Source organism: Onychostoma macrolepis, chromosome 24, assembly GCF_012432095.1.
Source record: "Onychostoma macrolepis isolate SWU-2019 chromosome 24, ASM1243209v1, whole genome shotgun sequence".
NCBI lineage: Eukaryota > Metazoa > Chordata > Actinopteri > Cypriniformes > Cyprinidae > Onychostoma > Onychostoma macrolepis.
This window is the reverse complement of record NC_081178.1, coordinates 11,211,435-11,283,523: the sequence shown is the minus strand read 5'-3', so window position 1 is coordinate 11,283,523 and position 72,089 is coordinate 11,211,435. Positions and strand designations below refer to the sequence as shown.

Here is a 72,089-nt window from a genome sequence, read left to right as displayed (position 1 = left end):
CAGCTCTACACCTTGGGCAGTCACTCATGAGAGACACGCCCCCCCCTCTGGCGTATCTCATGCCCCTCAAGCTCTGGTGGAGCCCCTCAAGCTCAAAGTTACCCAAGTCATTATTCACGGATGACCTTCTCCTCTGTTGAAACTCTGAGATGGAGCACAAAAGTCATACGTACCACTAAAATGGCACACTGATGACAAATGCCATTGCTTGTTTTGAGACCAAACATCATTCATTTCGAACTTGACGTAATGACAATATTGGATTTGAGAGCTACAGCAGATTTTCAATGAATAATCACTCAAATTTCATCACATAAACCAATTGTATGGTACAGAATAAAGCGAAAAGGCCATATGGACCACTTTTATAATACTTTAATGGTGCCCTTTTGTTATTTTGGAGATTGACAGTCCAGTCACCATTCACTTGAACTGCACCTCCTTATCTCAATTCACTCCTGCAAGTGTATGCTCCCTCCTGAATGAGTGGTGCCTTGTTGTTTGTTCACAAAATCACTCTCCAAAACCTTCACCCTCTCTGCTCCTCTCTGGTTGAATGAGCTGTCAACCTCCACCCGAACTGCTGGAGCCATCCAAACTTTCATGAAGCAACTGAAGGCACACCTTTTCCACCTGCACTTAACCAATCCACAATGCTAAACCAATGTAAAAGGGGGGAAAAATGTCTTCTGTCTCTTCTCTGTATTTCTCACCTGTTCTTTCTTGTTTCCTAATCTAGCTTTTTAATAAATATGGCATTGAAAACTGTGGATATATAGGCTCTGTGATTAATTGCTTATGCTCCTGTAAATCATTTTGGATTAAAGAATCTCTAGATGGCGCAGACCGATAGGTTCTAACTCAATCTGATATAATTACATCATCATTAAAATGGCTCAGATGATTGTTTTCTTTTCGCATCAGCAGCCAATGAGCTGTGAGCTGCTGTAGCAGTTGCAGTGAGCTTCAGAAACCCTCCACCTCCCCAGCTCCACCTGTATAGATCTGCTACGGGGTAGTTTCACGTATTTTATAGATGGGGTTATACAGTATGTGTTATATGTAGCAGCAGTATTTTCTACATGCTCACAGCAGAATGTCTGTGGATGTATTGGCAGTAGCAAGTCTTGGTACTTGCTCTGCCACAGCAGCAGCAGCAGCAGCATAACAGATCTATACCACCAAGACCAAACACATTAACATTTCCATGTATAAAACTTGCTGAGAGTTGTCAAGACAAAAATGTATCAATTAATTAAATAACCAAACTTTTGTGTTAATACAGGTTTGGAATAATATGAGTATGATTAAACAATGACATTTTTAATTTTCGGTTGAACTGTCTTTTTAAGAACTTTGATGTACAGATGCTAGCTATGTCAGTCAATAAGATAAGTCAGATAAATCAGTACTTATTTTGAGATAGCATCCTTTTTTAGGGCATGAATCATAGAAATGTGTTTTAAAATAGCAACATCTGCTATGTTTAGAAGATTAAAAGTCAAATGCTGAATTTCTGTGCCACTAGTGCCATCAAACAGAACTGTTTGTATGAGCAGTCGACTGGGCTGGGCATGATAATGGCTTAACCATGAGCTAAGTGTTTGGAGCAGTCATTATCTTTGTAATAAATTACATATTTTGCTTTTAATATAGCTGGAGTGTAGTTAAAATCAATATTTTGATTTCACAACACTGACACATGCATAATCTCACTGTTATTAGATCAATACTATACAATATTTTGAATGTTCTTGGACCCTAGACGTTATTGAAGTGACACTAACTGAAAAAAGAACTGCTCAGCTGCTTATAGCAATACTGAAGAAAAAAAAATTATCTGCATAGTTATTCCAAACAAAAGGCTAATTTTTAATTGGGAATTTTTGGTTTTTAGTCCAGTGTATGTTCCATTTCAAACAAGTACAAACTTGTAACAATTTTGTAACTATTAACTATAAGTAGAGTCTCATTTGTTTCCACTGACTGCTGGCCACATAATTGGTGGCCCTTCTATCAAGTAGCATTTTAGTATTTGGATGGGGACAACACAAGGGAATCAGAAGGGGAGGAAAGGCAAAAGGCAAACACTTAGAAAATGGTTTCATCCTTGATAATTACATGCAATGAAGCGTGACTCTGTAGGCAGCACCCCAGAGAAGGTTGAGGTAATCAGTCAGTCACTGCACCCTCTACTAGGGAAAAGGGGTCTGAGGTCATCGTTTCTGCTGCTAAACCTGCAGGTGCCCAATGCTGTGTGTGCGTCAGCTGCTCATGGCACTGCCTTTGTAATGACTCAGAAACTCAGAAATGAGAGATATCATTAGATATGCATTCATTTATGCACATAAATTTTATAAATGTTGCAATTATTATAGTGTACTGAAATATATGTTACTCTGATCTCATGTCTCATTCCCTAAAGGGCAAGATCAAAAGTGGCACATCTTACCCCACTCTCCCCTATTATGTCATACTTTACCATTTTGGTGACAAAGCATAATAGTATACCATGTGAAACTACCTCAAACCCATATTTTTGAAATGAAAGTGTGCAAAATTAGAGTGATGGAGACCTTTCATTATTGCTTTGTCATATTCACCTCTTATCCTTTCTAGACATCTTTTTCGTTGAGCAGAACCCAGCTGTCAATCAAAGACGTCGCTGGGTGGACTCCAACCATGCATTTGATTTCATTTTCTACACAGCTAAAAATACAGGTCTAAAAATAGCAGGCTTGGTGATGAACGCTTTCCGCTCAAGGTGTGCAAAGCAGCTGAGGTGCAACGCGCTGACAGGACGCAGGCATATTCAGGAACGTGATATGACAGGGCATTTGGCGGGATTTAGCTGTGAGGGAAGAGAATCCGCGCCGTTTGATTAACCCCCTCTTCTCTCTAGCGAGTATTTACAGTTTGATACTTAGACCCTTTCTTCCGCCTTTCCAAAAAGAAAAAAGGAAAATCAATATGGTGAGAGACACACTCACACATGCACACACAGACATACTCCACTGACTCAGCAAATGAGGATCAGTTGGTCAGAGAATTATTTCCCTCCACAGCATGAAAACAAGACTATATAAAGCAACCATTCTATCATGTGTGGAAGGGAAAACGCCAAGCATGTGGAGCTAAACAAGCAGAAAAGCTATATTTTAACATCAGCAAAGCATCCTGATACTTTTTAAAATGCCAAATACAAAAATGCAATATACTTTGTTTTTCACACATCTCCAACACCTTTTTTCATACAGCTCCGGTTTTATAAAAGAAATGGGGAATGCTAATGATCACGCAGTCCAACTTACATGACCTTGATTTGAGAAACATAATGAATAGTCCTTTTTATCTATTTACAACTCTCTGACAATTTCACACTTAGAAATATCCACCTTGTACAAAATAACACCTTTAGGAACAAGATGATCAGATTTTTCTTATGATAATGACAGTGTAACTGTGTCTCTGGTTATTTTGTATCTTAGTGATATTTGTGGCAGAACTGTGGGAGATCTGAAATATGAGATTTCAAATAAGAAGGCAGATGTGAGGAAAAATGTCTCATATGTAGGATTCTGTCAGGAAGATAATGGAACGTCTAACAACCGCTAAAAGCACCAATTGCGACTGTGAATGAGTGTGATATTGCTTTTGCACAGCAGTTCAATAAGCAACGAGTTAAAAATTGAGTAACTTACATTTTAGACACAATATTGCTAGGTCCACTTTTGCTAACGTTAATAATTCAAAAGAAAACCACGGCAGCATCAACCACATCTCCGAGGAACACTCAGCAGTTGTGTTTCGTCACTGAATGAAACACTAGCACTAGTGTTTTGAACTAATTGGTTGGGTGAATTATTTAATGACTCACTTATATGGTGTGTCCGAAATCACATACCGCTACATTTGTACATTTGAATTCGAAATTTGTGACTCCTAAAAAAGTATGTTCTACATAGTATGAATGAAATTCGGATGTACTACATCTGCCATATGATCATGTGACCTGCAGCGTCAGTTGCTTGACTTCATTGCCATTTACAAACCCTCTCTCCTGGCCTCAAAGCAGATACAGAAAAAGGAATGTGTCCATCAAATGCGCACTTCAGAATCTCGCCAGAAATAGTATTGTTTTTCATCTACTGTTTTTCAAGTACTGTGTATACTATTTCAGCGTACTCTTTTTCACATAACATATACTAGATAAGTAATCCATATTGAATGCAACTTTAAAGTTACTTGTTTCATTGCTGACTGAATCAGTATTTTGAGCAAATCTTTTTAGTCTATGATTTTTGAGTCATCCATTTTTGACTCATACATTGTTGCACCAGTTTGTGGTGATAGTAACCTGCAGAAAGAGTCAGTAAAAATCCCCACCACTTTTTTGCCATGTCGAAAACTTTTGCTAGGGCACATTTTCTTCATATTTTTTGTAATAATACCATGTAATAATACAATTTAGGCAGCCATTGTTAAATATATACATAAAATCTAACATGCAAAATCATTTTGTCCAAAAAACTTAATTTTAGTGAATTCAAGCTACACATTTTCTGTATCTGCTAATGCATTACCTGGGAATCAAACCTGTTACCTTACACAGATGAATAATGAACAGCTGATAATGTAAGAATCTCATAAAATGAGACCTGACATCACCATCTTCTTATTAAGATCCTTGGTAGCCCACAGAATTATGTGTTATGTTGAACCTGTCCCTTCTGGCGGCAATGACCTCACTGATCCAAGCTTAATGAGTCAACAAAAGTGACAGTATTTTTTTTAAGCTTGTCATTGCCCACCGGTAGATGATGTTTGTTAGCTCTATATAAATATCATGCAAGTGCTGACCCTTTTTAACCTGAACCTGTCACGTGTACGGAGCCCTTTGAGGGACATGGTTCCCTTGAGAAACTTTGCGTTCCCTCGCAAAACTTTTGCGTTCCCTCGCAAAGATATTTGCGTTCTCTCGGAAAACCATTTGAGTTCGGACAAACTCGTCCTGTTTACTTTACAGCTTGCAGTAGTTACAGCTTATATGTTCACAATGGAGCGGTTCATAGTGTTTCATTTTGAACTTGGACTCAAATAAATTAATACGTCAGTGCTTAGTTCAAGACACGGTTTTGGGACATAATAAAATGCTTAATGTAGCTTAATGTTTTAAAACAGTGACATTGGAGGACCAAATTCGATAATAATAAAAACTGATAAAATTATTAGGCTAATATTAATAACCTTATTAATAATATTATTAAGCAGAATATCCCCGAATATGAACGCAACGCCCTGCATGTAAGCTTTTTCTCCCTCATAAAATGCTTAAGGTAGGCTAATGACTGAAAACTGTGATTTAAAAATACCAAATCCGTTGAATTCATATTCTGGGCTATTCTGATTTATTAATAGTAATATTATTAATAAGGTTATTAATATAAGCCTAACAATTTTATTAGTATTTATTATTATCGGATTTGGTCCTAATGTCACATTAAGCCACATTAGCGTTTTAGAATGTCCCAAAACCGTGCCTTGAACTAATCACTGACTGTATTTCTTTATACTTGAGTCCAAGTTCAAAATAAAAACTTTATGAACCGCTCCATTGTGAACATACAAGCTGTATGAACCTTTCATTAGCCTACCTTAAGCGTTTTATATGGGGAAGAAAAGGCTTAATGTGCAGGGCGTTGCGTTCATATTCTGAACCTGCGTTCATATTCTGCTTTATTAATAGTAATATTATTATTAAGGTTATTAATTTTAGCCTAATAATTTTTATCAGGATTTATTATTATCGAATTTAGTCCTCCAATGTCACTGTTTTAAAACATTAAGCGTTTTAGAATGTCCCAAAACCATGCCTTGAAATAAGCACTGACTGTTTTACTTTCTGTCCAAGTTCAAAATAAAACTCTTTGAACCGCTCCATTGTGAACATACCAGCTCTAACCACTGCAAGCTAAGTAAACAGGAAGAGTTTGCCCGAACTCAAATGGTTTTGTGAGAAAATGCAAATATCTTTGCGAGAGAACGCAAAAGTTTTGCAAAAGAACGCAAAAAATTTGAAAAATAGTTTTTCCTCCCACCCAGAATTTTTTCCACTCATCCCAAATTTTTCCCACCACCATGTCCCTTAAAGGGCTCCGCACTTGTGTCCATGTGGGGGGAATCTGAGCAAATAAAGCCATGTGGCTCCAAATTAAAACTGAACCACCACTCATTGTAACCAAAGATACATCCCATGGTTAACAACAGAGCCCAACCCTCACCTTGGACTCAAAGAAATAAATAATTCATATCATGGAACAGCAAATATGATGACAGCTTCTTAAACGCCAGGCTTTCTAGGTGCTCAATTAGCCTTTGGAGACCTTGATAGCTAAACTAATTAGTAATCTGCACAGCAAAACCCATGACGGATCAGTGTGACGTACAGTTACACACCAACAAGTCATTACAATCTTGATTCATTTGAACAACTCTACTTATATTGAGAGTTTCTCATCTTCATCCAACAGCATTCGTGCCTGATGACCTGGCCACAAGTTGATTTTCCTCGAACAACAGGGGCCTGAATGCCAGGCATAAAATCTGTCTGTTAAAATAGTGCATATCTGTGAAAAGCACTTCACACGTTCTCCCTGTTTCATCACCAAACACATGGTGCTTTTCAAGCATGCTGCCACGGCACAGAAGACAACCGAGAGACGACAGACGAGAAGAATTAATAACGATCTGGCTAAATCTTCTGGCCCGGTAAGAGCAAACAAAACTGAATCTCTCTGTCCGTGCATGCTTTCAAACAAACAGCAAGAAGATAACTGAGATGTTTTGATAAACAGGATCTCAGTGCTTTAGACGTCCTTCATCCCATTAGCATGCTGCAAGCAGTGTGCATTTCATGCAAAACCGTGGAATTTGCAGGGGCCAGCATTGAGCATTCTGTAGATAACATTACACGCCTTTGATCCGGCTTTGTCCCTCATCATCTACAGCTCATTCAATGGGCTTATTTACAGATGCGATCAGGCACCCTGTGGAAAGATCTGCCAGTCAGCTCTCCAGATCGATACAGCATTCCCTCCTAATGGAAAGGCTTTGTCACCTCCTTTCCAGCACTGTAAAATACTCACACCTGAAATGCCAATTAATGCTTTTGTAAACAGCAATAGTCTTGACATATGGGCGCACTGAGAGGATAACATCACTTCATGAAGGTTTTAAACGGCAGTTGAATATGAAGGCAAGACTTTTAATTAGTGTGAGGAGCTTTAAACCTCCACCCCGGGTCTACAGCAACATCCAGTGCTGCTTCACAGTGCTTATTTTAAATAGTACACAATGACAAAGTAATAGTTGTAGATATCTTGAAATCCTATATTCAGTCCGACAGCGTTGGAAGTAGACCAAACTGAGCTCATGGGGTTTGTGCTGGTAGACCTTGTGGCATTTCAAATCATCTGTTCAGCAGAAACTCGGGATTAAAGTATCTCAAACGGCCATTTATAGCAACTTAATACAGTTCTCAAGGTGAAAAGTAAAACCTTTGCAAATGATTTACCTGCCATGTCATTGAAGAGCTTTGTACGGGTGTTTAAGAGAGAGACAAAAATCACATCCTTATTTATTCCCAAATTCACGACACCTTCCACTTATCCACCTTCCATTTCAAATTTGGGTCAGTCTCTTTAAATGAGCTGCGATGCCAAAATCTATTGTTAAACTGAGCACAGATGCCTGAGCTCTTTTTCTTTCTCTCTTTATTCAGCACATTGAGGCAGGTTTGTTGGAATTGAATTTTGTGCTACTTTCCTCCATCTTAACCAAAATAACAGACATCTTTAACAGACAGAACTGAATAGTGCATTACCCTGCAAACAAACACTGAGTGCGATGGAATGACATTGTACACTTACCAAATGATGTCCAGGGAACAACGCTCTCCTCTCCCCGCTTTAAATCCGTAATTCAGCTGGATAAGAATCCTACGTTCATGCCCTGCTGAGGTTATTTAAGGAAACGAACTGTTCTGTGGTTGTTGACACAGTGAGGGACAAGCATCGGCTGCTGAAAGAGCGAATCGCTGCGGCTCGCGCGGAGGCAACGGAGGCAGAGCGCGCGGTGATGCTGCCTTTTCTCTATCACAACCATCCCAGCCTTCATCCACACACACGCACACACACACACACACACACACACACGCACAGCTTTCGCGCTGAATTCATTCACGGAGCACCATCTTCTGGCAGTACATGAACATGTTTTACACACCTGTCCTTTATTCGGCATAAATTATTTTTACTAATAGGCTACCCTTCTTTTGTAACACATTTAATGAAGCGTATGAATTTGATTTATGGCTAATTTAGACCATAGAATTGTGTTTTATGATATTTGGACATTGTTTAAAATAGGCTTTTAGGCTAGCTAAATTTTCAGTGCTTATTAATTTTGATACCCCTGAGTATTGTTTTGGTTAATATTTCTTTTACTTTATATTCATGTGTTATATTTATTTTGTGTGTTAATTTTGAACGTTCATTGTGCAATGTACTATATGTTTAACATAAGCCTATAGGCTAGCTAAATCTAAAAACACTGCAAACTCGCAAAGGATTATCTAGATTCTAGAACCAATACATGCTAGAGAATGAAATCACAATCTATTTTGAACATCTTTCAGTCAAATTTGCAATCCTGGTTTTAAATTGACAACAATTGTGTGTTATAGCCTAGTAGGCTATAGTTTCAATGGCGCTGCTGGAGTTTCTCGGCCCCCTGGACAGTATATTGGTTCGGGCTCCCTCGATATAAATGGCGTTCCGGGCCTCCCTGCATATTTTTGGTCGTGTATATATGCACGTGCTTTCTGTCACAAGGGATACAGTAAACGCGCTTTAACTGCCGCGCATGCGCATCGAGGTCCTTCGAGTGCAGGTGACATCATTCTTTTGGAGCTGAGATGCGTCTTTTGTGCTTCAGACCCACTACTACATGGTTAGAAGTCTTTGTTCTGTAATGATAATTTAATAGCATATTCTCATCATGAATGTGAACGTGCCCCATTAGCCTCATTGCCTTATACACAAACTGACAAATATAAACCTACACTGAAAAATATTAACTGGAGTGAAAAGTGTGACAACTAGCCCCGGTGTTCTCTCTCTGTGTACCCAGTATTCTGATGACTACTCACATTGATCAATACAGCAAGTCCAAGTGATCGCCCTGTCTTGTAGGTATTGAAAACATAGTATTTCTTTGTCATGCAAGTTAGCACTTCTGTATAGGCTACATATGGTATTAAGTAGGTTATTTGTGAAGCTTCACACTGTCAGACAAAAGCGCCATCTTTTGGTCGTTGTGGAAGCATGAAACATCTGCCACAGATTGTCATTTGTTGACCGTCAGGAGTTTACAGCAGTTCAGGTAAACAACGTTGGTTATGCAACGCTGATCACTGGTCAGTGGTTCCCCTGTGGATATGAATCACTTTGGGTGGACTCTGACAATGACAAGGTTATGATAAGTAGGCACATTCTGCTGAATAATTAGAAATAGACTTTGACTTTCTTTATGAAGCAATACAACTTCCCAGCTGGGCTCTGATTAATAAAATGATGAGTAATAAATGATTTCACCCAGCTCTCCAAAAGAGATGGTAGACTTTGTCTTCACTCTAAAAAAACATTGGGTTAAAAACAACCCAATTTGGGTTGTTTTTAACCCAAGGGCTGGGTAAATATAGGACAGACTGAGAACCCATGTTGGGTTAATTTTACCCAGCTAATGGGTTTATTAATTTTTACTTTATTACTAGCTTATTTTTTTACTTCATTCATTAAATAATGTTTACAGATTAACTTAAATCCTCTAAAATTTTCTAAAATACTCCACACAACCACTGGTTTGCATGATAACTTCCTTTATTTTCCTTTCCCTGCTAAAAAAAAAACAAAACAATAGAAGCCCAATAGAAACCATCACAGAAATTCCAGTGGTTTCCATTAAAATGCCACTACAAACCATTAGCTTTTGTCCAGTAAAACCATTACAAAATTCCTTTTTGTAGTGTGTTTTGGGCATTTTTACAAAAGGATTTAACATCCCACCAATAGAATCCATCACATACCAGTAGACACCATTACAGTTTCCATTAAAACCAATACAATTCCCATTAAGGTCAACACAGGAGCAACAACAAAAAAAGACTAGAACAGTAATACCATATTTTTAAAGGAATAGTTCACCCAAAAATGAAAATTGTGTCATCATCTACTCACCCAAACAGCTGACGGTAGCTATATTGACTTCCACAGCATTTGTATTTTTTTTTTTCCATACTGTGGAATCCAGGTGAAAAAAAGTGCACTTCCATAATGTACTTAAATTGCTCTATTTTCACGCATTAAATTCATACTTAATATATATATATATATATATAAAAAATACTTAAGATAATCTTAAGAACATATAAGTGTACTCAACTGTGCTATTTTGAGACACCATGAATTTGAACTTAAATGTGTTTTTAATATACTTTCTCTGTATTAAAAATGAATTTAGTTAACACTTGTAGTACACTTGAGTGTAATAGTGTATAAAAGATGGGATTTGTTTGAATCTATTTTTGTTGTCAGGACGAAAATAGACAAAGTAGGCCTAACGTAAGTGACTCAACATTAACTTCTTGTTTATTGAATAAAATTTACATGGATTTTGCAAGGTTAGTAACTTGTTGCTCCATTAGTCAAATCCTTCTCATAAAGTGAGAAGGACTCTGCTGCCATGCACCAGATCAGTCTGATTCCCGAATGAGCAGTTCCATTCATTCGGTTTATTGAAAAGATTCTGCTCAAAATGTTTTGCTAAATATGCTGTTAGTATTATTTATTTTATATATTAGGGCTGAATATAGAATGATTAAGATAAATTAGCTTTAGTAATTTAGTATTTCAAAAAGTGCAGAAAGAAAGATTGCTCCATTTTAACCTGCTCATTTGTTTGAACTGGTGTACACAAACCTGTAAAATGATATTGCAGACAAAACTTAATAAACCTCCTAATAACTATCATATTTCACATACAGAGTCATCTTTGTTATAGCATGACCACAGTCAGGTTGTAAATCATGCATTGGAATAATCATATAGTGTTGCCAAAGCTTCCAAATAATGAGTCATAAATTCTGCTGAACACTTTGCTTCTTTCAACACTTTGTACCACTAAATGACAAAATCATGGAGATAACTTGATAAATATTTGCTTATGCGGGAAATTGCCAAAATAACTCCTTAAAATGTACCAATAGATCTCAATTAGATTCTCAACAAATTTAAGGAAACTGTAAGCCTCTTTTTCATGACGAAGTCTGTGATGTAGTAATATGCACACTTTATACTGTAATTTACTTACTTCTGTTCGGCCCCTAATTGTATTCAAAAGTTTTTAGGGATGCCCTGCAGAAGAAATAATTAGCACAGAAAAACAAACAAACACCTGAATTGATTTTTTATTTAGTTGAAATGTTTTTTAATCATTATTTTTGGACTAATTCATTACAAAATTTAGTACACATACAGATACATCACATAAGTTATGTGTTTTGTAAAATGCATATTTTATCAAATGCTACGATACAAGCTGTTCTCATTGCAGAGTTTACAGGAATTGATTTGGTTTCTCTTTTACCAACCTCTGCTTTTTCTCACTTGTCTGGGCAGGAAAGTTGCAGATTTGGTTGACAGAATTACATGTATTTCTTTCACTCTTGTGTCTTGTTTGGCTGGGAATTTGAGCTGGCAGAATTTAAAAGTGCCTCACAGAGTCACAGGAGGGTATTCAACATTCATATGCAGCATATGAAAGCCTCCCTTTCATGGTTTAAGTATTTGCGTAATATCGTAACAGCAAAAGTTGTTTCAATTCAGCAGAAAATGTACTGAACGATACTTTACAATCATGTAAAATAGAGTAACACAACATGTACAATTCAGAAAAGTAACACTATAACACCTGCAACTGTGTGCACTGATTCGTAAACCACAAGATACTGTTAAAACATAAAAAATGCCAGATGAATGAATTGCGTTATCTGTGCGAGGGGATGGGTGTGTTTGTCCTATATGTGAATCACAGTTGAAGGGTGTGGTGATATCTTCCTTCTTGAGTTGAACAGCAGAAGAGGGAAGGAAGATTCCAATGTTCCTTTCAGAGAAGAGAGTGACGTGTATGTTTGTGTATAAATATATGCACTTTTTGGTCACTATGTAATTTCCATACTTTTCCCATACTTCCATAGTTTTATTTTTGGTATAAACCTTAGACTTAATATAATATAATATAATGTAATAATATTGATTTGTGCTATTCTTTAAATAAGACTGTATCATACACATGAAACCAGTTCAGCTAAGTAAGAAATCTTTTTTTTTTTTCCTGAGACAACGATCACTTATATATATGTTCACAGTCATTATACAAAAATATTTGACCACAGAATGCCATGCCTGACCAATCAGAATCTTAACTTGTGGGATCTAACTACAGTTCTCCACCTATTTACCTGCCTAAACCCCAGTGTTACATTACATTTTTACAGCTCACAAAGTAAGAACAAAAAATGTTATAAAAAAAAACAATCACCAATACCTTTTCTGTTAAGTTTACAGACATTTCCTTCAACCGTAAGTTGTATTTGCATGCTATGAATATTTGACACATGAATATTTAACTCTGTGTGGATCCGATCTAATAACTCACCATTTACAGGTGCATCTCAATAAATTAGAATGTTGTGGAAAAGTTCATTTATTTCAGTAATTCAACTCAAATTGTGAAACTCGTGTATTAAATAAATTCAATGCACACAGACTGAAGTAGTTTAAGTCTTTGGTTCTTTTAATTGTGATGATTTAGGCTCACATTTAACAAAAACCCACCAATTCACTATCTCAACAAATTAGAACACTTCATAAGACCAATAAAAAAAAACATTTTTAGTGAATTGTTGGCCTTCTGGAAAGTATGTTAATTTACTGTATATGTACTCAATACTTGGTAGGGGCTCCTTTTGCTTTAATTACTGCCTCAATTCGGCGTGGCACGGAGGTGATCAGTTTGTGGCACTGCTGAGATGGTATGGAAGCCCCGGTTGCTTTGATAGTGGCCTTCAGGTCATCTGCATTGTTGGGTCTGGTGTCTCTCATCTTCCTCTTGACAATACCCGATAGATTCTCTATAGGGTTCAGGTCTGGTGAGTTTGCTGGCTAATCAAGCACACCAACACCATGGTCATTGAACCAGCTTTTGGTACCTTTGGCAGTGTGGGCAGGTGCCAAGTCCTGCTGGAAAATGAAATCAGCATCTCCATAAAGCTTGTCAGCAGAAGGAAGCGTGAAGTGCTCTAAAATTTCCTGGTAGATGGCTGTGTTGACTGTGGACTTCAGAAAACACAGTGGACCAACTCCAGCAGAGGACATGGCAGCCCAAATCATCACTGACTGTGGAAACTTCACACTGGACTTGAAGCAACATGGATTCTGTGCCTCTCCACTCTTCCTCCAGACTCTGGGACCTTGATTTCCAAATGAAATGCAAAATTTACTTTCATCTGAAAAGAGGACTTTGGACCACTGAGCAACAGTCCAGTTATTTTTCTCCACAGCCCAGGTAAGATGCTTCTGACGTTGTCTCTGGTTCAGAAGTGGCTTGGTAGCCCTTTTCCTGAAGACGTCTGAGCGTGGTGACTCTTGATGCACTGACTCCAGCTTCTGTCCACTCCTTGTGAAGCTCTCACAAGTGTTTGAATCTTGAATCTTGACAGTATTCTCAAGCTTGCGGTAATCCCTGTTGCTTGTGCACCTTTTCCTACCCAAATTCTTCCTTCCAGTCAACTTTGCATTTAATATGCTTTGATACAGCACTCTGTAAACAGCCACGCCTTTCAGTAATGACCCTCTGTGACTTACCCTCTTTGTGGAGAGCGTCAATGTTCATCTTCTGGATCATTGCCAAGTCAGCAGTCTTCCCCATTATTGTGGTTTCAAAGAACAAGAGATACCCGGAATTTATACTGTAGGGATGGTCATTAATTGAAACTCAAATGTAAATATTCTAATATTTTGAGATACTGATTTTTGACTTTCATGAGCTGTAAGTGCTAATCATCAAATTAAAACTTTACATGCAATGAATCTAAAATATATGAAAGTTTCACTTTTTGAAATAACTTACAAGAAAAAATTTACTTTTTCCACAACATTCTAATTTATTGAGATGCACCTGTATGTCTGACCCCGAACCATGTGAACTAGCTTTTGTCTGGATGTTTGTGTGGCCTAAACATAATGGACAGTACAAAAGGAGTGCAGCAATACTATGGAGAATTTGCCTCTTTTACCAACTACAATAACTACTGCTGTGAAGGAAGGCTCTGAAGTTCTTTCCCACGATATAGGAGGGCAGAGACATGGATAAATCTATTATTTTGTTTCAGTACTCAATAAAAGGACTCAATTGTCTACAGAGAAAAAACTCTGACATCAAGCCATAGACAAGATCAAACAAAGAAAGAATAAGGAAGTAACATTCCAACAAAAATCCAAGCATAACACAAATTAAAAACTAAATAACCAATACAATTTCAATGCATACTCTGGCGAACTGAAGGCAAAATCATTTGAATGCACAGAAAGACCCACAACGGTGAATGCCATCAAATATTTGAATTGACACAGAAACCACCTGAAACGCATCCTATATGCCCTTATGATTGGCCCTGATTGGTTCATTGAATATCACAGGACATGGCTCTCTGGACCAAACTAACAAATCCTGCTTTTACCATATATGTTCAATTTTTCACCGACTCTCTTGAAGAATTTGTAGAGGAAGCTTGGGAAGAGTTTGTTGAGGCCTTTGAAGTAGTAGTCATGGAAATTGGAAATATGTGCTATGCATTCAGAGGATTGTTGGGATTGATCCTCATATGCTTTTGTATTTGGATGCTTGTTCGCTGATGCGTCTCATATCTGCTTGCACATTTGTCTAAAACTGGTCTTTGGAGTGAAATCTGGAGCTCCGCTTCCCTTTCATTATATCCTTTCAAGTGGTTCTGATCAGTTAATAATCAATATTTATCCTTCTAAGTATTACAAATACCAAGTTCTGTCACGAAACTCAAGATGGTGCAGGCAGATGGGTCCTTAACGCAAACTGATAATATTCACAGTGTTAGGCTACATCCACACGAAGCCAGAGCTTTCCCTGTCCGATCTTTTGTCCCCCTAGTCTCAAGAAATATTCGCGTACACACGAAACCATGAAACCGACACAAAACGATGTAGTATACATGCCAAACCAGTATGTGGCGCTGTAATTCTGCCACAGAGATACACTAAAAACGGAGACGAAGACTTGGATTATATGCGCATAAACCTTGCGTGCGGTATACAAACGAACATAGAACAATACATTTATATCTGTGTTAATGTTAGGTAATAAAAAGACAATCGTTCAGTGTTTGTTCATGTTGTTGTTGCTGTTACATGACACAGCGTTGTCTGACTAGGGTCAAGACGTGGGGTGATGACATCATCGTTTCACAAAATATACGGATTTGCTGTACACACGGAAATGCAAGGGTGTCGTTTTCAGATTTATCCACTCTGGGATCTGGTTTCAAAAAATAGTGGTTTCACTCTCCCAAAACGCCAGATCCGTCTGGACGAAACGTCAATCCGATACTAAATTTTTGCATAAACAGCTAAACTCCTCTCCATGTGGACGGGGCCTTAAACTACTTGGCACAAGCTGATTGGTTGATGTTGTATACGCAGCCACTGAGCTTGCTGCTTTACATTTAAATGGCTGGTTAGGATTCACTAGAGCAGATCAAAGTGCTCTGAAACCCTCCACCTTCCCCAGCTCCACCTATATAGATCTGCTTCTAGTTATATATGCTATTTGTGCAGCAGCAGTATGCCTTAAATCTCCCGAGAGTCATCATGACAGAAATGTTATATGATAATGAAGCAGGTTTAGCATTAGGAGTCTTCATCTTTGAGTGTGATGTTTCTCTACGTTCTTATTTCTTGCAACAAAAAATATATTTTTAACCCTCCTGCTGAGCAGTCACATAGGTCACACAAGCCCTTCATTGTGTGACCACTCCACAGTTTTAAGCACTCAGAGACTAAAGAAGAACATTTTTTTGAACCTCTGACTGTGAGAAAGTATTTTTTATCACTATGTTTGGGTAAGTTTCCTTATCTAACTATAGCTCGGGGAACTTCAACCTTGAAGAAGCTTGGGCCAAATACATCGCATCTGGTCTAGTAAGGTCGCTAAGCAGAACAAGAGTGGTGGACACTCCCTTTGCGGGTTGCACTCCCTTCACACCGATATGACGAAAATTAAACATTCTGGTCCCCGCTCACAGCAGGGAGTTAATGTTGTCTTTGTTCAGCTAGCAAATTTTTCATTATAAGCTTCCTCTACGAATTCTTCAACAGAGATAGTGATCATCCAGGCTAAAGCTAGTGCAGATGGTTCTTTGGGGTCAGACATAAACGGCGAACCATTAGATCAGAGCTACAAAGAGTTCAATAACAAAACTGTGATTAGATCCCACAAGTTAATGATTCTGTGGTCAAATATTTATTTTTATTTCTTATTTTTTTTAAATGACCACTGTATGGGATGTCCAGTCTTCTCCATTCATAAGCTTGTTTCCTCATTGGGACCAAAAAATGTCACCAAAAGGACAAGGATTGTGGATAATGCTGTCTTTGTGGGAACATTTTGTCCCCATAACGTAGGGTATACCTAAACACACACACAAATACACACCTATTCTGTTAAGTTTACAGACATTTCCTTTAACCCTAAAACGCAATACAATGCAATGTGCAATTCAAATTGGTAAAACAATACAGAAAATTCCTTCATATTAAAACAGTACATTATGTCTTCTTGTTTGAATTTTTTTTAAGGTCAGGGAATACAGGGAAAACGTTTGATTTAAATTGTAATCATTGACTAAAGGTGTTACATTTTCACATTAAGCGTTGTTCTAGACTTAAATGCTAAGCAAATGAAGAGGAAGGTGAATTAGTGCTTTGACTGTTAAGTACCAAATGCAGAAGGAATCCTCTGTGCTTGTGTAAACTGTTTAAATATTTGGCTGGAAACATTTGAAAAGTTTGTGAACTTGTTGATACTTCAGATGTATAATTATTTAAATTTTCAGGTTTAACAGGCTGCGATTTTTGTGTTTGGCTGGAAATGTTTCAAAAGTTTGTGAACTTGTTGATACTTAAAATGTATAATTTTTCCACCTTCAGCTTTTTGGATTAGCAGGCTCTTTAGAATAAACAAATTTTAGTTCACTCAGTGGCGTGCACAGACCTCCGGAGGGGCAGGGGAGAAATTGCGGTCCAGGGATCCACTGAGTTTACTTAAACTTTCTTTAAATATCTTAAGTGCATGTTATTACAACTTATCTTAAGTTATGAGCAACCATTCCTACAGTCTTACATTAATACTGAAAACCCAAAAATTTGTTAATGAGTAACAGTGACACCTTGACACTCATCAGTAAAACCAATATGCCAGTAAAGTAATGCACTATAACTACAGTAAGGTGTTATAAGGTAAGCGCAAGTGTGCTAGATGTATGTGGTAATTGGATATTACACTTAAGGCTACCATGCCTTTCAGAGGCAATTATGTGAATTATTTTGTGCCTGTTTGTGATGCCAAAACAAACTATGACTTACACCTTAGGTACTTCAGGAAGTGCCAAACCCAACATGAACCCTTATCATTAGGTAGGTGGAATTTGTAAACAGGATACAGGATACATTGTTTGCATTTCAAACCTTCTGTCCAACCACATGGCTATATTTGAGCATTGAACATTTATAGTTCAATCAGTCGCTGATGGTTAAAACCAGTCCTCCTTGCTTTTATATCATGTAATATTTTGTTTGATCAAAAAATCCAAAATACAGATGTAAAATTTAATTGTTTCAAGTTGACTGCAATACAAAAGTGCATTGTTTAATTTGTTCTCTGTCAGTAACTCACCCAAACTTTCCATTTCATTTCAAATATGATGAGTATAAGTTCAATGATAGTTAGTTTATATTTGAGAGCATAAGACAAATATTTTTTACACAGTAAACCTTACAAAATCATGCATTTTAATTCTCATAAGATACACAAAGCTGATGAATTGCACTTAACATTACATACAATAATGTTTTTTTCAAATGCTTTGAACTTTTTAGGGTTAGTTCACCTAAAAAAAAAAATGAAAATTCAGTCATTAATTACCCTCATGTCATTCTACATCTGTAAGACCTTTGTTCATCTTGAGAACACAAATTAAGATATTTTTGAAGAGATCTGAGAGCTTTCCGTCCCTCCATAGAAAGCTATGCAGCTTACACATTCAAGGCCCAGAACAGTAGGAAAGACATCATTAGAGTAATCAACGTGACTCCAGTGGTTTAAACCTCAGTTTTAGGAACCAATGCGAGTGCTTTGTTTGTGCAAAAATAAGTAAATAAATAAATAACCACCTTATTTACTAAAACATTGATCTGCAACCCAATAAATCTGTTCAAAATAATCGTTATTAATAATCGCAATTACAATCTCAAAGGAATAATCAACAATTATGAACGAATAATTTTGTCATAATCGTGCAGCCCTACTCATACATTTAATATAATAATCATAATGTGAAATAAAAATAAATTAGTTCAATAAATAGTAACTTTAGGTAACCGAGAGATAGAGGTGTGCGATATTGACAAAAATTATATCTCAATATTTTCTGGAATTTTATCAATAACAATAATTGGACGGACGATATTTTGCTGAGTGTGTTTTTGTGCTGACATTTTAAGGACTACCGTGGACTCCTAAAGTTTTGATATTCTGCATATTGATATTCTGATGATATTCTGTGTGGTGGTCAGTTCACAGCAGTCATAGAAATTAATCTTTTCCAATACGTTTAAATTGTTTTACCTTTTATGGGCATTTTTACCTTCATAAAGCCATTTTTCTAAAAATGTGCATCATCGTTTGAGTCAAATTCTTACATTTTAGTAGTCAATAAGAATAAGACATTTGGGTTGTTACCAAGCAAATGAAATCAGTATCAACAAAATGCATCTTTGCAATGCAGCAGAAACACGTAAGCTGCATCTGAAGTGGCATTTAGAAACATTTACAAACTGTTTAATGCAGGACATGAACCATTTAAGCTACAGTTACAACTGCATAAATGTTTTGATATTTTAAACATTAAAACGTTGAATAATGATATTTGGAATTATTTAAAAAATGAAAAGATACTTTAAATGTGAAATTAAAACCGCCAGTAGGTGGCAGTCACTGTTAATAAGTGAGTCATTGCGATTGAACCTAATCATTTCAACGGTTGATTCATTCAGGAACGAAACACCGACATGTTGCTCAGAGACGCAAATTGTAATTATTTTTGTTGGCGAAATAGAGCAAAAACAGCCTGTGTGTCTAAAACGTAAGTTCCTTAATATTACCATCTTGTTTATTGAACTGCTGTATAAAATCAATATCATTTGTAATCATGCTGCTTTGTGGAAGAAAAAACGTCACTCTTCATGTGATATCGATTAACCATTTGAAATAATGTAAATATATACATTTTCTGCCCCCATATCTTAAATTTTGTGATCATTCTAAATGCATTTTAATAAACTGAATCATGCAGTGAAAGACACTACTGCGCACGCGCATTAGTCTAACCTTCATCACGTAATGTATGCGTGCACTCTGTAGGTGTTTTGTTTGGTTTTAGCGATATGACGTTACTCATAATGTCAAACCCCACATCGTTAAAACAGCAATTATGATATTATCGCAGACGATATATAGCCTATCGCACACCCCTACCGAGAGATCAGTATGAGCTAGGTTATTATAAAGCCAACATGACATGAGTACAGGCGTGAATTCACCGTTATTCTGCAAAATACAAATGTATTGTGTCCTAAAGTAAAACATTCGGAAACTCGGTTTATTTCGTTTAGCCAATACTTACGTTATCAGAGGCGGTAATGTAATGTAATGCAAGCAGGGCTCTCAGTTCACACTCTCTCACGCCACACCTTGTATTTCTCACGCTGAGAAGGGATCATTTGTCCCGCTACAATTACTATACAAATTAATAGATGAGGGAATACGGAAGTAAATTTTCTGCCCAGTTCATAGCTCTCTCGACTCTCGATTTATATAATTAAATTCCACCTACCAGCCAATCAGAAATTAGGATGTTGTTGTTTCCGTTTAAATTACGCGCGTCTGCAGCGAGCTGGTTCGTTACTAAGCAACATGGATGCGCGCGCACATGGAGTGTAAATTGGAAGAAAAGGATCCGATGAATGCTGCAGGTAACCCCTTCATTTATTTATTTTTTTTCGATTTTAAGATTCCTCTACGAAATCACTTGCCTGTGAAAAGATAGTGAGAGCTGATGTTGGGGAATATTGCCAAATTTGTGCTAAAGTATTATTGATGCAGTCAAAAAAAAAAAAAAAAACCTCTCCATCTGCTTTGCAACCAGAAGCTTTAATTAGCTTTGGCTTCCTGAAAGGAAAGTACTAGAGATGTTATAACAGTTGGTGAATCTGATAAAAGACAGACAAATTCATCCAAATAAAATAAATTGTTTTACATATTTAAAAAAGGATCACAAATACAAAGAAATTTGGCCCCAAACATGCCAACTGAACAGCAGTGCTCAATGTACATACTGTACAGTAGGATTACAGAACTTGTCCTGAACATGTATGTCAAGCTCTGTGTGTGTGTGAGAAAGAGAGAGAGAGAGAGAGAGAGAGAGAGAGAGAGAACACATTTCAGCTTATGAATTTTTTTTTTTCTGTTGTGTTTGTTGCACATCTTGATGCCTTGATGACAGGGGTAGGGGGCTCCCATATAAAGCACTGAGGCTTCCCCAAATTCAAATTCAGATGCAGTGTGTTTTCCATGGTGGGTTTGAACAAAACCAAAACTAGAAGCAGTTTGGCTCTGGATGGAACGCTATTATCATGACAGTGCTTTATGTGGGAGTCCTCTACCCCTGTCATCAGGCATCAAAATGTGCAACAAACATTTACAACAGAAAAAAAGAAACATAAGCTGAAATGTGTTCTCTCTCTCTCTCTCTCTCTCTCTCACACACACACACACACACACACACAGTTTGACATACATGCTCAGGGTAAGTACTGTAATGTATGTGTGTACAGTATGTACATTGAGTACTGCTGTTAAGTTGGCTCGTTTGAGGCAAAATTTCTTTTTATTTTTGATACATTTGTATTTTTAAATAAATAAATCTTTTTATTTTATTAGAATGAATTTGTCTTTCATCAGATTTACCAAATGTTATAACTTCTATTTGTGCTGGCCAGTTATGAACAATAGGTAAAATTGAACTGCTAGCAAAAACTTGGGTGCTGCAAATATTTGAGTTGCTCCTCCCATTTGACTTGCCCCTCCACTGAGTGACTCCTCCCTTTGCGTGGCCCCTTCCCTAATCTCACTCCAAACTTTCGCTATAACTTGAGAGCCCTGTGTAAGGTAATACCCACGTTTTTCGTTTTTATGTTGAAATGACTGAGACCTGCACTCTGTTTAACTTAAACATGACTTAATAAAGACAAAGTTCAGTACTCACCATAACTTTAATGATGGAAAATCCGTCTGGAAATGATGTTTTGTCGCTCCTCAGCATCGGCTCCGCTCTCTCGCGCAGACATTTGAATTCACTACCAACGGTTTCTCTCAGGCGCATGCTTACAACCGTTTTTTGGTGCAAGGCTTGTTGGGCCAACACAGATTTTTCACCTCTGCTTGATAGATTGGCTGAGCACAATTTAATATGTTCGGTGAATATATCTTTTTAATTCTAACTTCATACCTTCAGGTAAAATTAGTACAATGTACAATGTGTTTTTTTTGTTTGGGGGTAATTTTTGGGAAGCAATTTGTTGAGTCAATGTTTATTTTTCAATTCCACAATCTCAGTTTTACTTTATTTCAGTAGCCTACAACACGATAATCTAAATGAAAATGAGAAATGAAAATAAAACAAGTTTCAGTTTTTTATTTAGTTAAAGTTTATTTCATTTCAAGTAACACAAATAGTTTTGTTGTTTTGTTTTACTTAGCTAAAACAGCCCTGTGAATATGATCTGGCATGCTATATGCCATCTTTAATTTGTTGTGCATGCAGGATATAGAAAAAAATGTTCAGCATGTTTCATGCCACTAAATTAGGGAGGGGCTAGCAGGTGCTCCAGCACCCCCAAGAAAAACCAAAAGCACCCCCATAAAAAAATGAAATAAAATAAAACCATTTGACTCGACTACTGAAATGCAACAGGCTACAACGTGACGTGATTTGCAGTCGCACGTAATGTCAGCATTTTATTTAAAAAATGGATCGGTTCAATTGTGCCAAGTAGGCCTGCCCCGACTAAAAAAATTTCTAGTCAACTAGTTGCACATTTATATTAAATTGATTTGTATATTAACCTAAACCATCCATTAATATAGGCATTTAGGCGTATTATAGCCTATTCAGCGCTCAAGAGCATTTGTGTTTTCCCTCTTTTCCTTGCTTTCATTCAGTTTTAAATAAATTGTAAAAGCTCCGTGCACATTTTACTTTCACTTTCACATTTGCGGCAATTCGGCATCAATCAGTTGTTTGTTTTTAGTTTGTTTGTGTTTTCCCACTTTCCTTTGCTTAAATAGCTTGTAAAAGCACCGTGCGCATTTTACTTTCACTTTTAAATTAGCAATAAATTCGGCATCAATTGCTTGAATTCAATTCAAAATGCAAAGTCGGCAACACCAAAGCTCCAAAAGTATCAAAGAAATTTATTTTAAAAAAATTCGCTCGAAAGGTAACACACTATGCGAATTTTTTTAAATAAATTTAGAATAGTTTAAATAAAATAAAAATACTGTAGCAAATACTGTGGAACCAAATAAATGAGAACCGAATGTTTAAAAAAAAAAAAAAAAAAAACTTCCAATATCACCTTGTATGTATGTATATGTATACTACATAATAAGATTTTTTTTGTTTTTTTGTTTTGTTTTATTTGTTTGTGTGTGTTTTTTTTAATAGGTTTTCAAGATTTCTGCAAATTTATTTATGTCTGTGAACTGGTTCATTGTTGTGAGCGCTCCATTCACGGAGACTGCATGAGGTGACAGAGAGCACATCCAAAAGTGACAGGAGTAGGCTATTTTAAACTCATTCCTCAGGAAAATAAATAAATAAATAAAATTATTACGCGAACGCCCCCATGTCATACAGTAGGCTAAGCGCGATAATACTCCCACTCCTCATAAACATTTGAAATGCGCCTATATAGCGATTTTATTATTCATATAAAAAATAATAATAACAACAACATGTTTTGGTTATATTTACTATGCTCCCAGCTCCCCCTGTCATTGATCTAGCACCCCCTCAGCACCTGCGTTCAAAATTCTCTGGCGCCGCCCCTGAAAAGGTTGAATGTATTATATATTGTGAATTATGTACAATGTCTACACACGTCACACAACATGCCTTTTGAGAGTTGGCAAGTTGCTGGCAGTTGAATTAATATTTTGCACAATTATTTTTCTCATAAAAGTGTGAATGCCATCTCTCAAGCCTTGGGAAACCACTGTACTTTTCCCATGCATCAGAACGATAATAAAGAACAAAGACATTTCAAAAAGCAATTCATGAAAAAATGAGTTACTGAATAAATACTAAAAAGCCTTTGCTGTAATTTCTTAACCCACACTGAATTATTATCATTGATTAATTGACAGAAAACCTAATAGTAAATTAACTTTATAATAAATTAACAGTATTATAAATGATAAAATAAACGTCTGATAGCACATTTCAGTTATGTCAGGGGAGTAAATATGGAAGTAAACATTATAACAAACATTTTTATTTTCACTAAAAACACTGAAATAAGATCTAATCAGTTCTTAATAACAAGCTAGTATGTGTGTGGACATGCATCTGTGTTGTACTGTATTCATTTATAAATGCTGTAAATGTTTACTTTGTATATCTTATTACTGTGCAACCATCATAAATATTATAATCATAATCAAACAAAACTCAGATCCACCTATGCATTTTGGTATTGCAATCACATATACATATACATATATATATACATATACACACACACACCCCCTCACACACACACACCCTCACACACACACACCCTCACACACACATACCCCCTCACACACACATTCCTCAAGAAATACAGAGTTGTCACGATTTTCAAATTCGAGTTTTCCTTTTGTTTTGTTTGTTTGTTTTGATTGCAGTCTAACAAGAAACAGCATTGTTTCTGTGAAGGTGGAGAAATAGTTGGTCAGTGAATCATATTGTGTTTTAGAAGCAAGTACAATCCTGTCTGATAAGTCATCCAGGTACCCAAATGAAAGCAGATAGATTGATGGATGTTTTTAATTACAAAGCATCATAGTTTCCTGCTTGTGAGGCTCATGATTGCTTTCACGAGACACTTCTCAGATGCTACTGTAGCTTTGTTTGTGTTCTTTTTTTTTTATTATCTGTTCTTATATCTCAAATGCATATTAAGAATACTAGGAAAATTAGGATTTTAAATGCCAGGAGTTTTAAATGCCTTTTTTGTTGATTTTAAGCTTATTTTTATTTTTAATACCAAAATTAATACCTCATGGATCAGCTTAGAATGATGAAATTGTGGAATGCTGCATCCAAAATGATCCCTGGTAGATTTATGGTTATAAAAAAAATTTGTGGCTGAAAAAAAAAAAAGAAAAAAAAGAGCAAACTTTGCCATTGTTTTGTAGTTATTTTTTTTTTCTTTTTGTTATTTATAATGTTGTTATTGTTAGTTTATACTGTAATTATTGCTAATATTGTTTGAGTTCTTCTGAAGTATAATATGCTGAATACATTACGAGAAGCTTATAAAGTTGACTGGACTTGTTTGAGATTTCGCTGCCAAATGTGACTGCATTCAACATTTGTCATAACTATTAACTAGAACAAACAGGGAGCCAACTTTTGTTTCACGGAGTTATCCTCCATTATGTAGGCTACAGCTTAGTCTCAGTTAATAAAAATATGTTCCCATTAAGTTATGAAAATTCTCTGAGCATTCAGAAAATCCAGTTTTTTTTAAAAAAGGTTGTTTTTTCTTGGTGCAAATGTTAAGGTAACATTCCATTTTATCATTTTGCATTATAGGAATGTTACTTTTAAATGTTCTGTGAACATTCTGAAGTAAGTAGTCACATTCAAACATTTTTAGATGTACATGAACTAAAACGTTTCAGAAAAAAGTTCACTGAACAGTATATAAATAATGTTTTTGTGTAATGTTTTGACAAACTCTGAACAAGTATTATATTATATTACTAGAACTATGTTTGTTCATAATTTTAAGAGAAACTTGCCAGAACGTTAGCCAAAGTCAATAAGCAAGGCCTAGACCTACTAAGCAAACATCACATAACTTAAATAATATTCATATTCTTTCATGTAAGGCAGTTTATGTGCTTTATAATAAATTTAATAACCGTAACAAACATGTAATGATTGACAGATTATTAGTTAAAATACATTCAAATGTTTGTCATGAATGTTTCATTTCATATATTCTATTTGAATGTTCAAAACTACTGATCTGTTAAACTGTCATTTATCAAGTTGTCAGTGAAAGCGTCTAGTGTTGCACCATGTATCGAGTAGCTTATGTCTCTGAATTCCATGTTTCTTCATTCCATTTCTCATTGCCTGCTCATGCATATGTTGTTTTGTGATTTAATAACATTTAATAATCTGAAACCTTAACTGTCCTTAAAGTTTTTTAATTTGTGGGAACGTTGTAATTTATATTAATTTGTGTAGGCTAGTTCACCACAACATACAATTCAAATTCAAATACAGTACATAAAACTTAAAAAAACAAACAAAAAAAAAATTTCTATGTAATTTCACTCCAAAAAACAATGAATGTTTTGCGCAAAATTTCCTATGAATGTTTTTAGAATGAGGGTCCTGAAAGTACTAATAGTTCATATTCAGGATTTACTTTTTATATTGACTGACAATAAATCAGAGAGGAAAGACCTTTGATTGGTCCACCATCAAAAGTAAAAAACATGCAATTGAAGCATAATTAATTTCGTAATTTATATTTTTTTGTTTTATTTTTGCACTGAAATGTAAAAACAATTTGAAATATATATATATATAAATAAAACACTTTTGCTTAATTATTCAATCATTTAAATTTTTTATTTAAAAATTGAATACATTTTAATGTAATATACCTGTATATGATGTAACATTAACGTACGTTTGGCCCACTGCCCTTAATCAAGTTTGGGTAGCCTACCTCAGCAATGAATGGTCCGTAGCTTATTTCAGGTATTAAACAAAAACGATAAGATTATTTAGAATCCCAAATGTTTATCCACCCGCAGCCTAATCTATACATCGGTCTACCTTTCCAGACAAGAATCTGATTCAGATAATAAACGAAAAACCGCACTGTCATCCTGCACTTGACAGTCACTTGACTCTAATTGCGATAAGATTCAATAGAATTCGAAGGTGCAGGAATCATCGTATTATTTAGATAATAATCTTTTAGGAAACCCCTTAATTGAACTTAACACTGAAACCAACTTTGATGGATCGTTGACACAGACACCTAGATAATTACGATACAGTTAGTCACGCATTTGTCGTCCTCCAACTATATAATGCACTCAAACCAGACTGACTGCAGCTGTCACCAGCCGTCATGTGGAAACCGGGAAGGCCCCTCCTTTCGGCAACTTGTCCTCTCCGCTCGATCCGATCTCACACGGAGCATGGCTCGAAGCGATATAGCCCCAGTCATGCAGAGGCAAAACGAAAGCGATGAGATCCAGCAGTGACGGAAGTTTAATTCCAATGGACTATGAGTGTTACAATGACTGAAAGACGAGGAACGCATTAAACAACTAACCACCAGACTTGATTCGGGTGAAAAAAACAATAGGAAAACATGAATTTCCATTTGCCCATCTTGAGGCGAGTTTGCAGTGACTGCTTCGGTCTGCATGTGAACATGGCTCAAAAATGACCAATGGTAAGTTCACGCCAATCAAAAAATGAACATGCGTCCCAGTCAAGGAAACGAGCTGAATTAATGCATTACTCTTACCTTAATGGGCACAGCGTTGTTTGAGCCTGACTACAGGAAAAGCTTGTATTTATAGCTATCATTACTTGGGGATTCCCGGTGATTATAAGCAACACTCAAAACGAAACTCCTAAGGGATTTACAAGAAAGCGTGTTTATTACGAAAGTGAATGCTCACGAGGGTTTATTCATGTGGAAATTGTCACCCTGAAAGCTCGGGAGTCATACTGATCCTTTTGAATCGCAACGTATTAAGTGCGTAAGCTTGCTAGCCTAGTGTTGTGTATGACTGAATGGAACCTTGCCATTGTAACTTTTTAGCGTTACACATGTGCATTTTTGTATTCGCAGCATCGTCTTGGTACTTCTGTTTTGACGCTTATCATACTACCTCTTGCGTTTTCCTGTGACCACAAAAAAACCCAGATCACCGAGGATTACCGCAATATCATTAGGATACAGCTGAAGCACGTTGTAAGTATTAATACCACATGCATGCTACCAGGTGAACGGATTCAAACAGCTTATTTTATGTTGGCCTATTCTCGCTTCTTTGTATATACACATTGTAAAAAAGTATATTAAATTGACACTAAAATGGGCAGGGTAAAAAATGTGCTTATGTTGCAGGCATGATGGGATATTTGTGCCGTAATTTACACAGTGTGTAAAACAGTGAACTATGTATCAGCTTTGTACCTTAAAATTTATTTATAATAACCACCATAATAATAAGATGTGACCCTGGACCACAAAACCAGTCTTAAGTGTAAATTTTTTCAAAATTGAGATTTATACATCATCTGAAAGCTGAATAATCATATATCTGACAATATTTGGCTGAGATACAACTCTTTGAAAATCTGGAATCTGAGGGTGCAAAAAAATCAAAAAATTTAGAAAATCACATTTAAAGTTGTCCAAATGAATTCTTAGCAATGCATATTACTAATCAAAAAACGACGTTTTGATATATTTACAGTAGTAAATTTACAAAATATCTTCACGGAGCATGATCTTTTCTTAATATCCTAATGATTTTTGGCATAAATGAAAAATCTATAATTTTGACCCATACAGTGTATTTTTGGCTATTGCTACAAATATACCCCAACGACTTTAGACTGGTTTTGTGGTCCAGTGTCACATATGGGTAATAAAATCTGCCACATGATCAAGCTCAAAATTGGCATTTCCACAAACCATAGTTAATGAACACTGTAATATATTACCCACAAAACAACATCATGCTAACACAAACATTTGAGCAAAAAAGGTACATTTAACTGATTACTCTACATATATTTAACAGAAATTACTTGTATTTGTATGTTAAATATAATTTAGGATTTCACTGTAAGCACATTATTCATTATTTCACAATAACAATTTTTTTTTTACTGTTTTACAGTAAGAATTAGCCTACTTTTAAAATTTTACTTTTATATGTCGAGGTAATAGGGAAACGTTTGAAATAAAGATTACTGAAAGTAATGCACCAGTTATATATATATATATATATATATAGCCTATAATACTTTATTTTTACTTTTCAGGAGGCTATTATTGAACAAGTCAATTTAAACTGCACAGTAAGAAATGTCAGCATGTCGAAGGAGCCACAAAATGTAAGAAAATGTCTATACTTTCGTGTCTATTAAACAAACTCCATCTGTTCAAGAGTGTGCTCATATGTTAGTCATATTTCTCTCTTAAACTGAAAGAGCAAAATGTGTTTTTCATATTGACAGCCTTTTATATGTGGCAGTAAAGGTACGTCCACTAAAACCTGACGCTCTTTGGCTCTTTCACTTTAGCATTCTGTAGATTTGCTTTGTAAATGTTCTGACCCGCCCTTCCCACTCATTCCAGACTCATATGAAGTTCAGGGTCAGCTGGGTGCTGTTCACAGCATATATATACAGATGGAACTTGTTAGTTTAACAACTCTGCTTGAAGGCACAAGTTTATCCTCCATTGTTGTCACTCATTTGATGATTTGTTTCTGATCCTCTCACAGACACAGTCCATCCCCAAAAAAATCTGCAGGGCTAACGGAAAACTGAGGAGAATGGAGAGGGAATCAGAGAATGTAAATGGACAACTGAAAGATGCGTTACATAAACTTGTGGAAGAAATAAATACGTCCTTGAGATGTTGGTGCCATGGAAAGGTAACTGAAACAACCCGTTTCCTCACATTCGGTTTTCTTTTACATCAATTATTTAAACCTCCTTTTTGTTTCATTTGTGGATGAACAGAGAGAGGGGACTATTAAGCCAAAACAGCAAATACGAAAGTGGAAGCTTTGCAGAGTGAAAGACATTCTCGCCAACTTACAGAGACGCTTTGAACAATACAATGTGTATCTGTCACTCAGCACAGACCTTCCAGAGCGTGGGAAGACTTCAGAGCAAACCGGTATATAACGCTTGGCCTCCATCCATCTCGTAGCTCTATTACAACAAATGAATGTACAGAATATGAAGTAACAACTGGACGCACCATGTGCCATTCACACTATTCAGTATTTGACTGAAGAAAAACGCTTTATGGGAAAATATGTGCCAACTATAAACATACTGCTTATGCATGAAAATGTTTCAAAACTTTGTACTTCGGATTGTTATCTTGGAGTACGGAAGGGTGCAGCAAATGGAACTTACAAACTAAAAAGTTGGTTTCAAGCCTGTATTATATTAATTCTCTAGGCCTCAAATTACAACTTTGCTGTTTCACCTCTTTTTTTGGGAAGTGACCCTCTCCAAGTCTTACAGGTTTTCTTAAAGTCTTACAATAAAGCCAAAGATTAAGCTTTTTTTGGACTAAATGGAACTGAATGTGTTCCAAATCCAGTGAATTCAGTTAATGCTTTTAAAATGAGGTACTTTCTTAGTTTTGTGGGTTACCAATAGAGCCATTTCTTATAAATGCTTTTAGGGAGTGATATTGTTAGTTTATAATTATTAAAACTTAAGCTTCTGAAATGGTTCTATTTAACATGGTTGATAACAATTTTTGTTGTTCTACTGCATCTATCTTTTTGAACAACACTTGCCAAGAAAATCCTTGCCTTTTTCCTTTACTGTCTTTATACAGTCTTAAACAGCATTTTAATGCAACATCTACACTGACTTACAGAAATTTGCTGTAAACAAGCTGCCTGTCATTCTTATATATATATATATATATATAAAAATCAACAGGTAGGCTTATATGGTACATGAACTTTTTAGGGTCACTTCCCCTGTATAAAGAACTCTCTGTTAACTTTTCACATATTCACTTCATGTATGTTTTTATATGTAACAGTACAGCACTGTTTTTTTTTTTCCAGAACGTTTGACATTAATGGAGATTTTAAAAAAAATATCATTGATATGTAACATCAAATTTCCACTTTAATTTGCCATTTTATATGTAACTTCATGCCAGTATAGCTGCAAGGAAAACGATGGGTAAAGAGAAACTGAAATATGGAACAGAACCATGTAAGAAAAACAAAAAACAAAAAAAACCTCAAAACTAGGGCTGTCAATCAATTAAAAATTTTAATCAATGCTTTAATGAATAACTACATATACTGCATATCAATATTTATTGAGAAAAGCCCCTAAATAAAGATAATTAATGACACTATTGTTTAGGCATGATAAAAACACTGGGTCAGTGATTAAATGCTTATTTTTGTAATAAATAGGTAATTGTACTTAATGTGTTAAACTGGCAGCCCTAAATAAACGATGAAATAAACACATCAAGCAGAACACAATCTGATTTATGTTTTCCACTTTATTTATGTAGGATAAGTTCAATCCATTTTAACCATTCTATCCTTTAACAGCAAAATTTGTCATAATCCCAAAAGCAGGTATTCATAAGCTATATTTACTACCAGAGCAGCAGTAATACAAGCATAACAAGGTGCAGAGTGATGCTTGAAATGCATATGAGCTTGAGATCGGCACAAACAGCCACCAACTCCTCGACCTCTCTCACCCTGGACCAGCAATGATAAAGCCTAAAGGCTCGGAAACAATGAAATACCATTGTAAAGCTACTTTTTGTAAGGTTGTAATATGGTGGACGCTCTTGAAAGATGTGACATGACATTGCAGTCGCCTTTAAGTTTTGTATGTTGTGTTGATGTGTAAATATGTTGGACAGACTAGATCAACCAAGGTTGAAAAGATGTGTGAACGGATTGTATGTCTAATAAATATACGAAGACGATTTCTACAAGTCATTTTCATGTTCAAAACTGTTAAAAACGCACAAAACAAATCAAGAACATATAAAAACAAAGTGAAATACAAAATTGGATTGCTCAGCGAAAGAACTGTTGTCAATACATTTAACATTGGAAACTTTTTAACCTAAAAAAAAAACAATTTTTTAAAAATAAAATAACTAGCATTTAAATTCCCTCAAAATGACACACTACAATAAGATTAACATTAGAATAATAGTTGCATTTTATGAGTGATATGGTCCCATTTTAAGGCCTAGATCAATTTAAGTCAATTTAACATATCAATATTTTAATCATAACTATAACGGAGATAACACTACTCCTTTTGTAGCAGTAACCAATCATATTGCACTTTCATTGCCCCCCCCCAAAAAAATACAAAAACAAAAAACTGAGCAGAAAGTTGGGATGAGATTTTTTCTATAGAAACGGAAGCAGATTACAAGTGAAATATTTCTACAGCACAAGGATTTGCCAAGTACACTAGTTGGTTGGAAAATAATACTCAGTTTCTGCAGCTACAGTGAGTCAGTCTTACTTTTGTGTGTACATATTAAATGTACATTCGTTTCACCCCACACTCGCAGCAGAACTTGGCCCAGTCCACAGGGTACTTGGTCCCACACTCATGGCAAAACTTGGTGCCCGTTGTGGAAAAATGTATTTCATTTTCCATATCATTCCTAACCAAAGAAAATCATAAAGATATGAATGAGTCAGTGTGGACTATTAAAAACAAAACTGCAACCCAGATATTAGGTTAATAACAACTGACTAAAAGACCTTTTGTAACTAATGTTGTGAACTGGAAAAGACAACGAAAGGAATTGAACAGGAGCAGTTGATGGATCTCTCGGTCCACTTCATTTGCATTCATCACCACAATTCCTAAGAAACCACCCACACGTCACAGTGCAGCAGTGCCGTACACCAATACTTGCAACATAATATTGTACCTTGAAATACAGTTGTCTGCATTCTGGACCTTCTTGTTCATCCCTATACCAGAAGGTGGATTTCTCAGCGAGCTTTGTGAAACCATGCTCTTGGGTTTCATGTTCCCTCTGCAAACAGAATCATAATGATGGTCATAAAGTCTGAAGAAAATGTCAAATATCAGGATTGGTCAGGGAGCTGGTGTCTTACTCAGAGGGAGGGCTGGTCAAGCCAGAGGAGCTGTTCCGTAATGGAGAGTATCCTGATAATACGCTTTTCACTGGGCCAGTGGATGAGGTTTTGCTGCTAGGAATACCTGTGGAGGGAGAGGGGAAAGAGCTTTTTCAATCATTGACAGAGCCTTGATTTTTCTTTCTTTCTTTTGATGTCCTTATTTTAATATGAATAAAAAAGTACCATCTCGACACTTTATGTTTGGATGCTTGTCAACTCAATGTCATTAATGTGCATTTTAAATGTTTTGTAGAGAGTCCAAAGACTATTTAATTTTTTTACTAATTAAAAATACAAAAAGGAGACAATTGGAGGTGGGACGAAATTAGAACCAATATGTGGACAGGATCAGTGATGTAATTGTTACCTTAAAAAAAAAAAAAAAAAAAATTGAAAAAATATTTTTGTTAATTGAAATAAAGCTAAAATAAAATTTAAAACCTAAATAAATAAATACTAATTTATATGATTTTCTTTTGTAGCAACTCATAATATAATAACTGCACATAATGTAAAAACGGCACGTAATGTAATAAGTATTACATTATGAGAAATGTATTACATTATAAACTCACCAAAAATATTGTCAAATTTCATAATTGTAATAGGCTTTTTAAAAATAAAAACATCAGTGCTTTCAAAATTACATTGTACTGTACGTTTCAACATCCATTGCTTTATTTCCATGCCCTTTTACATTGCTAAACCAAAGGGTAGAGCACAGCACTAATGCTCTCATTGTTTTTATTCAAGTATCAAAATATTCTGGGTTCCAGAATTCTGATGTTGTCGAACACATCAGATAAAGGAGAAAAAACACCTAAAAAAAATATGAATATGAATTATAAATCAGTATAATCGGTGAAGGTATAGACCTTTTTCTGATTGCGGAAGTCTCCCCCGATTAGAACGGTGCTTTACATTTCCAGATTCTAGGCACAGTTACATATTTTCAGAGTCATGTGGCGCCACTGTTTCATCACTTTACAGTGTTGCAATGACCGTCTTTTTGCAGTAAAGGATCAGTCATAGTTCAATGAGTGGGAAGATGACATGAAGCGACGTGAGGTTAGCTGCATTGAAAACAGATGAGTGCACATACAGCTCCCGATCGGGGTGAAGTTCATGGGATTTTGTACACAGAATGATAAGAGCAAACATTATTTTAACTAGAGGTCGACCGATTCATCGGTTTTGCCGATTAATCGGCACCGATAGTTGATTGCCACAACTATCGGTTATCGGCAATGTCGTTACCGTTGCCGGAATGCCCGTTGGCATTATACAGTACGAGAGCGGCCTCTAGAGGCGGAAACCACTGACAGCATGTGTTGTTTATTTTGACACGTGACACTGCGCGCTGCACAGAGCGGGAAACTCCAGACGTGCATTTAAATACAGCTGACAGAAAATCCTGCTGCGGAACAGAGCGCCATTCACATAGTTTTCTATTAAATTACATTATATTTGTCCCAAATCGTTGTGAATGTGTATATAATGACTTCAGCCTAGGCTATAAATTATGTATTGTGCATTTTTCAGCAAAACGTTTGTCTTTCTGTGGCTCTAATAAAGTCTGTATGCTTCATATAGAGTGCTGTAATAGATCGCAATTTCTCTTTCCACTTGCTGTTTTTTTAAACACCGAACTTCAAACTCATTTATGCCACATTGTTCATTCTTGAAGCAAACTTATGTCCATTTGGTGATTTAAATAAATCGCCACTTGATTTGAACGCAAAGCGTCTGGTATGTGTGTGTGTGTGAGATACCTCTGAGTTCTCCTAGACGCTGCGCTTTTGTGTGTGACTAACTTTTCTTTCTTTTTTTTCTTCTTTTTTTTTGATTAGACAATTATCGAGTGTTAAAAAATAGAAGCAAATAAAGTGTGTGAGTATACATACAATATCCATATAATTTTAATGCTATGGCCTTGTGTAGATATTTAAAGATGGCCATCTTTAAGCATGACTGTTGAAATTAAATGGTAACATTTAACAATAAGAGTCCATTCGTAGCATTAATGAAAACTGTAGAAGTATTGTTCCTTGTTAGAGTGTTTTCATTTCAACATTCACTATTAGCTACTAATAGGCTATATTTTAAAATTTTAAAGTTTCTTCTTTTAACATTAGCAAATTATGAAATAACTTTAATGATCAATATACTAAATAATAATTAATATAATTCAGTACTGTTGCTGCTTTTTTTTTTTTTTTTTAAATGGTAAAACACTAGCTCTCTTTCAGTATCCATTTTGAAAACTATCGGTTGATTAAATCGGTATCGGCCAGTGTGGTCCAACCTAGCTATCGCTATCGGTAAAATCCACTATCGGTCGACCTCTAATTTGAAAATATATTATTATTTCACACTCAGTATTTTAACTTAAGTGCTGCAAGCTATGTATACAGTGCCTGACAAAACAGATTTTCTGATACGCAAAACGAGTACTTTAAAGGAATTCCTTAGCTCACTGCCGTTACTGTGGCAGCCAACAACAGCACAGCAACCCTCCGCACATTTTTATATGTAGTTATATTGAAAAAGTTTCAATTCAGATTCAAATCTTTTTTTTTTTTACCCCGTTTTAACGGATTTCTTTGGAGACCGGAACACGAGAACACCCAAACGGAAGTTAGAATCCATCATGGCGCCGCTCATTGGTTATTCAGGAAAAAGGTCTATAATAAGAAGACTTGTTAAATATAATTATAATAAACAGCTACAGTAATAGTATTATAGTGAAGAATAAGCCAAAGACCAGTTTCTTTTTGTGTTATGTGAAGCAAGGGCATGGGATTTTTTGACATTGGTGGGAAATAAAGTTTAAGCAGCCCAGTATAAGGGACAGTATTCAGCCTGTGTGTGAAATATATTTTATATATATATATATATATATATATATATATATATATATACAGTGAGGAAAATAAGTATTTGAACACCCTGCTATTTTGCAAGTTCTCCCACTTAGAAATCATGGAGGGTCTGAAATTGTCATCGTAGGTGCATGTCCACTGTGAGAGACATAATCTAAAAAAAATCCAGAAATCACAATGTATGATTTTTAACTATTTATTTGTATGATACAGCTGCAAATAAGTATTTGAACACCTGTCTATCAGCTAGAATTCTGACCCTCAAAGACCTGTTAGTCTGCCTTTAAAATGTCCACCTCCACTCCATTTATTATCCTAAATTAGATGCACCTGTTTGAGGTCGTTAGCTGCATAAAGACACCTGTCCACCCCATACAATCAGTAAGAATCCAACTACTAACATGACCAAGACCAAAGAGCTGTCCAAAGACACTAGAGACAAAATTGTACACCTCCACAAGGCTGGAAAGGGCTACGGGGAAATTGCCAAGCAGCTTGGTGAAAAAAGGTCCACTGTTGGAGCAATCATTAGAAAATGGAAGAAGCTAAACATGACTGTCAATCTCCCTCGGACTGGGGCTCCATGCAAGATCTCACCTCGTGGGGTCTCAATGATCCTAAGAAAGGTGAGAAATCAGCCCAGAACTACGGGAGGAGCTGGTCAATGACCTGAAAAGAGCTGGGACCACCGTTTCCAAGGTTACTGTTGGTAATACACTAAGGCGTCATGGTTTGAAATCATGCATGGCACGGAAGGTTCCCCTGCTTAAACCAGCACATGTCCAGGCCCGACTTAAGTTTGCCAATGACCATTTGGATGATCCAGAGGAGTCATGGGAGAAAGTCATGTGGTCAGATGAGACCAAAATAGAACTTTTGGTCATAATTCCACTAAACGTGTTTGGAGGAAGAAGAATGATGAGTACCATCCCAAGAACACCATCCCTACTGTGAAGCATGGGGTGGTAGCATCATCTTTGGGGTGTTTTTCTGCACATGGGACAGGGCGACTGCACTGTATTAAGGAGAGGATGACCGGGGCCATGTATTGCAAGATTTTGGGGAACAACCTCCTTCCCTCAGTTAGAGCATTGAAGATGGGTCGAGGCTGGGTCTTCCAACATGACAATGACCGAAGCACACAGCCAGGATAACCAAGGAGTGGCTCTGTAAGAAGCATATCAAGGTTCTGGCGTGGCCTAGCCAGTCTCCAGACATAAACCCAATAGAGAATCTTTGGAGGAGCTCAAACTCCGTGTTTCTCAGCAACAGGCCAGAAACCTGACTGATCTAGAGAAGATCTGTGTGGAGGAGTGGGCCAAAATCCCTCCTGCAGTGTGTGCAAACCTGGTGAAAAACTACAGGAAACGTTTGACCTCTGTAATTGCAAACAAAGGCTACTGTACCAAATATTAACATTGATTTTCTCAGGTGTTCAAATACTTATTTGCAGCTGTATCATACAAATAAATAGTTAAAAATCATACATTGTGATTTCTGGATTTTTTTTAGATTATGTCTCTCACAGTGGACATGCACCTACGATGACAATTTCAGACCCTCCATGATTTCTAAGTGGGAGAACTTGCAAAATAGCAGGGTGTTCAAATACTTATTTTCCTCACTGTATATATATATATATATATATATATATATATATATATATATGTGTGTCCGTGGTATGATGACAATGACAGTGGTTACACATAAATATATTTGAATCGTTTGATCAAAATTAAGGCATTGAAGGCATGTTCATTATTATGAACAAATTTGGAAAAAACATATAAAAGTTTCCAAAGTCTAATGTAGTAGATTGCATTATCTGCCTCAGGCAACGGCAGCACAGAGCACGAGTTAAATGTATATTTATTCACAATAAAAGTTCACAATGTAGCCTAATAAGTCTAATTTTAGCCTAATGTAATAGCTTATTTTACATAAAACTATTATGCTTTGTGGTCAAATTTATTATATTGAAAGATAATTATAATATTGTAAACATTCATTTAAATAATGTGCTGGTATTACCTTATGAACTGTGGTTACATTATAAGTTGCCACAGTGTGTTCATAATGTAATACATTTCTCATACAATAACCTATTACGTTATGTGAAAAATTGTTATTACGTTAAAAAAAAAAAATTACATTATGAGCTCAAGATTTTATTACATTTTGAGAAAATTATTACATTATGAACATTTTATTACAATAATAATGTAATACTTATTACATTATGTGCAATTTTTACATTATGTGCAGTTATTACATTATGAGTTGCTACAGCGCCACCAAGTGACCAAAACACCAATTTTCTTTTTTAAGGACTTCAGATTGAGGGCTTATCCATGCCAGACCAGTATGTGGCGTTATTATTCATTATTTTCAAAAGTCATTGTCACTTGTAAATCACTTTTACTTCAATGGCTAAGGCACAAAACAAAATAACGGAAACTTAAAATTAAAATGCAAACTGAAAACATAAAAAAACGAACTGAAAAATTATTATAATTATGATAAAATAAAAAAAAATAAAAAAAATAATACAAGCCGAATTTGATCTTTTTTGCTCACTAAAGTGGCCAAACACACGAGCAATCCTGTAGGTTTAATAGCTCTGCTTGTGTCCAGCTTCACAAAAGTGATTCTTGATGAAATAACAAGGAGGAAATGATGGATTAAAGGGGGAAATAATTGTTAAAACAAGTCCATACCTGTGCCAGCTCCCTGCCCATAGGCTGAGCGCTGAGGTAGACGAGAAGACACGGTGGACACCGTGGATACAGCAGGAGAGTTTGCCTTCTTTGGTGGAGGTTTATACTGCAGACATAGAAAAATGCAATGTTTATATCAATCCACTCAAGGCACTCTAAACAAATGGTGCAAATGAGCGTAATATAATTAAGGCAACATGAAGAATCAGTTTCTATACACTCTGCAGAGCAACATTTAGATCACCACATACAAGCATAGTGCCAATCAAGCAGTTGAGTTTGTCTAATTTAATTCGTAACCCCTTATACACAGTTATTTTTCATGAATAAATAGTTTAAAGAACAAGTGTGGTTGTTATGGCCAACCCACATGCTGCAAATCAGGGGACATTTCTTCTCACCACTGAGAGCAAGTAGTCCTAAATAGCAGTGAAGTTTCTTAGGTAAGTTCCCTCTTAAAACCTATTTTCACAAAGCTGCTGAGACCACCTCTTACTAAGAATGGGGAGCAATCTTAACATAAGAGAAAAGGCAGACCTCATTGACCTAATTGCTATGGATAATGTCATCAAGCTTACTAACTATGCCCACAGTAATTGGCTGATGGGCAGGGGCGTAGCCAAAGTCCCTTTCAAGGAAAGTCCGTTCACTCGGGCGCCATATTTGCAATGCCTCCGGGCAGCTCAAACAAGACCAAGTCCTATCTAAATGAATGGGGGAATCATGAAATCTTAAAAACTGCTCGCTGAACTCGCGATTAAATTACATATTTCAAATCAGCAACAAAATCTGAAATGAACTGCCCCATGATTGTTGTTTCTTATGATCAAATAGTGTTTAAAAGCTTATTTTTCAGGCTAGACCAGCCAATGCGCATGCGTAGCTCCAACGCGCTTATAACTGCGCATGCACATTGGCTGCTCTAGCCTCCAGTTTCTATGGGAACCGCAGCTCTAACGGCTGCTGCAGTGATGCATTGACTTTACCAATCAACAATTGGCTCTTTCATTTAGAAGGCAGGACTATCCCGCCGGGCTGATTGGGGATCTGCCGAGGGGGACCTTTTAATTAAAACAAGTTAATGTATTCTTAATTCATGGCCACAATAAATATGCCTTAGAACTTTTGCTTTGGAACAAGTAATGGATTAATCAGACCAAAGATGGCCCATTTAATGTAACCAAAATTTATTATATCTCGCATACACCATCTAGCTACATAAGAGACAGTGGCAAATTCCGGAAGGACTGCTGTAGAACTGCGTCATTTTCTAAAACTATGTGCAAGCGCTGCATTGCCACAGCCAAATAAAATAACAGTTAGCTAGCTAGTTGAAAAGACTGTATCACATCTAGCTTTAGCAACACCTGCACTGTTCTAATTCTCTTTCTTTCATTTTAATTATCTTTTATAGAAAGACTATCATAAGTAACCTTTTATTCCACTGGGAATACACAAAGCCTTAAATGAAACACCAAGGACATTGTGGATGAATTTGCCGAAAGAAAGACCCAGATAATAAAATAAAATTTAATTTAATTTATTACAACTGAAAGAGTTTTTCTTTCTTCCTTTCTTTTTGCGGTTCGGGCCGCTATGCCAAGAGCATGTTTGCCCTAAGTAATTGAATAAATATGGAAGCGTTTAGTGTCATAATATTTTTAGAATAAAGTCAAGTCAGATTAAATTTGTGTTATGTTGCGTGAATAATGTTAATTCATGTACAAAAATTCAAAATTCTACCTAACTCCAAAAAAAAGAAAAAAAAAAAAGTCCGTGGCAGTTAACTGATTTATGAAAATAATAAAACAATGTCGGCAGTTATATTGTTGGTGTTTCTGAGGCAAATGCTATGTTATGACTATTCAGAAGTTGTTTTATTGATGATCTTCAAAACACTAATTGATAGATTACGAGACATTCGTTTTTATTAAGTTATAATTGTTTTACTGATTTGTATGCGTTTATTTTGTGCTGTAGAAAAGACGATTGATTCACATGCCACTTGAACTGAAACGAATACAGTGATCTCACACTACATTAAAGAGCTAAAAAACACATTTATTGTTTGTATTTCATGACAAAATGGACAGAATTTAAATGGCTGGCGCGCTACAAATAATGAATGTTAATTATTCTTTCCAAGCATTTATACCATCAACCAAACAGCTTGTAAATAGTCATCTAATGTTATTTACCTCAGAAAACACAACAGTAAGGAGTGTTAGCGCCCACATTAATCTATAACGTTGGGGGGGGGGATACAAATGTTTTTGCTTTACTTTTACTGATAGGGGATGGGTCTCTGTCAGTTAATCACAGAGATATCACAGAACAAGGTTTTGTGTTGCCATATTCAAATAAAGTTTTTAATATGTTGACAAAGTGTCACTGATTAACAAGTATATGTTTCAGCTAATTGTCAGCCTCAACATGTCTGCATCTTGCAAACAATCAGTGCATATGCATACAAACAGCCTTTTAATTAACAGCTTAGAATAATCATGGCTGATAGCAAGACATTGTGAAAACGTGAAAGAAAACCAAACTGGACTCAAGAAGTTACTTCTTGAAAAGTGTAGTAACAGTTGTTACTACATGAAAAGAAGGACATAATTGAATTCAATGGAAAATATTTCTAAAATGTTTATGTTCTGAGGTGGATTGCCCACAATAGCCATTTTAGGATGGTTTGTGATTTGGTCTTAGTGAGTTAGGAGTCCTCTTGAGTCCTCTAAAATTAAGACTGACATGTCCATTGTTTTGTACCAGTTTCTCCTAAATCAGCAAGTTAGGAGCTACGTTTAGCCTTAATGGCTCGTTTCGACTGAGTGGTATTGGTTGAGTACAGTACAGTTTGGTACGCAATTATGTCGGATTCCATTGTCAGAAGTTGTGAATGGTACCGAAATAACAAACCGTACCACTTTTTTGGTACCCATCCTTCAGGGAACCTAGCATAGTAGTTCAGTACCTAGATGGTGGAGCTAGACTCACAGCAAAATGTTGACTGATTGACAGAGAATCGTCACTTGCACGTGTTACAAGGAGAATGACAACACAAGGGGAATGAAGCGTCTCCACTTCTTTCCGTCATGCTGCTCATGCATGCTGGATTTGTTTGCACCAAAGTGCATTTTAGAATTTTATATTTTCACACACATGCACAGACAATGCTGTGCTTTCTTCTTCACGTGAGAATGACGTCAATCGCTACTTGTATTGTATAACTTTATTGTCCAACTGAGCGGAAAATTGTCTTTGGCTCATCAGCACAACAAAATTAGTGACAACATGCATAGTAAAATAGAATCACAATCATTAGTCACGTTACACATAATAAATAAAAGAGAATAAAAAGATACAGTTCATGCCTTATGTACTGTTTGATTAAACACTTGCTGAATTAATTATTTTAATTGCATTAGGGATTAAAGGACCTCTTAAACAATTTTTATTTACTAGAGGAACTCTATAACGTCTACCTGACTATAAGTGCTCAAACTGGCTGAAAAGAGGAGGAGAAATATCTGCAAGAATAACTATTGCCTTCATTGTCCTTTCTACATAAAGTTGTATTTGTTGGTTCTGAGGCCTGACAATTATTTTATTTGCCATGGATACAATTATGGAAAGTTTGTTCTTGAGTGCAATTTAGATGCTCATACCAGGCAGAAAGATGAAAGGTTAAAACACTTTCGACAATGGATTTATACACAAGTTCCAAGATGTGTTTACTAAAACCAAGACCACTAAGCTGTCTGAGAAGGAAGTCACAGAGAGCATCTTTTAAAAATATACTCCCAATTATCAGAATCCAGAATTGAACCAAGATACTTAATGTTTTTCCACAATTTCAACTTGTTAATTCTTTACTCTTGACAACATTGATTTCTAATCGGCTAGAACACCACCAAGTTTCAAGGGCCTTAATAGGAGTCAGGTAGGCCAAATCATACAAAGAGTTTGTTTTGTCCAACTAAGGCCATATCATCAGCATATTTAAATAAAACAAAAATTCCCTCATTAATTGTAAATTCATTAGTGAAAATAGAAAATAACACAGGGGAGAGAACACAACCTTGTGGGCAGTCATTGCTCACAGTGAGCACATCAGACGTCACCACTCTAAAACAGACTCTTTGTGAACGACAAGAAAGAAAACTTCTAGTCCAAAGGATTAGCCATGATTAATTTTATTAATTTAAAAGAAGATGCGTCTTCACTGAATTAAAAGCTGAACTAAAATCCACAAATAAAAGAGCTTCATGGAGCGACACAGAATGAAAACGTTTTTCAGGAGTCACGGCAATAGAGGCGGCGCAACTATAACGACATGTAAATAATCCCACCCACTCTACATTTTTCTTACAAAAACACATGGATTCGTTCACAGGCTAATTTTCGTTTTTGAGTGAACTAACCCTTTAAACACGGAGTTGTATGATGGTCTTTAAGCCAGGTTTCCGTGAGGCAAACAAGGTTGCTTTGTCTGAATTCATGGTCGTATCCAGCTCTTAGCTTAAGTTCATTAAGTTTATTGCGAACCGAACGCACATTTGACAGGGTGATGGAGGGCATGGGAAATCTGTTCTGACGTTTCCGAAGTTGATGTCTTGCGCCTCCTCTTGAACCAAGCTTTTCCCGCTCTTTCTTTCGTCTCCGTCACGCCACCTGATTGCATAACAATCCTCTGGAAGATTTATGGATGAGGACCCAGCAGCAGAGCGAAAAGACAGCAAATCCTCACGCGTATAGGCGACAGTGTCTTTTTGGTTTGTCCAGCAACAGTACCCAGGTGCAAGTGCCGTGAAGCAGAATAATATCCGCAAGCTTAATCCACGTCTGATGACGGGAACGGTTTAAAAAACAGACTTTAAAACACAAACAAAACGAACAAATGGAATACACGAGGTAAGCACAGGGTCAGGCAGTGAAGCCACAAGAATAAAGGAGCTTACGTCATACATCATGCCTACCAAGCAAGGGTACAGTTGGCGGTGGAAATGCAAGCCTGATCACTGTGTACCATCCCGAATCGTACTGTACTGTACTGATCTGTACTGGTTGGAGGAAACGAGCCATTAAGATGTTTTGTAAATACGGCCCGTGGACTTGATTCATTTCATGTTAGGGTAAAACAAGAAACACTTGTCTAGCAGGAAACCATTTACTATTTGCACATGAAAATATTTGTTCTAATGAACAAAGAATTAGTTTAACAACATTTAACTTTGTATAACATATCATGTGTCCAGTCACAGGTTACAGGAGTCTGAATGCAATAATGTTTATGTTGGAACTAAACTCTGCAGGGCTACGGCCCTCCAGGAACTGAGTTTGACACCCCTAATCTAGTAGATCATGTTTAGGTAAGGCACTGATGTTGGATGAGAAGGCCTGGCTCTATTCCAGTTCATCCCAAAGGCGTTTGATGGGGTTTTATGTCAGGGCTCTGTGTGAGTAAGTCAGGTTATTTCACAACAATCTCATTCCAACAATGTCTTTATAGACCTCGCATTGTGCACTGGGGCACAGTCATGCTGGAATAGAAAAGGTCCTTCCCCAAACTGTTCCCACAAAGTTGGAAGCACAGCATTGTCCAAAATTAGAGATGCACTGATTGCAATTTTCTTAGGCGATTCCGATTGTTTTTTTTTTTTTGTAAGTGTGACCTGCCGATACTGATTTTTGCTGATTCAGATTTTCTTTCTAAAAACTATTATTGACAGCATATACAAACTAAAATCTATATATTTTTTTATACAAAAAAAAAATATTAAAAATTACATAATAAAAGAAATATTAAACATTACAATTCCCCCAATCTGGACAAAGTTATAGATATTCTCTCATGATGGTCTAATGCCATTTCATGCATGTTGAGTTATTTACACAGTTAAAGAGTTGGATTCTCATGCTAAACATGGCCAAAGTTTCAAAAAATGATTTGAATATAGAACGGAGTATTTCTGTGCCAAATACACTCCTTTCGGGTTTGTACAAGTTTCGGAAAGTTTTTTTGAGCATGGATCTTCATGACGTAATGAAGGGTATAATTGGAACACGCCTCATTCGGCAGCACTGCACAGGACTTGCTTGGGAAGAATGTCTTCAAAGAAGTGTGTTTTTGGTTGTAAGGGAAAAAATAACCTTGTTCAGCTTCCCAAAGAACCCAGCGTTACGTAAACGGAGGATGCAGTTTGTTTTTCCGGGGCAGCAACGGATATTTGCAAGTGTGTTTGTTGACGAAGGTTTTATAAACAAGGCCCAGTTTGACGCTGGATTTGCACATCATTTGATAGTGAAAGATGGAGTGGTCCCAGCTATAAAATATCCCGGTTATGATTCAGAACTGCAGACGGTAAATGAAACGGCATCAAATGTCTGTGTTTTGTTGGCAATCGGTGCTCAAGTGCTCGTCACTCTTTAGCTCCGCCCACGGCACACTTCCAGGAGCACGGCTGTTTTCAGAGAGAATCAAAATACTACTTTGTAGGTACTCAAGATTAACATGAGATTGGCTGAAACGGTCTGTGTTATGTCCCCTTTAACCTTTTATAGATGCTGGCGTTGGTAATATTAGTTCATCTTACTGCTAAATATGCATTTCTTTTTTTTTTTTTTTAGATATTTTTATGGGCTTTTTATGCATTTTTTATAGATAGGACAGTAGAGAGAGATGACAGGAAAGCACTGGGAGGAGAGAGGGGACGGGATCGGCAAAGGACCTCAAGAGGGGAATTGAACTCAGGTCGCCGTGAGCGCGGTTGCGCTGTATGTCGACGCACTAACCACAAGGCTATTGGCACCAACCTAAATATACATTTCAATTTAATTTCTAATTTTATAGGCCCCCAGAAAAAGATCGGGACAGCCCCCACACTCTTGGCCCCCTACAAATTTTCAGTTTGATAATCCGTGCATTTGATAAATTTATATCAAATGAACCAGCTCAGTTAGAATCTGGAGGTCACTCGCGTTGCCTTTGTGTTAAGATTCCCTTCTGTCGTCGTCTTTGCAGAAAGGGGGTTTCCCAAGTTTCTGATTGGCTGGAAGTTCAGTAGTCGTTGAAGTGATGTCTTGGGCGTTGGCTGAAGATGCAGAGTTGGTCTGGTTGAAGGTTTGAGGTGGTCACGGGCTCGAGTTGAAGTCGGAGACAAGGTGTGGCGGCAAAACTTAAACTGAGAACACGAAACTCGCAACGGAAAAGAAACTAAAATAAAAGAAAGGATGTAACGAGACTAGGTGGTTTTCCTTCTCATCGTGGTGTTAAGTAGCAACTGGCATGTAGGCCAGAGCACGCTGGGACGGCGCTCAAAGAACACAGAAAGTGATGACAAAAAGCATGGCTAAAAGTTAGAAGAGAAGAGAGGAGAATTTGATGGAGTCCTGAGTTTTTAAACTCGGCTTTTGGACACGTCCCAATGGGTGTCTTGACCAATTAGATATGACCTTAGCTCATTTCTCCTCCCAATCCATAAATCATGTATCAGTCACATGGTCCGAATTTTACACGCTCTTGTAGAATATAATTTTGGACATGATTTCTATAACAATACTATGATACATTTGACAAGGAATTGATTGGAAGAAACGTTTAAAGCACGAATATAAATCCTTAAAGTCGTTCAATAGTTATTAAAAAGACATACATAATATTTGATTAAAACATGATAGTCTAATGTGTGGGTTACATACATAATATGGAGTTATGCATAGAAATGATTAGTTGCTCATAAGTCCTTTAATGATGATTTTAGGTGCCTATGGAAAAGACAGTGTCTGTGTAGTTCTGTGTAGAACATAAGGACATGTTCTGTGAACAAAGGATTTTCAGTCTGGTCTGTGTCTTCTATGTGGGGGAAAAGTCAATCTAAGGAAGCTTGTGATTTCTCTCATGGAACACACGTGATGGCCATCTCTTTGACCATTAATCTTGATTATTTGCCCCAAATTTGACGATCTCCTTCCTGCGTTGGACTTATCAATACGTATTCTTTTGTCTTAATGTTGCAAGTTGTCCTGTGAAAGAGGCTTGTTGGTTAGGCTTTCTTCAGACGAGCTGGAGCTAGGGATCTGATTTATGACGTCCTGTTGCCTTGGGGCCTCTCTGGAATTTCGGCTCCTCATGTTTCGAGTTCTGATCAAATCTTAAATTTGTCTGATTCATTCTGATCCTACAGGGGTCATATGATACGATTTCTTGTTTTCCTTTTCTTTAGTGTGTTATGTAGCTGTTTGTGCATGTATAAGATCTGCAGAGTTACAAAGCTCAAAGTCTCCCACAAAAGGATTTATTCTATCTAAAAGAGAAGGCTGATCCAGACCGGGCCAAAACGCCTCATTCAAACACGCCCCCACATGTCTTCGTCACGATGTGAAAATATTTGTGTAATGCCGCCCAAATGTTCACGCAAAGAAAGAAGGCGTGGTTTCAGTAACCGCAGTAGTGTTGATGCAGCCATGTCAGGGAGACGCTGTGTGTTTCTGCAAAAGCACTTTATTTGGCCTTCCGAAAGTAGATGCAATTAGGAATCGTTGGTTAAGATTTGTGTACAACAGAACAGCACAACCCAAATGTTCGAATTTGTGCAACGCATTTTATGGACGACAGTTTCGTGAACCTAGGAGAGTACAAGGCTGGCTGTGCACGAAGGCTATTTCTAAAAAAAAAAAGGGCCAATTTCGACTTTGCTATGACAATCTGATGCTTCTAAATCAGTGACTACAAGTATGTTTTGTTATTAGTTTAAGTATTTGCAATAGACTGTTCAAATACGGAGTTTTGCATGTGTGTGTGTATACGAGGGGAACAGGGTCACATCACAGTGGAGTGTACAGCCTGTCAGAAATCGTCTTAACCGCGGCTTGTGTACTGCAAATACTGCCAATCACAATGCACTGTACCAGCTGGCCAATCAGAGCAGACCCCGCTTGTCGGAAGGAGAGGCTTTGTAGAAAACGACGCGTTTGAGAGAGGCGGGGTATAGAGGAACTACAATAATGTACAGTATTTGAAAAATAATGTGTTTTTTGAACATTAAAGCATGTCAACATATTCTGTTACACCAAATACACCAAATAATGATCTTTAAAATAGCATCATATGACCCCTTTAACTGCCTCTTAGGTGCACTCAAGCCTTGTGTGTTAGTAGCAGTGGTGGTCCTGTTTGAAGCCCATCACTAGCCAGAGACCGCTTTGTTTTCTTGTCTGGTGCAGAACCGTCTCCCATGGGTTCTTCTCTGGACTCCTTTTTCCTTACCACAACAGCTCTCTCCCTTCAGCATTTCCAACACAGCTCTCTCTTTGATCTATTCTCTCTTCTCCTTCTTAGGAGTACTCATTTTGTAGCTAAAACCTGCCATGTCAGAGCTTAATCTACTACTGCTGAGTCATCATGCAAGTAGCCAAAAGTCCCACAAAAGGTCAATTGTGTTCTGTTCATTCTAACGTCTGCGCCCCGAACGTCAGCCAGTGACAAATGCTAGAAAGAAGTTTCTAACACAGTTGAAGTTGCTATTTTAGCATCCAATTCCAATTGTTCTTTTTTCATCTCAACTCCTCCTCCTGAGCTTCAATGGCACGCAGCAGTATGTGCAGCTTTGTCTCCACCTGTATACATGCAGGTGCAAAGCTACTGCTGCATGAAATTTACTTACTGCATTTGGAGGCAGCATGAGACACATCTGAGATGCTGTTTCCAGGACCAATGTAATCATTTAAATCACTCACTTTTTCTGACCTTTTGCTGTGTCTGTGTATTATCTTCGCTTTAAACAATGTCATGTTTTTCGGCTTCATCAACAGGTAACCAAGACTCATGTGCTTCCCTAGCCTCTGAACATATCTTTTGAAAGTTGTCAAAAGGTCAAACGTGCCGCAGGTTTGTGCTCTTTTTAATCATTTACAGTGCTGCTCACTAATATTGGCACTCTTGGTAAATATGAGCAAAGGCGGCTGTGAAAATAAATCTTTTTGATCTTTCATTCAAAAAATTCACAAAATTCTAAACATTCACTGAAGTAAAACAATTTAAAGTGGGGGGAAACTCACATTATGAAATAAATATTTTCCTCCAATGCATGTTAGCTACCATTATTGGCACCCATAGACATTCTTATGAGTAAAATATCTCTGAAGTATATTCCTATTCATATTTTTAAAAATTTAGCACACCAGGGTGATTATGAACATGAAATTGTCCAGCCATGACTTCCTGATCCACAGGATTATAAATATGAGGAACACAAAGTCCAAATTCCCTTAATCATCCATCACAAGGAGTAAAACCAAAGAATATGGTTCTGATATACAGAAGAAGATTGTTGAGCTTCACAAAATAGAAAGTGGCTGTAAGAAAAGAGCTGAAGCATTGAAAATCCCCATTTCCAAGATCAGGGCAACAATTAAGAGGCTCCAATCAACTAAAGATGTTACAAATCTGCCTGGAAGATGAGGTGTGTTTATATCGTCCTAATGCACGCTGAAGAGGAGAGTTTGAGTGGCCAAAGACTCTCCAAGGATCACAGCTGGAGAACTGCAGAGATTAGTTGAGTCTTGGGGTCAAAAAGCCTAAAAAATATATATCAAACAGCCCCTACATCACCACATGTTCAAATGGGTTTCAAGAAAAAAACTCCTGGCTCATCCAAAAACAAACTCCAGCATATTAAGTTGTCAGACACGACTGGAACTTCAAATGACACTGGTTTCTATGGTCAGATGAAACTTAAAAAATCTAAACCTGGCTGCCTCTGTTAGAAATCTTATAATGGGCCGTGTTTGGATCTTCCATCAAGACAATGATCCAAAACAAACATCAAAATCAACACAAAAATGTGTCACTGAGCACAAAATGAAGCTTCTGCCATGGCTGTCTCAGTTCCCTGACCTGAACCCCATAGAAAATGAGTGGGGTGAAGAGAAGCAGCACCAACATAGAGCTGGTATTCTGAAGGATCTGGAGAGATTCTGGATGAAGGAATGGTCTCTGATCTCTTATCAGGTGTTCTCCAAACTCATCAGGCATTATAGGAGAAAAATCAGAGCCGTTATCTATGGAGAAAAGGACGTTGCAATAATTGGGCGCCAATAACTGTGCCTAACGTGAACTAGAGAAAAACATTTCATAATGTGAGTTTCCCCCACTTTCCATTGTTTTACTTCAATGAAAGGTTAGAATTTTGTAAATTTTTTTGGATGAAAAGATCAAAAGGATAAACAATGCAGATTTATTTTCACAGCCACCTGTGAATGCACAGTATAATCAGATACTTTGTCTTTGAAACAGTATGTTTTCTGTAAAGATAACAGGCTTGTACTAATAGTGGAATGTTTATTTGCAAAGGCTAGCAATGCTTATGCCGGAGCTTGAGCTCCGCCCTCTTCTCCAGGAGCAACAGCTCATTTGCATTTAAAGCAACATACTCAAAACCAGGCGTTTGGGCTCATACCCTAAAAGTGGCAATTTTAACAAGCTATAAAAATGTATCTGTGGGGTATTCTGAGCTAAAACTTCGCATATACGCTCTGGGGACATCAGAGACTTACTTTACATCTTGTAAAAAGGGGCATAATAGGTCACCTTTAAGTTTCTCTCCTATACACATAATACATTGCTTAATACATTGAACAAAGTGTAGACATGTCTCTGTGGATGTATATGCACTCTTTTCACATCTCGTATGCAAACATTGCTGCTCCTCCCCTGCTACGCTGTTTTGTTGTCATGCCATCACGTGACTCAGCGGCTCTAAGCGGCAAGCGGATACTTTTGGCTACAGATGGAACGGTTGAACTCCGAGCTACAAAAGAAATGAAAAGGGGAAGGAAGGAAATCCTTCACATAGTACATATTGTATATAACTGTATACCGAATTTGTCCTTTTTATGCAGCATCACTGTAAGTTGTATACTGAGTTTGGTCTTTTAATATTACTTTCTTAATGCATTAAGCCACTTTAAATGTTTTCATTATATCGGTTTTCTATGGGAGTTAAATGCTTAACATGTAATTTAGCATGTTTGGGTGTATATTCTGGGCTCAGCTGCTTGTCACATATTATATTTTATTAACAAATTGTAAATGGAATTTGGTCTTTATATAGGCCTACTTTATTTATTTGGTCTTTATCACTTTTTCCTCCATTACACCATATTAAATGTTTTTATATTGGTTATCATAAGAGCCAGAGGAAATGAAATTCAGTGTGTTGCATTCATGTTCTGGGTTGATCTGCTTACTTGTACATACATAGTATATATTTTTTATAAAATATACAGAATTTGGACTTTTCATATCAGTTTTTTATTGCAATAATAATAATAATAAAAATAATGGTACGTACAAAACATACAAAAATCCTTTCAATAATAAACGAGTTATGGTTAATAGTTCTTTTTCATATCACTGTCTTCATTCAATAAGCCACTTACATTCAACTTTTCTTTATAATGGCTTTTTATGGGAGGAAAATGCGTAATGTGAAAACTCTGAGCATTGCTTTCATATTCTGGGCACATCTGCTAACTTGTATATCTAGTTTGCAACATTAATAAGGTGTATACTGAGTTTTGTCTTTTATTATGTTCTTAATTCAATAAGCCACATAATTTTTTTTCTTTATAACTCTTTTATATGGGAGGAAAATACTTAACATGAAACTGCACATTGCTTTCATGTTCTGGGCTCCTCTGTCTGCAAAGTCCTTTTAGAAAGGCAAAGAATATCCACGTTGCTTTAAGGTAAACGTAATATTACATGTATAACAACATTAGTTATTGTTAATTTTCAAAGTGTAGTTGGTCATTTAAATGTATGGTTTTTTAAATGAAAAGTATCGGTATCAGCATCGGCGATACCGGCCATGTAATTACTCCGTATCGGATCGATACCAAAATTTGCAGTATGATTTAGGAAATTATAATCCACCTTCAAACTGAGAGATGGAGTTGATGTTACACAACAACGCTGTTTAAAACTACATTGTTTTAAAGGAACACGCCACTATTTTTGAAAATAGGCTCATTTTCCAACTCTCCAAGAGTTAAACAGTTGAGTTTTACAGTTTTCGAATCCATTGAACCATGAATCCATGAAAAGTTGTGATTTTCTAGACCGATATGGCTAGGAACTATACTCTCATTCGGGCGTAATAATCAAGGAACTTTGCTGCCGTACCATGGGTGCAGCAGGTGCAATGATATTACGCAGCATCTCTCACAAATGTATCCATGGTTGCAAGGCACACTCCCTTTGCAAGCAGGTGGTCACGTTGGTTATGTTGACGGAAGTTAGCCTATTTTCAGGCGCTGCGTAATATCATTGCGCCTGCTGCAATATGCATAAAACTGCAGAATATGCATAAAGCTGAACCTTTGTTCTTTCAGAACGTGTGCATGTGTTGGTCTTGAGAATGTCCTAAAGAACATTTGGCGTACACCACTTGATCAAATCAGAATTCAGAGTACGTCTGAGAGAAAGATTTGACAATTTGTACACAAACTGACAGCTTTCTTTGCAGTGGTATCAACTTTTTAATTTGCTTGTAAGAAATCCAGCAGATGATGCTAAAAATTTACTCTGTAAAAGGTCTTCTATAGTTAAAATGCAATTTACTATGGGGAATACAGTTTTTAATTTTGAATCTGTAAAAATGATACAATTCTCTTGTTGTGCAGTTTCAAAACAGGATGGATCTGGATAAAATGTTGGGAGAAGATGGTATATGTATTTGGTAAAATTGAGAAAATTAGTTGTATTTTCATTCCATCTTAGGATGCTGATTAAAGGAATATACGTATTGGTTAACATGAAAAATACCTTGTGGCATTAAAGCACAATTTATCAAGATTAGATAAGATTAGGAACACTTTTGGTGATTTATTTAGCCACTGTTTAAACTTGTGTTAACAGTGACTGCTACTTTACCCACTGCAAGACTTAAAATTGGATGCTTCGGTAAAGAGCATGTAAAAACATGTAAACATGTCATGTAAACATGTAGATGAATGAAGGTTGATGACCAAATGATAAGAGGGGGAATTGTGAAGGAAATTTCTCATTAATCATATTTTTGCTGCAGGCTTAACATTTGTATGCTTTTGAAAACGAAATGTACCAATACTGTAGCCAAAGGGAATGTGTTGCAAAAACAGATACATATGGACAAGGCGGCTCAACATCTGAATGTAATTATCACCATAACAACACAGTCATAAACAAAACTTGCTTTGCCTGTAACAGAGGAGGGATTGCTGAATTGCACATATGAAGAAACAATTACATTAGAGAAAAATGATGTAAAAAAATCATGTCATGTCAAGCATTCACAGTTATTGGGTTTGAGGTCCTCCCGGCCATTATTAAAGCATATTCAAAGGCATTGTCTGGAGCCTGTCTGTTAGTGGAACATTAAAGGCCTCAGTCCCAAGCACTGATCTATATAATGACTGGACTGCTCATTGCGTTCTAAACTGCCATTTGGCTGTGATGCCACTGGAAGTGTTTGAGCAGCCAGGCAAAACCTTGACCTAAAATTCACCCAATTTGAAGTATACCAGTAACACAGGATTCGTTTTTCTGTTGTGCATGTAAATTAATTGTTACTTAAGATGTTATCTGCAATGTTTATGGTATTTTCGGACAAGATAAGCAATATATTGAAATCGGTGAGGTGGGTGTGGCAGTTGCGCACTTGCCGACAAAGGTAACTGATCCAACACAAAATATATTTCTTTATGTACATAATTATGCAGGAAATATTAAACATGAACATATACCTGGTTTTAGTATCAGAAATTATACAATAAATATTACAATGCAAGCCTCTGTTAATATTGCTCTATAGTAATGAATACCAATATGGCAGTGCGGTGGCTTCACTTTTTTGACCTAATCAGCAATCCAGTTCTCTATTATAGATCAGCGGTCCCAAGTGATAGTGTTCAAAAGGGACGAGACGGCGTTTAAAATTTTAAAATGTATTCATATTAAGTTTCTGATAATTCTTTTTATGTTTATCATGTTAAAATGGCATGCTTTTTTCTAAGTTTAAACTGACCTCAAGTGATCTTTACAGTGAAGCCTCACCTGAGTCCTGGCTGGGGGTTTGGCTTTATCGCTCCCAGCAAACTTGCCTTTATTGGAAATTCTGGACGCTTGCTCTTTACAGAACTTGATGTGGCGATCTGCTGCATTCTCACTGAAGCGTCGCTGGCAATAGGGACATTGGATATAATCTGGAAAAGTCAGTTGCTGTTACTGTTTTTACCGATCTTACTGTTAACCCTTCCAAGTGTCAGTACTAGACTAGTGGTTTTTTTTGTTTGTTTTTTTTACCTGGATCATAGGATGGAGGAGGGGGTGGAGGAAGGGGTCCACCATCTTTCATGACTTGATCCAAACCTTTGGCAGCACGAATGGTGGCAATGAATTCTTCATGCTTTCGGCGCCAATTGGACTGTTTCTTCGGTGGTTCAGGCTGTTTAAAACAAACATTTATTTTGAAAACATTTTATTGAAAATCAAACAGGAATGCAGGATATTCTAATTCTAAATTTCCTAAATCACCTACTACATAACCTTCAAAGGGGGAACAAGATTATTTAATTATTTAAAATGTAGGAATGTACCATTATTAAAATTCTGATCATTTTCATGTTATAATCAAAAATGATAAATGGGCAGTATTAAAATTCTATACCATTTTGTCTAAATGAAAAGTAAAAACTCTAAAAATAATAATAAATAATATTTAAGACTACAAGTGAATTTAGGCATCCCAACATTATACCGCACAGTATGAAAATTAAATTTACATGTTGAGACTGAGTTATTTTTATTAGTGTTTTAAGTTTTAAAATTTGTTACAAATGTTGAATATTATAATAATCTAATTTAACTAAAATGTTTTCTAAAACATTTTCTAAAATCTTGATGTACAACATCTACCAACATTTATTTAAAATTTTCCTATAAAAACAACAACAACAACAACAACATGCAGTTCATTCATACATCTGGAATTACAAAATTAATCATGGCAAATTTTAATCTATTGATACTTCTATTTTCTGCTAACAAAAAAAGTTTGAAAACAAGCTAATCATCATTACATCAGAAATACTAAAGGAAATATCTTGAATGTTGTGTTGGATAAGTTGAGAATCACTGTTTTTAATAACAATAATTGGGTTTTGTAAGTCAGGACAGGCAGATAATCATTGTATATTGATCCCAGTAGGTAAACTTGAGACAAACATCAAGATCAAGATTATTTACAACTCTTTTAAACTTTTAACTCTTTTGGGGATTCTTTTTCCCAAAGCAAGCAAATATTAAACACTGCAGCCTTAACATTAGAAGTGATAAATTGAGACACAAAATTCAGTTATGAGAAAAAAAAAAAAAAAAAAAAAAAACTAAATCAAACATTCAACTTACTTTATCAGACTTAGAGCTGCTGGAAGAACTTTGTAACTGAAACATAACCAAAAGGGGTTTTAGAAAACTTCAGGACACTAGGGTATGATATGAGGGTAGCCGTGGAGGAAAACAGCCCTGAATAGTGGGCTCTGTTTGAGACTGAGGTCTTTTTCACATTTGCTATGCTTGCTTGAGGCCAAACCAGAGTTTGACTGTTCTGAATCAAAGCATGTAAACTGGTAGATTGATATTGTCTTGCTAAAGCTATATTCAGCAGTTTCAAACAAGTTGTCTGATGTATTCAGTGAGTTGAGAAACAACTGTCCTGTTCACACTGCCCCGAAAAAACTTGAGGTTGTGGGTGAAGCCAAGCCATGATATTCCTTTAGACTAACTGATAAAGAATGGCACAAACAACAGAAAGGTCATGAGCTTGGTTTCCCAGGAACAGTCATGCCGGAAAAATATGCAACAAGGAATGTGCACAAAAAAACGAAATAATAATACAATAAAGGAGTAATTCATGGAGGACAAGAGACTTTAACAGAGGTTTAAGGTCATGTTCAGAATTGTGACAAAAGCAATAAAAGTAAATTTAAATAAAAACAGTGCACAAAAAGAGAGAGAGAAAATTAACATAATTATGTCTTCCAATATTTTATAATTTTAGATTTTTTATTTTAAGATATTCTACCAAAATATTTTTTTAGTAAATGAATACCCTAATAAACCTGATTACTTTGATGTAAAAACAAGTTCATTTTTATGTATACATAAAAATGCATCTTGAAAGTACTGCAAGTCCATTTGGATAAAAGCATCTTTTGTAACACTTTCTTATTTATTTATTTTTTTAAACTGCATTAACTACATTTATTCAATGTGAATTCTGTCCAAGAACATTAAATACATTTAACCCCTAAAGTGTGGGTGAAATTATTTTTAATTACTACAGATTAGCATTGAGGTTTTTATTCCCTGAGAATTTCAATCCAGAAAAAAAATATTAGCTCATGTTGAGGCAGTGTAAACTTTAGCCCTACAAAATATCTTTATTATTTTATTATCTATACATGACTGGGAACTGTAACCAGTGTTGCTAAAATGGATTCTTTGCTTTTATGCTCGTGTTGTTTTATTACTACTAACATGAATTTGGTGAACATCACTTTTGCCAATGTATGCAGTGACATTGCAGAAGACTTTATGGCAACAGCACACAACAGTTTCTGAATGTGCAGCAGTCTGAACAATATAATGTATGTAATAACTCACGGTTCACTTCCCATTAGCTGTGAAAAGGAAGGGAACAAATGCAGTACAAGATAAACTAGATCCAGGTCCAAACAACTAGTGTAACAGTGTCGCTGTAATGTTTAAATGTGGTTGTTTCCTCACCTTTGGTTTTATGGGTTTGACTACAGGAATATCAGTCCCCTCTGCCCTCTGCCTGCTGGAGTCAAACACCTTTCTTTTCTTTGCTGCTGTCTTCTGGCAGATCGGCATATGTTTTTTCTACAATAGGTAATCAGGTGGGCAGGTATCAAATAACTGTGACAACTGATTTGGCAACTACTTAACAACATAATTGGTTAGTTTATTGCTAGGCAACACAATGTAAACTACAGTTCTTTTTTTTTTTTTTTTTTTTATAAATTAATATTTTTATTCAACAATCAAGCATTAAATTATGTAAAAGTAACAATTACAAGGACAATTATAATGTTACAAAAGATTTTAAAAAAATGCCATTCTTTTGAAAAAATGTACCATGGTTTCTTCAAAAATATTAAGCACAACTGTTTTCTTGAGCAGCAAATCAGCATATTTGAATGATATCAGAAGGATCATGTGACACTGAAGCCTGGAGTAATGGCTGCCAAAAAAAATTCAGCTCTTCCAACACAGGATTAAATTACATTTGAAAATATATTATGTACTGTAGTATATTTTTATTTAATGACACGTCAGCATCTTAGGCTATTTTCATGGCAAAGACAATTTAAAAATACAGTAAGTATAACAGATACAATAAAAAATATAGCTGCAAGCAGCAATCACGGGGCCAAGCACTACAGAAGCAAACAACAAACCAACTGGCTAATGTAAGCAAAGGTTATTAGCAATTTTAGAAATTTCATTATAACTTTTGACCACAAGGTGGCACTGCCTTGAAACTTCTCAGGCTCCTTCAGGGCATCGTGCTGATGACCCATACCAATTTTCATAACGATACGTTAATGAGTTCGTAAAATATAGCATTTTACAACAAAATTCAACATTAGATATGGTTCGACTCGGCATGATGCACCGAATCTAAAGAGACCGGTTTTGTGATTTTTGGCCAAACCATTCACAAGATATAAGCAAAAATATGCATTTTTCGTATCTCCTGACCACTAGGTGGCAAAGCGCCGAAACACTGCAGGTTGCCTCAGGTCATGCTTGTTATAACACACACCAAGTTTGGTCTCAATACGCCAAACCGTTGCAGAGATATAGCCTCAGATCCATTTTGCGTGCTTTTCGTAGAATTAGCTAGTGTATTATTCGAGAACGCTTGGACTAATCGGCTTGAATTCCATTTGCCACCATAGTCTGAAGATGATCTGGTTAAATTTTCGTGAAAATTGGACGAACCGTCTAGGACGAGTTTGAAAAAGTAGGTTTTACAAACAATAAAAAAAAAAAAAAAAAAAATAGTAAAAAAACTAAACCTTACGATTTTAGAATTTTGGACTTCATTTGACTCGGCATGAACCAAGGATTCAGAGAAAAAATAATTAAAATTTTGTGGTTTACGGTTCAAAAGTTATTAACATAAACATGAGTGCAACTTTGGACAGTTGGTGGCGCTAGAGAAATTGATTTAGAGACTCCAAATTTGCTGTGGTTACTATTGACACTATCCTCTATCAGTGTGCCAAATTTTATAACTTTCCCGCAAGCGGTTCTATGGGTTGCCATTGACTCTCTTACGGAAGAAAAAGAATAATAACGCCAACAAAAACAACAGGTGCCTAAGCACCTTCGGTGCTTGGCCCCTAAATATAGCTGCAAGCAGCAATGACGGGGCCAAGCACTACAGAAGCAAGCAACAGACCAACTGCAGAAATTAGTAATTGAAGCCATTTTAGGATGTTTTTAGTCAAAACGGCTGAAAAATCAAATATAAACCTAGAGCAATATGATTTATTGGCTTATCACTTTTGACGAAAAGGTGTCACCATTTTCAAATCGATGTGGTGTGTTCTGTGTGAGGTGACAATGGCACACACAAAGTTTGGTGTCAATAGGCCAAAGCATTGCAGAGATACAGTCTCAACTGTCATTTTGGCATCATGCCTCAAATTCGTTGCTGTGGTATGCGAAAACGGTTTTCTCTATCGACACGAAATCCATAACTTTTGTTCAGCATGGTCTGAAGATGATATGATTCAAATTTGGTGAAAATCGGACAAACGGTTTAGGAGGAGTTCGAAAAAGTATGTTTTCAACATAAATCAAAATGGCGGAAAGCAAGTTCGGCTTATTATGACATAATTGGCATGTATGTTGTCGGCATGACCCACGGAATAATTTGAGACCAGTTTCATTACAATCGGCTAATGCAGCCAAAAGTTATTAGCATGTTTGGAAATTTCATTATTAATGATTAATGAATGGTTTATTACTCTTGACCAATAGGTGGCACCATTACCAAACTGACGAAGCGTGGTTAATGTGAGGTGACAATGTCACATACAAAATTTGGTGCGAATGTGTCAAAATTTCGCTGAGATACAGCCTCAGATGCAGTTTGGCCTCTTTACAGCAAATTCGTTGATGCGTTAAACGAAAACCGTTTAATATATCGACACAAAATCCATAACTTTTGGTCAGCATGGTCTGAAGATGATCCGAGTCAAATTTCGTGAAAATCGGATTAACGGTCTAGGAGGAGTTCGAAAAAGTAGGTTTTCAACATGAATCAAAATGGCGGACAGGAAGTTTAGCCAATTATTGCAAAATTGGTATCGATGATCTCGGCATGACCCACGGAATCTATCAACATCAGTTTGATTACAATAGGCTAATGTAAGCAAAAGTTATTAGCATTTTTAGAAATTTCATTATAACTTTTGACCAAAAGGTGGCGCCGTCCCCAAACTTTTTGAGTACCATCAGGGCATGGGGCCGAAGAACCACACTGAGTTTTGTAATGATAAGTTAATGCGTTCGTAAAATATAGCATTTTACGACAAAATTCAACATGGCCGACGGCCAAAATGGCTGACATGGGAAAATTTTATATGGTTGGACTCGGCATGATGCACCGAATCTAAAGAGACCAGTGATTTGTGATTTTTAGCCTAACCATTCACAAGTTATAAGCAAAAATATTCATTTTTCATGTCTCCTGACCACTAGGGGGCACAGTGCCGAAACAATGCAGGTTCCCTCAGGTCATGCTTGTTACAACACACATCAAATTTCGTCTCAATATGCCAAACCGTTGCGGAGATATAGCCTCAGATCCATTTTTACGTGGTTTTCGGCAAATTCGTTAGCATGTTTTTCGAAAACGCTTTCACGAATCGACTTGAATTCCATAACTTTTAGCCTCCATGGTCTGTAGATGATCTGAGCCAATTTTGGTGAGAATCGGATGAACCGTCTAGGACGAGTTCGACAAAGTAGGTTTTAAGAACAATTGAATATAACGAAAAAACTAAACCTTACGATTTTTGAATTTCGGACTTCATTTGACTCGGCTTGAACCAAGGAAAAATTTTTATTTTGTGACTTACGGTTCAAAAGTTATTAGCATTTCAAAAGTGAAATTTTGGACAAGTGGTGGCGCTAGAGAGTTTGAGTTAGAGACTCCAAATTTGCTGTGGTTACTATTGACACTATCCTCTATCAGTGTGCCAAATTTTACAACTTTCCCGCAATCGGTTCTATGGGCTGCCATTGACATTGCGGCGGAAGAAGAAGAAGAATAACGCCAACGGTTTCAATAGGTGCCTCCGCACCTTTGGTGCTTGGCCCCTAATAATAACGCCAACGGTTTCAAGAGGTGCCTCCGCACCTTCGGTGCTTGGCCCCTAATAACGGCAACGGTTTCAAGAGGTGCCTACGCACCTTCGGTGCTTGGCCCCTAATAACCCTAACAAACACAATAGGTGCCTACGCACCTTCGGTGCTTGGCCCCTAATAACGCCAACGGTTTCAAGAGGTGCCTACGCACCTTCGGTGCTTGGCCCCTAACCAGCAAACAAAATAAACAAGTTATATTACACAAGATTTTGTACATTAACATAAGATAAAAATTCTAAAACTTTTTCTGGCAAAATTATACTAAATAACTCTTTAAGTGAGTTTGAAAATATATTAAAATAGAAAATATTTTTCTATAACAACAACATTTCACAATATTACTGTTTTTTTGTTTTTTTTTTACTGTAAGTACTGTTTTTAATTCAAATAAATTCAGCCTTGGTCAGCATAAAAGACCTATTTAGAAAACATAAAAAATAAAACTTACAGACACCAAACTTTTGAACTGTAGTGTACATTTTGTATCACACTGCAACTTGCTAGGCAACACATAATAATGCACAAACTGTAACTTAGTAAAAAATATGATTTATATATAGTTATATGTTTAATTTAGAATGTCACATTGGGATTTTTATTTTTATGTTTGCACACACATTTGAATGGCAAAATAATTTACATCAACCACCATCTGTAAGCTTATCATCCATCCAGAAATACTTACAAGAACCTTTGAAAAAAACCTTCTTCCACATATTTTGCAGGGCAGCAGGTCTTCAGAAACAGGTGGAGATTCTGTAGACAAAACACAAAGAATAAATAGTAGGCTAACAGATCAACATGATAAAATAGGAAAAAACACAAACACAAAAATGATAAAGATGAATAGTTGAGTCTATCTGGGTGTGCCGATCAGTTCACTCAGATACAGGGTGAAGTGTGTGGAACTAGGTCACTCCTGTCAGTCCATGTAAAACAACTGAGGGACTGATTGAAGGCAGGAACCTAAGGATGTGAAGGATGCTGGGAGAAAAAAAATCTTGACATTTGATTTTTTTATTTTATTTTAAACGGAGCAGAACAAATCGTTGAAATGCACGTTTGTTTTGCTGCAGCTCACTTCACATGAATCAAATATCACAACAAAAGCACTTCAGCTATCTATCATCAATCTATCCATCTATGCATGTATGTAGGTATATATATATATAAACACAAAGTTCAAATAACAGTTAAACATCAGTATTTTCCTACAAGCCGTCATTCTCTTCCATGGTGATAACCTCAAACAACAGCGACCGAATAAACCAAAACTGCTCTCCCTTATACAACCACACGGATTGAATGCTAAAGGTTAGAAGCGTCATTATATTCAAAATATTTACATAGGCATTTAAAAAAAAAAAAAAAGCCTTACCTTCTATTTCCTCCATCTTTCTTGCCCGGTAAGACACTAAGGACGATGCTGTAGCAACTAGGCTCTTCTAGGTAACGTTAGCCGCTCCACATGCTAGTATCCTTATTTTTGATTGGTCTTTTCCCGTTTCCTCGTTTCCCTGCAGAAATAAACGCTGTGCAGTACCTGCAACTGGCCGCTAGGTGGGACGTGGGAGGCGACCAGACTGTGCATTACAGTCTATAGAAAGATGAATAATCTTCCACTGATATTTGACGTTATTAAAAAATAAAAACAGATTTTCTGCACGCATACTTACTCTAGTAAGTGTTTGCACTATTTTATTTTTCTTGTTATTATAATTACTGGCAAATTTCTAGACACAAATCTACTATTTGCAAAAGCAAAATAAAGGAATATTGTCCCTGTCAGATGCCATATTGCACCATATTCTTCTGTTTTAAGGATCCTATTCACATGGCCCTGGGAAGCAACAATCAAAATGTGTTTCGGACGAATTGTCAAACAATAGAGCCCTTGTTTAAAAACTGGATTTGCTGAATGCTGGGTGGCATCCCAGCACATCTGCCGTGTTTGGTGGGAAATGCATTTCAAAGCAACAGCTGCACTGTTTGGAATTTAGTTAATTAAATCATATGGACAGCAGTGTTATATCTGAAATTGCACATATGCGACCCTGGACCACAAAACCAGTCATAAAGGTCAATTTTTTTTAAAATTGAGATTTTTACATCATCTGAACAAATAAGCTTTCCATTGATGTGTGGTTTGTTAGGATATGACAATATTTGGCTGAGATACAACACATTTTTTTTTTTGAAAATCTGGAATCCGAGGGTGCAAATAAATAAATAAAATAAAATAAAAAATCAAAATATTGAGAAAATCACCTTCAAAGTTGTCCAAACGAAGTTCTTAGCAATGCATATTACTAATAAAAAAATACGTTTTGATATATTTACGGTAGGAAATTTACAAGAAGGAACGATTTTTGGCATAAAAAAAAAAAAATCAATAATTTTGACCCATACAATGTATTGTTGCATATTGCTACAAATATACCCGTGCTATATATGACTGGTTTTGTGGTCCAGGGTCACATATTTCCTATTGAGTATTAATGAACAATCAAATGAGAACTCAGGCGAGCAACTCGTTCTCTTTCACTTGCATTCAATGAATCATATATTTCGTTCAATCTTCCTTTCGAGCATTGGTGTAAAGAGTACCTGAAAACCATACTTGAGTAAAAGTACAGATACCTTACAGTGAAAATTACTCCACTACAAGTTACAAGTCACCAATTCCAAAACAACTTGAGTAAAAGTCTTAGAGTATCTGATTTTAACAATACTTAAGTATTTTACTTATACTAAATATAGGCTCAAAAATGCACTAGTCAAAGAGACATTCCAGTCAAAAACTATACTGTTGTGGCGAGAAGCTGTGGAAAACAGGCAGAGGCAAGGATCTATGTGCAGGGATTTCATGGAAAAACTAGAACAAACAATAAACCAAAAACCAAAGGGAACAAAGAACAGAATGACAGGCAAACAGACAACCATTACATTCAACAACTCACAAAGAACTAAAGAAACACTAGGGATATATACAGTGAGGAAAACAAGTATTTGAACACCCTGCTATTTTGCAAGTTCTCCCACTTAGAAATCATGGAGGGGTCTGAAATTGTCATCGTAGGTGCATGTCCACTGTGAGAGACATAATCTAAAAAAAAAAATCCAGAAATCACAATGTATGATTTTTTAACTATTTATTTGTATGATACAGCTGCAAATAAGTATTTGAACACCTGTCTATCAGCTAGAATTCTGACCCTCAAAGACCTGTTAGTCTGCCTTTAAAATGTCCACCTCCACTCCATTTATTATCCTAAATTAGATGCACCTGTTTGAGGTCGTTAGCTGCATAAAGACACCTGTCCACCCCATACAATCAGTAAGAATCCAACTACTAACATGACCAAGACCAAAGAGCTGTCCAAAGACACTAGAGACAAAATTGTACACCTCCACAAGGCTGGAAAGGGCTACGGGAAATTGCCAAGCAGCTTGGTGAAAAAGGTCCACTGTTGGAGCAATCATTAGAAAATGGAAGAAGCTAAACATGACTGTCAATCTCCCTCGGACTGGGGCTCCATGCAAGATCTCACCTCGTGGGGTCTCAATGATCCTAAGAAAGGTGAGAAATCAGCCCAGAACTACACGGGAGGAGCTGGTCAATGACCTGAAAAGAGCTGGGACCACCGTTTCCAAGGTTACTGTTGGTAATACACTAAGGCGTCATGGTTTGAAATCATGCATGGCACGGAAGGTTCCCCTGCTTAAACCAGCACATGTCCAGGTCCGACTTAAGTTTGCCAATGACCATTTGGATGATCCAGAGGAGTCATGGGAGAAAGTCATGTGGTCAGATGAGACCAAAATAGAACTTTTTGGTAATAATTCCACTAAACGTGTTTGGAGGAAGAAGAATGATGAGTACCATCCCAAGAACACCATCCCTACTGTGAAGCATGGGGGTGGTAGCATCATGCTTTGGGGGTGTTTTTCTGCACATGGGACAGGGCGACTGCACTGTATTAAGGAGAGGATGACTGGGGCCATGTATTGCGAGATTTTGGGGAACAACCTCCTTCCCTCAGTTAGAGCATTGAAGATGGGTCGAGGCTGGGTCTTCCAACATGACAATGACCCGAAGCACACAGCCAGGATAACCAAGGAGTGGCTCTGTAAGAAGCATATCAAGGTTCTGGCGTGGCCTAGCCAGTCTCCAGACATAAACCCAATAGAGAATCTTTGGAGGGAGCTCAAACTCCATGTTTCTCAGCAACAGGCCAGAAACCTGACTAATCTAGAGAAGATCTGTGTGGAGGAGTGGGCCAAAATCCCTCCTGCAGTGTGTGCAAACCTGGTGAAAAACTACAGGAAACGTTTGACCTCTGTAATTGCAAACAAAGGCTACTGTACCAAATATTAACATTGATTTTCTCAGGTGTTCAAATACTTATTTGCAGCTGTATCATACAAATAAATAGTTAAAAAAATCATACATTGTGATTTCTGGATTTTTTTTTTTTAGATTATGTCTCTCACAGTGGACATGCACCTCGATGACAATTTCAGACCCTCCATGATTTCTAAGTGGGAGAACTTGCAAAATAGCAGGGTGTTCAAATACTTATTTTCCTCACTGTATATATATATATATATATATATATATATATATATATATATATATATATATATATATATATATATATATAAAGGGGCTAACAAGCTGAACAAGATAAGATTATGGTGGCCGAGAGAGCTCAACGCACTGCAACTTCAAATAGAAAAAGCACCAGCAAATCAAGAAAACATCTTCATCAATTTGACAGCAGGTGCTGCAAATGCTCACAACACAAACAAATAAAGAATTTTATCTTTGTTTGGTTGTGTTGTGAGTAGACATAAAAGTCCAAGACAAGTCATAGAGAACATGTAGCCTAACAAAAACAAGAAAGAGCTGATTTGTGAGGAAAGCAAACGCGTTTATTTTCTAAAACCAAAATAAAACCGAACACCTCAAAATTGCAAATAAAGAAAGAAAAATAAAGAAAATTAAATAAAAAAATTTAATTAAAAAGTCAGTCTTCTTGCACTGGATTTGCTGGTTTCAGCCTCATCGCCGGCTGCAGTCATGTCCTTATATTTAAAACACCTGTGATTCACAACTATTTGCTAAGGAACTCCCATTCATATAAAGTAGCCTAGTTGACAAGTTTGGGTGAGTAATTAAGGGCAAAACGCACAAGATATAGTACTTTCAGTGCCCTGTAGTTGGCGATATCACATCTTTTGTAGCAGAAATAAACTGCTGCAGATAAGCTATAGGGCCATGCAAAATGTAATGTGTGACTGCAACACTCATTTCAAATATAGTGGAGTAAAGACTACAGATACTCATTCAAAAATGTAGTGAAGTAGAGAGTAAAAGTTGCTAATATCTTTGATACTCAGTACAACTACAAAGTATCCGACAGTAGTTACAGTATTTACTCCAATATTTTACACCTTTACACCTTTTTTCGCACCTAATGAAACGAGTGAACTCATTCTCATCACATAAGTGAATCAGGCATCATATAAATCAGTGTCACTTTCTGAGGGAAATTGGGCAGGAAAACAATACTATGACCGAACTGTCTTTTTAAAGAATCATATGAGTGAACGGGTCATCGTAACAAAAACAACTCACTGTCGCCACCTACCGGCGGAATTCGAAACCCAAAACAAAGAGTCACTGAACGAATCAGTGAACTGGTTCAGAAGATTCGAGTCACTGGGATGAATCAAACGCCTCAGTTCTACTGAGCATAAGCAGATAGAGTGGTTTTGGATAATCCTCGCATATCATCAGCACTCAGTAACGCGCATACGTCATCCCTCTCTTGTCTTGCAGACTCATGAACTGAACCAGCAGCAGCAGCAGCACTACCACTACTGAGAGCACCGTCGCATCCTACTGAAGTATTAACCAGAGCGACAAAACAGCACAGCCTTGACCATTAGGAAAACGTCCAGCCTAAAACAGGTACGATTTGCGAATTCGCTCGGCCTTACAGATAAGCCCTCTGAGCCGTATTCTATGATAAATGCGCCTGTTTCATTAGCATCTGTGTATAGCCTGTCAGATTTATATAACCCGTTGCATTCATATAACTTAAGCTATAAACGCCGTGTGCTGTGCTGTAAATGAAAGAATTGCTCCGCTGGGATTTGCACTTGTAGCTGTCATATCTGGATATGTCATGTTGGATACTATGTTTTGATATGATGTTATTACTGATTACACGTGACGTGTCAAGGACGTGAGCGAGTAGCCAGTGTCTTAGCACAAAGGACGTATTATTTCTTTGTATTTTCATTTTTACGTCAGATAAAAGAATGCATTTTACGTTCTAAATGTTCATAAATCTGTCAGGATTGTGTTTTCATTCAAACAAAGGCAAAGAGGAAGAGCTAGAATATCACAACAATATCTATTGTTTCAGTTTGGCTTCAAATAAGGTGATTTATATTCTGAGTTTGAGGCAATGAAGGGTTTAATTATGAATGAAGCAAATCTCAGATTATCTCACTGTTGTTATGATGCACATATTGTAACTTACATTGGAGCTCTTGTAATTCCAGAACATTCTCCATTATAATATGCCAAAAAAAAAAAAAAAAATAGTATGTGAATGACTATTTAGTTTGGACCATTAGTTATAAAAATTACAAAATAATAATAATAATAAAATTATAACTATAATATTAATCACTATTTCATTTGACTTCTGTTTATTAGTATTGCAATGATGAAGTTGTAACTGAAACCACCTGTTCTCAGGTCCTGCCTCAATACTTCATATAAATTAAAATGAGTAAACTGGAGTATAAATGAATCTTTTACCATTACATATTTATGAAAACATTTATAATATGTTAACCTGGACCACAAAACCCGTCATAAGGGTCAATTTATTTGAAACTGAAACTTTATACATCATCTGAAACCTGAATAAATCAACTTTCCATTGATGTGTGGTTTGTTGGGACAATATTTGGCTGAGATGCAACTATTTGAAAATCTGGAATCTGAGGGTGCAAAAAATCTGAATACTGAGAAAATTGCCTTTAAAGTTGTCCAAATTAAGTTCTTAGCAATGCATATTACTAATCAAAAGTTAAGTTTTGATAAATTTTACAGCAGGAAATTTACAAAATATCTTCATGGAACATGATCTTTACTTAATATCCTAATGATTTTTGGCATAAAAGAAAAATCGATCATTTTCACCCATAGAATGTATTATTGCATATTGCTACAAATATACCTGTGCTACTTATGACTGGTTTTGTGGTCCAGGGTCACATATTAGGTACCATCATATTCAATGTTCATTCTGAATAATATACTTTATATTGAGTACAACTTACTATATGGCACCCATATTGAGTGAGAAAATGGATGAAGTTTGCACCTGCTTCTCAATTTAATTCTTATAAACTTTTATTTTCTAAGTTGCAAGCTGTTCCATCCCAGGACTCAGACATCAGTGGTGTACACATTATGCAAAAAAGAGGCACACCCATCTCTGTACTCTTTCTACAGCAGTCCTGTTTTGTTCTTTGTTAGGTAAAATGTGAACCTGCTGATCCTCTGTTGTTGAATTCTCAGTTTGTTAGGGCTGTTTTGTCCAAACTGTTGCACAAGCTGTCTCTGAGGGTGCGTTGGTGGATTCCACAGAGGTCTACCTAGACATAGACAGGGTAAGCGTGTGTGACAATCCTTCTGCATGGTTGTCACTGTTGCCTTGAGGAACTGCTCACTCAAGTCCATATTGATTTTTTTGGACTTGGACTTGGATTACTTTGCCAAGTGAGCTTTAATTTATGTCTCTTTCCCATGTATAAATGGAAAAAGACAATTCATTTAGTGCTTACAGCCAGAGGCATATCAATAGAATCCAACATTATGGTATATTAAGTACAGTGGTGAATAAAAGTTTCAGAATTTTCTGTATTTCTACAAAATTTGACTTGAATTGGATATTCATCGTGTTTTCTAGAAAAAGAAAGTCAAATTAAATATAATACATTAAAAAAGAAAAAAAAAGAAAAAAAGAAATTAACCAAAATGAAAACAATTGAATATTTTTGTTGGAGAAATGGAGTCTGTGAGTATAATGCTGTGAACAGCCCTTTAATGATGACCTCCTTATGGGTGTTTCACCACACAGTGGCACCATTTTGAAGGCAACAGCTGAGAATGACTGTGCTGAGATGATAACATGGGCTAAATATAACTCTGAGCTCAGGGAAGACCGTCCTCACATCTCATGAGTGATATTTAGTTTAACAAAATTCTAAATAATCTTCCAGATTTGAGCCACATCTGTTTTGATGATCTATTCAGGGATCGGATTATTATATTATGTTTTATGGGACATATTTTTCATGCAACATACAATCTCTGGTAAGAAATGAATTCAGAAGGACAATTTAGAAATGCATGACATCACAAATGTGACACAGAATAAACAGTCCCTTATCCAAGCTTATCTTCTTATCTAGGCCAGATCATGGCTGCTTATAATCTTTACATTGTTACCTGCTTGGGATTCCTATGGTTAGAACAGTTATTGTTCAAATGTTGATTAGTATGAATGTATGAATCTAAGGAGTTACACTACTGTTCAAAAGCTGGGTATCAGTAAGATTTTTTTTTTAATGTTTTTGAAAGAAGTCATTTATACTTACCAAGGCTGCATTTGTTTGATCAAAAATACAGTAAAAACAGTAATATTGTGGAGTATTATTACAATTTAAAATTGTTGTTTTCTGTTTGAATATATTTTAAAATATAATTTATTCCTGTGGTGGTAAAGCTGAATTTTCATCAGCCATTACTCCAGTCTTCAAAGTCACATGATCTTACAAAAACATTTTGTTTTGCTGATTTGGGGAATAGGGAAAATTTCTTATTGTTAAAGGTGCTGTATGTAAGTTTTTGACTCTACTAAAGCATAAAAATACCATAATATGTTTGCAGATATTTAAGAAACATGCTAAGTTAACATACTTGTTTATCTGAAAAACAATTCTACAGTCAGTTATTCTCCTTTGAAAATGTGTGTTCCGGGCCGGAATGTCGGTCTCTGTTTTGGTTTGTGAAACCCGCCCACTGCCAGTTTACCCAATCGTATTTCTGCACCCCGGGTTGGCAGTTGGCGGTGAACACAGCATATTTCAGTCATTCATGGTCATGTGCGCTCGTTCCGGTTGGTGCCATCAATCTGGCAGAAGGGGCCAGGTGAAAAAAACTCCAATATTTTGAATTTGGGCTGCAATACCTGGGCTGTAAATTCTACATACAGCACCTGTATGGGTGTGTATATATGTATATATATATATATATATGTTAAATATTTAAAAATGAAAACATGTAAAATATAATTATTATATATTAATATTATAATATTAATAATTGTCTATATAAAATAAAAAAATAGATAGCTAAAAATAAAAATGGATCATTGCATCAGGGCAAGTTAAAAATGGAACTGCTATCTTGAAATATATATTATTTATAATATTTTTTTCTTTTTTTCTTTTGAGAACCAGTGGCCCAATGTATAGCAGTAAGACAATAAATATTTTAATAATTGCACTATAATTAAAAGGACATTTTAATGCAGCAGTGCTGTTCATGTTCTTTGTGCTTGGATATTAGTAGGTATTAATTGTGACTATATTCTTAAATTCACATGAGTTTTTTTTATGTTTAATGACTTGCAAGGCAACTGCACATCACAACAGGTCTAAATAAGAACATCTCTCTGTCACAGGCACTGCTATGTTGAAACGCGTTAGATATGACTGATGTCGAGGTGACATATGAAGACTTCATCGCCTCTGGAAGGACCGGCAGACGCAATGCTGTACACGACATCCTGGGAACCTCTGGCGGCCTGGACGCTAGCGGACTCTCCCAAACTCTGTCTGAGCTCAATATCAGCAAAGCAGGTGAGTAGAGTGAGTGTTACTTCTTCAGAAAGAACATGGAGTGTCATCAAAACACTGCAGTAATGTAATATGGCACTGAGAGGCAGGCTGGCCATGAATAATGCACCAGACAAGCCTGCTTTAGGCAAACTAGAGAGTTTAGAGGGGCTGTTAGTGGCTTCCTGCACCAGCTTTTAGCTCAAGACAAACACGGATGTACTTTGTCAAATATAGGCCTGTTAGCTGAGGGCATCCCTGTGAAAAAGCATAGCAGCGACTGCTAAACAGCCTGCCGTGCCGTAGGCCGTCGAGTATCCACTAGTTTTCATTAAAACCATCTGTCTCTTGTTTCTGTTTTTGTTTTCACTAACAAAACTCTCTATGTTTTGCTCTCAGAGGCAGGAAATGATGAAGAGAAAAGCCAGAGTTTGGCAGACTCCGAACCCAAGCAGGAAGAAGGCAAAGGGGAAGGTACATAACAGACTTCAGTGACAGAATCAGGAAATACCCCCTCTAGTGGCTGATTTTAAAACTGAGCATGGAGGGGTTGACACTGAAAGTAGCGGAGCATCCATCTCCCTTTAGGATCCGGATGGAGGAGACTTGGCTTTGAGGAAGCTACTGTGAAAGGCTGGGCCTTAAGAATCACGGTGCTGCTGTTTTTCGACAGCGAGCGCTACTTTAGCTGATGTAGGTATGATTTTTACTTAGAAATTCACTTTAGTTGTTTGCTACTTAGAGCGACTGGTGGGAATTTGGGTCAGAAGTAATGACATTAGAATGGCGAAGATGCTCTTGGGAGATCACATGGATCTTATTTGGAACGACACCCACTGAACTCTTGATTAACTGCCAGAGTAGCGCAGCTAATACGCACTCAATGTTCAGTCATTTTATAGGTGTAGTGATGTAATAGTAATATCAAATTTTGATATTAAATTGTGCTGTCTTTGATATCACGTTGATATTCACATAATATAAGTGCTGCACTTTTGTTGAACACTCACTGAGTTCAGATTAAACTGTCTATGATGGTCTTGCATGGCACTGCTCCTGACGGAATACCTGTGTGTAACTGTTCACATCCCGCAAAGGACTAATCATTTGTGATCCGAACATTCGCAGCGTGTGGTGATGCTAATTCCTTGAGTGTTTTATGATGATAATTCTTCTTGTGTTATGAAATCTAGCGTGATTTGAAGTCTGGCTGACACTGCCTAATAACCCTTTTGAAAATGTGTTCAATAGAGCTTGCCTTATCAAACCTCTGCCCATATTTTGTCTTCCAATCATTAGCTCTACGTCCTCAATTTTGCATAAATATATTTGATGATATTTTCATCTGTGGGTACGTAAATATTTGAATAAATTCAAGCAGTCTTTGGGGAAAATGTGATGTTTCTTTACTATCTATCTATCTATCTATCTATCTATCTATCTATCTATCTATCTATCTATCTATCTATCTATCTATCTATCTATCTATCTATCTATCTATCTATCTATCTCTATCTATCTATCTATCTATCTCTAAAATTATTATTTATTAATTTATATGTTATTATATTATTATTTATTAATGTGTTAATTTAACAATTATATAAAAATGTTTTTTTTGTGTTTATATATATATATATATATATATATATATATATATATATATAATCATAATTGTTATTTATTAATTTATATACAGTATGTGTAAGCATTTATTATATTATTTTAATTGTTTATATTTACGCATATATTTTAGTTGTTTATATTTGTGCATCTATTTATTAATTAATTATAATTTATTTATTAATGTTAATTTTGCAATTTAGCAATATATATATATAAGCATTTGTTATATTAGTTTCGTTATTTAAATTTTTACATGAAGAGTTTATTTACAAAAACAGATAACAGATATATATATATATATATATATATATATATATATTTTTTTTTTTAATTTTCAAAAATCATGTTTTTTAATTATGTTATCATGTTTTTTAATTATGTTATCATGTTTTTATTGTGTTTTATTGTTAGTTAGCTGTTTTTAAAGTTATTTTTAACCTAGTCAAAATAACCCAACTGCAGTTTGATTGAGATTAATTGGAAACGGAGTTATCTGTTTTTGCAAATGAACTCTTCATATATTTATTAATTATAATGTATTTATTTGGTAAGTTATTGATTATGATTTATTGTATTACAAATTATTCTTATATTATATTATATTATATTATATTATATTATATATTATATTATATTATATTATATTATATTATATTATATTATATTATATTATATTATATTATATTATATTATATTATATTCATC

General features: G+C 36.2%; 3 protein-coding genes across 9 annotated transcripts in view; 1 reads left to right on the top strand and 2 right to left on the bottom strand.

The window, feature by feature from the left end:
• The window catches only part of ctnnd2a (catenin (cadherin-associated protein), delta 2a), a 320,045-nt gene extending 310,820 nt beyond the window's left edge, over positions 1-9,225 (bottom strand). The window contains exon 1 of one of the 2 annotated variants that reach the window (XM_058765069.1): positions 9,209-9,225. The gene's annotated coding sequence lies outside the window, so the exon portion shown is untranslated. Of the gene's footprint in view, positions 1-7,928; positions 8,166-9,208 lie in introns of those variants that run through there. The other variant, XM_058765068.1, reaches the window with a different exon arrangement.
• A 21,843-nt stretch (positions 9,226-31,068) lies between these two features.
• Positions 31,069-61,339, bottom strand: zc2hc1a (zinc finger, C2HC-type containing 1A). 4 transcript variants are annotated; one of them, XM_058765203.1, is made up of 10 exons: positions 61,207-61,339; positions 60,514-60,584; positions 56,148-56,264; positions 54,768-54,803; positions 53,664-53,805; positions 53,415-53,563; positions 38,318-38,423; positions 32,695-32,800; positions 32,505-32,612; positions 31,069-32,231 (listed from the first exon to the last, which is right to left on the bottom strand). In XM_058765203.1, the coding sequence occupies exons 1-10, from the start codon at positions 61,220-61,222 to the stop codon at positions 32,102-32,104; spliced, it is 981 nt and encodes a 326-aa protein (XP_058621186.1). In that variant the 5' UTR covers positions 61,223-61,339; the 3' UTR covers positions 31,069-32,101. The 4 variants fall into 4 exon arrangements, with proteins under 4 accessions (XP_058621186.1, XP_058621188.1, XP_058621187.1 ...); XM_058765205.1 differs by having other exon boundaries at positions 60,514-60,812; positions 61,207-61,290; XM_058765204.1 differs by lacking the exon at positions 54,768-54,803.
• Positions 61,340-65,518: 4,179 nt separating this feature from the next.
• pkia (cAMP-dependent protein kinase inhibitor alpha) lies at positions 65,519-71,161 on the top strand. Of its 3 annotated transcripts, XM_058765510.1 has the most exons (4): positions 65,519-65,805; positions 67,435-67,526; positions 69,605-69,782; positions 70,158-71,161. In XM_058765510.1, exons 3-4 carry the CDS (start codon positions 69,632-69,634, stop codon positions 70,238-70,240), a joined length of 234 nt encoding a protein of 77 aa, XP_058621493.1. In that variant the 5' UTR covers positions 65,519-65,805; positions 67,435-67,526; positions 69,605-69,631; the 3' UTR covers positions 70,241-71,161. The 3 variants fall into 3 exon arrangements, with proteins under 3 accessions (XP_058621493.1, XP_058621494.1, XP_058621495.1); XM_058765511.1 differs by lacking the exon at positions 67,435-67,526 and having other exon boundaries at positions 65,520-65,805; XM_058765512.1 differs by lacking the exons at positions 65,519-65,805; positions 67,435-67,526 and adding an exon at positions 67,649-68,232.
• The last annotated feature ends 928 nt before the right edge of the window (positions 71,162-72,089 follow it).

Coding starts and splice junctions, on each gene's coding strand:
- zc2hc1a (XM_058765203.1), bottom strand. Junction 53,806..54,767: donor GCAGCTCTAAGTCTGATAAA/GTAAGTTGAATG, acceptor TGTTTTAAACAG/CCTGAACCACCGAAGAAACA. Junction 38,424..53,414: donor AACCCCCAGCCAGGACTCAG/GTGAGGCTTCAC, acceptor CTATGTCTGCAG/TATAAACCTCCACCAAAGAA.
- pkia (XM_058765510.1), top strand. CDS start 69,632: ATGACTGATGTCGAGGTGACATATGAAGACTTCATCGCCTCTGGAAGG. Junction 69,783..70,157: donor GCTCAATATCAGCAAAGCAG/GTGAGTAGAGTG, acceptor TTTTGCTCTCAG/AGGCAGGAAATGATGAAGAG.